This window comes from Amblyraja radiata, chromosome 30 (genome assembly GCF_010909765.2).
Source record: "Amblyraja radiata isolate CabotCenter1 chromosome 30, sAmbRad1.1.pri, whole genome shotgun sequence".
In the NCBI taxonomy this organism is placed as follows: Eukaryota; Metazoa; Chordata; class Chondrichthyes; order Rajiformes; family Rajidae; genus Amblyraja; species Amblyraja radiata.
In genome coordinates, this window is record NC_045985.1 from 9,569,481 (window position 1) to 9,628,685 (window position 59,205).

Here is a 59,205-nt window from a genome sequence, read left to right on the forward strand (position 1 = left end):
CGCAGTTCTTGTTCAAATGATGATTATTCTTACTTGACTTCACTTTAACTTTATATTTAACCATCGTTTTACACCCCAGTTAGTTTCTTTTTTCTGTCCTGCTCTAAACTGTCCCATAACATTCCATGCGTTTACATTTATATACCGGTCAGTTTAACATCTCACTAAACCCTCCATGGGTATTTGAGGTCAGGACACGGTCACCTAGAACACGTTCACCCTGAAAACCTACAGCAGATGTGCTGCAGTCGGCAGCGTGAGCGGTAGACACTCGCGGTACAGAGGGATCACAAGGGATCAGCAGCTTCCAATCAGTGAAAGCAGTTTCAAACCAGGAAGTGGCAGGAGTTAAAATGGCTTCTAAAGAGCAGGTCGAGAATTTAACAGAGGAGCTAATTTGTCCCATCTGCCTGGATTTCTTCACCGATCCGGCTACACTGGAGTGTGGGCACTACTTCTGCCGCTCCTGTATCACACAGAGTTGGGACAGGGAGGAGAAAAACTCCTGCCCGGAATGTAGAGAGGTGTTTACAGACCGCACCCTTAAAGTTAATCGGGCCTTGGCGAGAATGTCTGAGAAAGCTCGAACACTGAGCCTGAATACGGAAGAGAAGGAAAGTAAACATCACTGCGAGGAACATCAGGAAGAACTGAAGCTGTTTTGTGAAACGGACAAGAAACTGATCTGTGTGATTTGTGCAGCTGGGCGGGAACACAGAAAACATCGTTTCATGCAGATAGATGAAGCTGTTGAAACCTACAAGGTAAAAGCAAACCGACTACGATCACTTGCTTGAATGTATAGTTGAATGTTTATTGTCTAACCCCCTTTCTCTCTGATTCCCAGGATCAGGTTAAATCATCCATACAATCTCTGACAACAAATAAATCAGCCATCCAGGAAACGGAAGAGCAACAGAAGCAGAAGATTTCCCAAGTCCGGGTGAGGCCTTGCTGTGTGGTATTTCTGATCGTGTTGTGTAGTTTTGTATTTTGGTTAATGCACTACAGCGTAGCGTGGCAGCAGTTAGTTGCGCTGTTTCACTGCTCCGGTGAATTCGGTTCGACCCTGACTTCTGGTATTGTCTACGTGACGCTTCCATGTCCCCTTCCCCCCGCTCTCTACCCCTCCCCCCCGCTCTCTTCCCCTCCTCCAATACAACACTCCCGCCCAACTCCCTCCATTAATATAACTCTCCCCTTAACCCCCCCCCCCCCGTACAACTCTCCCCTTAATCCCCGCCCCGCCCCCCAACTCCATCCCATGGTACAACACCCCCCCCCCCCCCTATTTCCTACCCTGGAATTACACTCACCTACCCCACCCCCTCCCCTGGTACAACTCTGTCCACTCCTCACCACCAAACCTTTCACCTCCCTTGACACAACTCCCCCCTACCCCTCCCCTGGAACAAGTCTGTCCTCCCAGCACCAACCACCCACTCCCCTGGCATAACCCTGCCCTCCCTCTCTCACACAACTCTGCCCAACCCCCATGCTTCTTGCAGTATAATTTAAGGGTAAACAAGCAAGGAAATTGTATCATTTCAAGGTATAATTATCAACAATTCTCTGCATGGAGGGCGCTGCCTCGCTTTACCGCCACCAGGGGCGCTGCCCCCTGGACCCCCTTCTCTCTTCCTCCTTTTTCAGTTTTTCCCTGTCTCATGCCTGATCAGGGGATATGGGGAGAAAGCAGGAATGGGGTACTGATTCTGGTTGATCAGTCATGATCATATTGAATGGCGCTGCTGGCTCGAAGGGCTGAATGGCCTACTCCTGCACCTATTGTCTATGTTTCTATATTCTCCCCATGACCAGGGTGGGTTCCGCCCACATCCCCCAGACATGTTGGTTTAATTGTTGGCTGTAATGAAGCTGCTGAAGGCGGGTGATCTGGGAGTCCATGGGAGTTAATGTGGACGTGAGGGCCATTGTGTTTCAGGGAAACGGGAGGAAATGAGATTAATGGGATTATTCTAAGGAACAGCATAGATATCGATGTGCCAAATGGTCACCTTCTACTTCACAACGAAATAGAATACAGAAATATATTCGATCAATCTTCACCTTTCATTTGACAGGAGCAGTCACAAAGCCTCAAGTCTCACGTCACATCTCAGTTTGCTGAACTGCACCAGATTCTCGTGAAGAAAGAGCAGCGCATTCTCAGAGAGATCAAGGAGGATGAGGAGAAGATTCTAAGTCCAATGGAAAAAAATCTTCAAGACATTCAAGAAAATTTAAACACTATTGAGGAGGAACTCTCAAAGCTGCAGGGGCGAATGGAACAAACAGACATCGTGTTATTTCTGAAGGTCAGGGGTTATGTTTCACTCTCGTTCAATGAAACTGCAGTCACAACATTGGGAGCGATATATTTGTGGAAATGCAACTTTTATCAATTCACATATTTATCCAACATCCTCCATACAAACACGCTCTGCTATCTCATAATTCATAGTAGACGAATTAGACCATTCGGCCCATCAAGTCTACTCCGCCATTCAATCATGGCTGATCTTGTTCACCCTGTCAACTCCATTCTCCTGCCATCTCCCCAGTGCCTGATGGTCTGCATCTCAGGGTACTTAAGGAAGAGTCTCTAGAAATAGTGGACGCATTGGTGATAATTTTCCAATGTTCTATAGTTTCAGCATCAGTTGCTGTAGATAGGAGGGTAGCTCATGTTATCCCACTTTTTAAGAAAGGAGGGAGAGAGAAAACAAGGAATTATAGACCAGTTACCCTGACATCAGTTGTGGGGAAGATGCTGGAGTCAATTATAAAAGATGAAATAGCGGCACATTTGGATAGCAGTAACAGGATCTGTCCGAGTCAGCATGGATATTTACGAAGGGGAAATCATGCCTGACTAATCTTCTGGAATTTTTTGAGGATGTAACTAGGAAAATGGAGATGGGTGAGTCAGTGGATGTAGTGTACCTGCACTTTCAGAAAGCCTTTAAGGTCCCACATGGGAGATTAGTGGGCAAAATTAGAGCACATGGTATTGGGGGTAGTGTACTGACATGGACAGTGAATGTGAGTGGAGGGCGAATGAGTGGGAATTAATGGGCATGTGAAATAGAATAGGGTACAAGGAATTGGATTGTGGGAATAGAAAGGAGGGTAATGCAGATTACTTTCACAACATTCCAGTAGCTTTCAGACAAGTCCTGAATTGCCAGGATAATGAAAGCTACGGATTAAATGCAAGCAAATGGGAGCGGTGTCGGTAGGTACAGTGGCAAGCATGGGCATTGTGGGCCGAAGGGCCTTTGTCTACACCCCATGTCTCGAGATTGGGTTGCCTATGCGACCTTCCATTTCGTGAAGATATGCTGGAGAATGACATAATATATTGATCTTCACCTTTCAACTGACAGGATCAGTCACACAACAACTTTCCTTTCCTTTTATAATCTTTTTATTCATTTTTTTCAAAAACAAAAACAAAAAACAACAAAAAAAATAATGATCAACATAACAATGATATTGATACATAGGGATCAGGGTTACATTAATATCAGGTATAACCTAAATATGAGACCAGTGTCAAAATACACATTGAGTATAGACCTCCCGGTCTCTAGGTTGGTATATCCTTTTTTGCGGTGTTTTGTGTTATAATAGAGCGATTGTTTCTCCTTTTTTTTCTTTTCTCTCTAGGGTCTATTTCCTTTCTTTACTTCCTTCTCTAACTTCTTCTCTAAGGGGCTTTCTTTTCCCAACACTTTCCTGCTCCTTCACGACTCTTGCTCACTTTCCTTACTTCTTTTATTTCTACCTTTTTTAAAGCTCGAAAAATGAAGTGGTACAACAAATGTAACAAGATATATGTGATGTGTATTACTGTAATTCACTGTACTTCTAATAAAAATAAATTAAAACCCCCCCAAAATAACAGGGATAACCTAAATATGAGTCCAGTGTCAAAATACACATTGAGTATAGACCTCCCGGTCTCTATGTAAATATAGTTAAGTGTTTAAAAGAAAACTTGTATATATTTAAAAACAAAAAGATAAAAAGAAAAAAAAAGCCAAGAGAAAAAAGAGAAAAAAAAAACCTCCCTAAACTAGAAAAAAAAAGCAAAACTGAATCTGGGCTGCAAAGAATTTCAACAATTGAAGTCCCTCTTTGTCGTCAAGTCCGTTCCACCGTATAAAGGTAAAATAATTATTATAACGGTTGGAGAGGGGACAATTTATGTTGTGTGAAAATGTTGAATAAATCTTCCCCAAGTCCTATCAAATTTAACCAAGGGTTCAACAATGTCACTCCTGATTTTTTTCTAAATTTAAACATGAAATCGTTTCAGAGTACCAATCGAGTGTGGTTGGAGGATTAGAATATTTCCATTTAAATAAAATATATCTTCCGACATTTAATGTGGTCAAAGCAATCAGCCGATGAGCCAGAGATCACAACCCAGTTTGCTGAACTGCACCAGATTCTCACTAAAATAGAGCAGCATTTACTCGTTCCTTCTCTCCAGAGATGCTGCCTAACCCGCTGAGTTCCTCCAGCATTTTGTGTCTACCTTTGATTTAAACCAGCATCTGTAGTTCTTTCCTCCACACATATTCTCTCTCTAGTTGTCCCTTTGACCTCAGAGGGAACCATTCTCTCCCGAGTTATTCTTTAGCTATTAATATATTTGTTGTATCTCTGGGGATTCTCTTGTTTGTCGTGACACGTGACTCTGTTTTGTTCTGCTGATTTTCTTTTAATTTACTCCTGCACGATTTTATACTGCAAAACAAATTGCTTGATGACAACAACCTGTACCCGACCAGTGCCTCACACCCTTTGTGGTTCCCTCATTCTGATACGTGATCTTATGTTACATTACCATCTGCATCGACCAGACCTGTGACCGCAAATTCCACATTCTAATCACTGAATTTCTGACAGGATTTGCTCCAGGTCACTTTGAATTTTACATTTTTGTTTTGGTATCTGCAGAACGGGTGATACATTCTACATCCACACACAATCTAATCCTTCGTTAATCTTAAATCCCTCCAACCAATCATGGTTAACAGCTTATTGTTGAGTAACATATGATAAGCATTTTTCGACACTGGGCCTGTACTCGCTGGAGTTTAGAAAAATGAGCGGAGACATCATTGAAACTGACCGAAGAATGAAAGGCTTCACACAATGCTTCAATGTGGAGAGGATGTTTCCACTAGTGGGAGAGTCTGGGACTAGAGGTCATAGCCTCAGAATTAAAGGACATTTCTTTAGGAAGGAAATGAGGAGACATTTTAGTCAGAGGATGCTGACTCTGGAATTCTTTGCCACAGATGGCTCTGGAGGTCAAGTCAGTGGATATTTTTAAGGCAGATATATATAGATTCTTGATTAGTATGGGTGTCAGATGTTATGTGGAGAAGGCAGGAGAATGGGGTTAGGAGGGAGAGATAGGTCAGCCATGATGGAATAGTGGAGTAGTCTTGATGGGCTGAATGGTCCTATCACTTATGACCATATGACATTATTCAGCAGGAAATTCACAACACGTCCAGACTTCCCTTTTAAAAAAAATTCAAAATAGACTTTAGTCGGGTAATAAATATATATAATAAATGAACCGTGCAAAAAAAATGCATCCAACATTTTCGGAGGCTATACAAATTATTTAATACAGTCTACAAACATTGCTCAAATTTCACAAATTTATCCCCCGCTCTTGCCACTCATGTGGCCCACTGGTGTGGGATCCCTTCCCTTATTTTGAGGGCGTCTCCACCACACCCTGCAGATTTTCCTGCACATTGCCTCCTCTGAGTTATAGCATAATTTTCACAAACATTTAACAACCCTCCTGCATTGGTTCCATCAGTGTAATGTCCTCTGTGTGACAACGTGAGCGCGAGTCAGAAAATGGTAGTTTTCAACTATTTGAAATAACTTGCGTGAAATTGTTGTTCCCTCAGTCAATTTCTGCTTTATTTATTTCAGGAGGAAGCTGGTCGCAAGAGGAGGTAGGACATGCTCTTCAGTTAAACTCTGCACGGATCAGTAAAATCACATAAACATGTTGACGCGCAGGTTTTAACCGGTTATTTAATATTTGCAGAATTAATGATGAATCCCAGACATTGTCACTGAGAGATGGTGCCATACTGGATGAAAAATTTGATCACCCCTTCTGGTTGAACGCAGTGTTGAAAGATATTGTTGTTGCCAATCACCAAGGTAAAACATATGGATTCCTTACTTCTTATGTGGGTGACATATTTAAGTTGTAAATAGATGCAAAGATTGACCGTAATATTGAACTGAAGGGGAACTAAAGTTTTATACCAGCACCAATCTCACCTTTTGGGAAGCTTCACAGTCAAGTGGTCAGCTGGAGATGTCAGAACCCTGAACACATCCAACACAGGGAGCACAATACAACCAAGACACAGATTGCTAGATGAACTAAAACATTTTAACCCCATCCGCAGAAACACGCCACGATACGAGTTTGAATTCTACCAGGTAGCCAGCAAAGTAAACGTGACTAAATTAAATCAGAGGTATTGAAAACTAGTAGGAATTAGATGACCAAGATTGTCATAAAAACCGCGGGTTCCATCAGAGAAGGATATATGTGTCACTGGTCCTGCTTGTCCTGTCAGTGACTACTGACTTTGGTTAACTCATGTCTACCCCCTGCTGGAGTTACGGACTTCATTGTCATTAACTCTCCACTACATTGAGGCATTGTATGAATGAGTCGCTTCAGACAAACTAGTATTGACCTCAGCCAGGAATTTCGTCTCGGACGAAAACACCCAATTACTTGTTCAGTTTATATAAAATGGATTTAACTAAATCTAGTTTAAAATTAGTCCCAAAATGTTAATCTTCAAGTGGAATTGGTAGTAAAGAAAGCACAGTCAAGAGGGCTTGTATACAAAATGGGGATGTAATGCTGAGGCTCTATGAGGCGCTGGTAAGGCCACATTTGGAATATTGTGTGCAATTGCAGACACCATAACTGAGGAAGGATGTGCTGGCTCTGGAGAAGGGCCTGAGGAGGTTTACAAGAATAATCCCAGGAATGAGTAGGCTAACCTATGATGAGCTTTGTCGGCACTGGGCCTGTTCTCGCAGGAGTTTAGAAGAATGAGGGGGGACTGCATTGAAACATACAGAATAGTAAAAGGCTTGGATAGAGTGGATGTGGGGAGGACGTTTCCACTAGTGTTTAGGACTAGAGGTCACAGCCTCAGAATGAAAGAACGTTCTTTTAGGAAGGAGATGAGGATAATGTTTTTGAGTCAGATGGTGGTGAATCTGTGACATTCTTAGTCAGAGAAGGCTGTGGAGCCTAAGTCAGTGGATATTTTTAAGGCAGCGATAGATAGATTTTTGATTAGTACAGGTGTCAGATGTTTTAAGGAGAAGGCTGGAGAATGGATTTAGGAGGGAGAAGTAAGGATCAGCCATTATTGAATGGCGGAGTTCTTGATGGGCCAAATGGTCTAATTCTACTCCTATCACATGATATCGATATTACTTGTGAAACAATAAGATCTTGACCGCTTTTGACTTGCTGCGATGTGATTTCTAAGAGAACGGCGCCACTTACGGCTGCCATTTTTGGCCACCTCGCTCAGAGCCCCCCTCCGCCGGACTGGACTGGAGGATTTTTCCCATCGATGAAAAAACAGAGAAATATTAAGTGTTTTAAAAAACATCACCAATCTCTCTGCTGCCCCTGCTGGTGGGAGGGGGGAGAGACTATAAAACCCGGAAGTGGTGTGCCTCACTCAGTCTCCGCAAGATGGCGGAAGCGAGAGGGTCATCTCTCTCTGAGCTCTAAATAACACTGAACACATGTCTACTGAACTGTGAGGGTCCTTAATGTGATTTGAAAATGGAAATATGGTTGGTTTGAAGTAAGAAGGCACTGCAAATGGTTGTTTGGGGAGTTTGGGTTGAAGTAAAAAGGCACTGCAAATGGTTGTTTGGGGGGTTTGGGTTGAAGTAAAAAGGCACTGCAGAGGGTTGTTTGGGGGTATTGGGTTGAAGTAAAAGGCACTGCAAATGGTTGTTTGTCTAAGCTTGACAGCTTCCTGTTTGCACTATATTGATTTTAGATAAAATGCTACCACTTACGGCTGTGATTTTGGCCATCTTACTCAGTCCCCCTCTGCTCATCAGGTGCAGAGGATTTTCCCATCAATGAAAAATAAAAGTGTTATTAGTGTTTTAAAAATGTTGAGAATCTCTCTCCTGTCAATCACGTCATGAAGGCCACACCTTTTCCGGTGGGAGGGGGAGGGATTATAAAACCTGGAAGTGTGGCTCAGTCTCTGCATGATGGGGGAGGGAGAGGTCATGACTCTGTCTGAGCTGGGAATCAACTGAACACACTGAATGTCTACTGACCTGTGAGTGTGGTGTTTGTGTGGTTTTATGGTGGTTTCACCCTGCTTGAAATGGTACGAAACTGCTTTCGAATGTGGTGGCCTTGCACACTGCATTAAATGGTATGAAACTGCATTTAAATTTGGTGGCCTTGCACCCTCCTTGAAATGGTATGAAACTGCACTTGAATTTGGTGGCCTTGCACCCTGCTTGAAGTGGTAGGGAAATTGATTTGAATTTGGTGGCCTTGCATTCTGCTTGAAATGGGATTTCAAGGAATAGCTGTGAGTCAACTGCCAGCACATCAGGCTTGAGGGACTGAGCTGCCACCCCAAGAATCCACTTGGCCCACAATGTCCATACTAGCCCTCTGGAGACCATTAGTCCCTGCAGCCAACAACACCCATACCAGCCCTCCGGAAAGCCCCCCCCCCCCCTCCACCCCCCCCCCCCCCCCTCCACTGGCCACCAATATTGGAATTGGTGGAGAGGTGGAATATTGCGTCAGGGGACCATCCCTCCCGTGTGTGCATGGGACCCAACGGGTCCCACTTAGTCTAGTTATGACCTTATAAATATTGAAATGTGGGATCAATGTGTTGACCAGGATTGTTATCACAATTTATGGGCGATCTTCAGAGGGAAATCTGTGCCATAACTCTGTCTGACTTGTCAGTGACTGAAGTTTCTGGTGACTCAGTGTTTCCCCCTCTTGGAATCGCTAGGTTCACTGTTATTAACTGTCTATCATGTTGAGGCATTGCTTGAATTAGATTCGTCAGGGAAACTAGCATTCACCTCAGTCTAGGCTTTTTCTCGGTGGAAAACAACAGCAATTTGTCCAGACAAAGATCCTCTTACACACATACACCTGAAAATTGAGATTTTGTGCCGAATTTCTCCCTGTAACGAAAGTCTTCCAACACAATCAACATCCCGATGAAACTTTGTAGGAAGGAAGTGCAGGTGTTGGTTTCAATTGAAGATAGACAAAAAATGCTGGAGTAACTCAGTGTGTCAGGCAGCATCTCTGGAGAGAAGGAATGGTGGACATTACGGATCGAGACCCTACTTCAGGCTCAATGAATCAATGAATCAGACTCAGAACCGATGATTCTCATCTGTTCCCTCTCCAGCACAAACACATCCTTCCTTGAGCATGTCGACCTGCACACAATACACCAAGTGAGGCTGACCAGCCTTGATAGCCTTCCACGTGACCCAGAGCACCAACAAATTCCAAGTCAGTACAAATTTACTTCGCATGCCTACGGCATGGAAAGTGGTCATTAATATATATCATAACCAGCAACAATCCCAGGACAGATCCCTGCTGAAGACCACTGCGTACAGATAGCCACTACCATTCCACACCTTTCATTCACAAAACTATCCTGATGCCAATATCCTCTGCCTCCTTAAACCAAGTCAATCTTGGATCCAATTATCCAGCTCATATCGGATATCATATGCCTTCTCTTTCACCACTCGCCCACCATGAGGGAACATGCCCAATGCCCCATGAAAACCCATACATTGGTTTAACCTGAGTTGAATGAATTCTTGGTTACAGGTCCAGGATCATTTCCACCCATGAATCTCCTCTCCTTCAGCGACCCTACAATCGCGAGCCTCCACACATTCTGTGTTGCACAAGGGCCATTCAATCCCGACATTTTTCAGTTGTGGAAGCCACCCCACCTTCAGTCTCGCCCTCTGCTGCAGAGAACATGAGCAGAAGCACCACTACTGGCATCTGAAATCGCCTCTATTCAGTGTGATGATGATGACTCTGCCCCAGGCCTCAACTCGTCCTGTGTGCCAGTTCCACACTTGCCCCAATTCTCCAATATTACATCCGATATCCTGCCTGCCTTATGAAATACTTCCGGTTACCCACTTATCTCAATCCGCTACTTGATAATCTGATTCCTCTCCACCACCTAACAGCTAGATCTCACAAAACCATGCCCAACCGCTTCAAAGAGAACAAGCAAGAGTGGAGGGAGAGAGAAAGAGAGAAGAGACGAAAAACGACATAGGAAACAAGAGAAAGAAAAGGAAAGATAGAGAAAAAAGACAGAGGAGAAAAAGAGAGAGAGAGAGGAAAAAAGACGAGAGAGAAGAAAGAGAAGAGAAAGAAAAGCGAAAGAGAAAGAGAAAAGAGAGATGAAAGAAGAGAGAGAGAGAGAATAGAGCAGAGAGATAGAGAGATAGAGAGAGAGAAGATAGATCACGAGAGAGAGAGAGAGGGACGGGAGAGGGCAGAGGAGAGGGACGTGATGGTATCGGGCTTTATCTTTTCTTTTCTCTTTTCTCTTTCTCTCTTTCTCTCTCTCTCTCTCTTTCTCTCTCTCTCTTTCTCTCTCTCTTTTTCTCTCTCCCTTTTTTCTCTCTCTCTCCTCCACTGCCCGACCCGCTCCTTCAATCCACGAGCCACCCCTTTCCTCGGAGTGAAATGTGGAGAAAGGTTTGTGTTGTCCATCTCACGTAATTGGGTGAAACCCCGGGCAAGGTTTCAGTTGTCCGCCCGCCTGTGCCCGAGTCTCCCCCCGACCCCCGGGGACTCTCTGATTCTCTGCTTCTCCCCCCAGTCTCCGTCACCCTGGATGTGGAAACAGCGCATGCGCAGCTCGAGGTGTCTGAGGATCGGAAGAGGGTGAGATTTACCGGGACCCGGAGGAGTCTCCCTGACACCGGGAAGAGGTTTACATACTGGCCGTGTGTGCTGGGATCGGAGGGATTCACATCGGGGAGACATTACTGGGAGGTGGAGGTGGCGGAGAGTCGGGACTGGATTCTGGGAGTCGCCGCAGAGTCTGTGGAGAGGAAGAGACGGGTCACACTGACCCCGGAGACTGGAGTCTGGAGCATCTGGCGGTCGGGTGACGAGTTTGAAGCATCCACCTCCCCTCCATCCCCTCTCCCCGCCCGTCCCATCCCCGGGAGGGTGGGAGTTTATCTCAGTTACGAGTCCGGGACAGTTTCATTTTACGACGCGGACACCAAGTCCCATCTCCACACCTTCACTGGGAATAAATTCACGGAGAAACTTTATCCTTTCTTCTGGCCTTGGGATGGAAACTGGCTGAGAATCTGCTCCGGTTCCGCTCCGGGTGTGTAAAAGGGTCGGGTCCCGGGACCGGCGTCAGGTGCGGGGCTCAGGGGCTGTGGGGCAGAAACCCGTTGGACAACAGGTCGGCGCTGAACGAACGGCTCCCATTTAATCCCCAAATTCCGCGTCGTGAAACAAACCCCAGTGAGCGCGGAAATAAAACCAGGGGGAATGTGGGAAGTGTGAAATAAACAACAACTGGAATCAGAGCTGTCTGTCTGTCGATCCGTTCATTTTAACGCGTTAACCGCGTCCGGCAACGGAACAGAAATTACTTTTGTGAAAAGATAAAGATTGAAACAAACTCCCTTCCCGCGGGTTCAGCAGCAGCCGCGGGCGGCGGGTCCTGAGCTCCGGGCGCCCCCGGGTCCTAAAGTCCGCCGACTTAATGGTCCACATTATGTTGCAGCATTTCTACATTCAACACCAGATACGTTTTACTTGGAACTGATGTTTCAAAGAATGGTACACAAAAAAGCTGTAGAAACTCAGCGGGTGCAGCAGCATCTATGGAGCGAAGGACATAGGCAACGTTTCGAGGAGACAGCCCGAGGGCTAAGGAAGGGGAGGAGACAGCAAGGGCTAACAAAATTGGGAGAATTCGATGTTCATGTCCGCAGGCTGCAGACTCCCCAAGCGGAATATAAGGTGCTGTTCCTCCACTTTCCGGTGTTGCTCGCTCTGGCCATGGAGGAGATCCAGGACAGAGAGGTCGGATTGGGAATGGGAGGGGGAGTTGAAGTGCTGAGCCACCGGGAGGTCAGGTAGGTTATTGCGGACCGGGCGGAGGTGTTCGGTGAAACGATCGCCCAACCTCCGCTTGGTCTCACCGATGTAGACCAGCTGACATCTAGAGCAGCGGGTGCAGTAGATGAGGTTGGAGGAGATACAGGTGAACCTTTGTCGCACCTGGAACGACTGCTTAGGTCCTTGAATGGAGTCGAGGGGGGAGGTAAAGGGACAGGTGTTGCATTTCTTGCGGTTGCACCAGAAAGTGCCCGGGGAGGGGGTGGTACGGGAGGGAAGGGAAGAATTGACAAGGGAGTTGCGGAGGGAGCGGTCTTTGCGGAAGGCAGACATAGGGGGGATGGGAAGATGTGGCGAGTGGTGGGGTCACGTTGGAGGTGGCGGAAATGGCGGAGGACTATTTGTTGTATTTGCCAGCTGGTGGGTTGAAAGGTGAGGACTAGGGGGACTCTGCCCTTGTTGCGAGTGCGGGGATGGGGAGAGAGCGCAGTGTTGCGAGGTATGGAAGAGACCCTGGTGCGAGCCTCATGTATTTCAAAGAATGGGTGCGTTAGAAATTCCAGGTTCCAGGTGAAAACCCGCAGGAATCAGGCTCCGCCTTCCTGTCTGTAGGATAAGTGGAGCATTGCTTATTCCAGTCGCAGCCAGACCGCTCCCTCGCCTCCCTCGCCTCTCTCCCTATCTCGGCTACATCATGTCTGTATCAGCGCTGCTTCCTGCTCTCGTTCCCCACTTTAATGCCTCAACTTCCTCACAGCCAGTTTCTAACCGGCTCACACTTTCACCGCTTGAGCTCCGACTCTTCCCTTCCCTTTCTCCGCTTCTCTGAATCAATATCAGGGTAAAGGCGAGTGGCCAGAGTCCATTCCCAGCCAGCGGACTCCATCGGCTGCGTTGACTGCGCTTCCTCCCAACCTGCTTCCCGTCAAATTCCCTTTCCATTCTCCTTGTATTTTTGCGCCTGTTGCACCAATGAAGGAACAGTGATATTTGAGTTACCAGACAGCCATACAAAGTGAAAAGCAACAAGACACACAGCCACAGTGGAATCCACATTCCCCACTGTGACGGAAGGTAATAAAATTCAATCATCTTCCTCCTTTGTTCACCCGTGGTCGGGGCTGTTGAACCCTCCGTGGTTTGAGCTCTTCCATTGGTGATTCTCGGCAAAGTATCGCAGGCTCCGCGATGTTAAAGTCCGCGCCGCACCCGGGGCTTGAAGCTCCGGGCCGGTCTTCAGGAAAGGCCGCACCACTGCACACTGTTAGGCCACAGGGGGGGCAGAGATACGATATGGAGAAAAATCGCATCTCCGTCGAGGTAAGTGAACGTAAAAAGATTCCCCCGATTCCACCCCACCCACCACACAAAACAAACCGAGAAAAATTAAAACACACTTATAAAACATACTTAAAATAATAAAAACTGAGAGGGGACAGACAGACTGTTGGCGAGGCAGCCATTGCGGTGGCGCCACCCGGTGGAATTAGTAGATGTTGATGTGGATAGATTTCTAAATGGGGAGAGAATCCAGAAATCGGCGGTACAATGGGACTTGGGATTGCTGGTGCAGGATTCTCAAAAAGTTAATCTGCAAGTCAAATCTGTCGCAAAGAAAGCAAACTCAATGCTAGCATTTATTTCAACAGGGCTTGTATACAAAAACAGGGATGTAATGTCGAGGCTCCATAAAGCGCTGGTAAGACCGCAATTGGAATATTGTGAGCAATTTTAGGCCACCATATCTGAGGAAGGGTGTGCAGGCTCTGGAGAGGGTCCAGAGGAGGTTTACAAGAATGATCCCAGGAATGAGTAGGTTCGCCTATGATGAGCGTTTGTCTGCACTGGGCCTGTACTCGCTGGAGTTTAGAAGAATGATGGGGGACTTCATTGAAACGTACAGAATAGTGAAAGGCTTGGATAGAGTGAATGTGGAGAGGCTATTTCCACTAGTGGGAACGTCTCGGACTAGAGGCCATGAGCTCAGAATTAAAGGACGTTCTTTTAGGAAGGAGATGAGGAGAAATTGTGTTAATCATGGAGTGGTGAATCTGTGGAATTCTTTGCCACAGAAGGCTGTGGTGGCCAGGTCATTGGATATTTTTAAGGTAGAGATAGATAGATAGATTCTTGATTAGTCCGGGTGTCTGAGGTTATGGGGAGAAGGCAGGAGAATGGGGTGAGAAGGGAGAGATAGATCAGCCATAATTGAATGGCGGAATAGATTTGATGGTCCGAATGGCCTCATTCTACTCCTATCACTTATGACCTCATGAGCCAATGGAAGGGAGGTTAATGCTTCATTGTGGTTGATCCAGGAGATATTGTTGGTGATATATACAGCCAAGAACTCAAACCTCTCGTCCAAAGCCCCCTCGCCAAAACATAGCAAACCGTAAAATCTTGCCAAGACAGTGTAATCAAAATGTAGAGATTTGCACCTTCCCTCTGTTGTAAGGAATACCACTTGTCTGGGATCCCAGCTGGATAACATGCTTGTTATTTTTTTGTTTGGTTCAATAAAATGCAAATAAATGAAAATGGCGCAATGGTAGAGTTATTGTCTCACAGTGCCAGAGACCTGGGTTCCATCCTGACTACAGGTACATGTCTGTACAGAGTTTGTACCTTCTCCCTGTGACCTGCGTGGGTTTTATCCGGGATCTTCGGTTTCCTCCCACACTCCAAACACGTACAGGATTCTAGGTTAATTGGCTTGGTATACAGGTAAAATGCAAAGACATTGTCCCCTAGTGTGTGTCGGGTAGCGTTAATGGGCGGGGGTCGATGGTCGGTGCGGACTTGGTGGGCGGAAGGGCCTGTTTCCGTGCTGTATCTGAACTAAACTAAAACATTGATGTTGACTGACGATTCACCTTGTCGTGGTGGAGAAGCTTGTGTGGACCTGAGATCCTGAGAGCGATGCCGCCTGGAGCTATCGATGCTCCTGGTAGGGCCACCCATGGCGGTAAGGTTGAGGGGGAGGTCTCTGACAAAGGGCAATTCAACCAAGACCTCAACGGTGGAACAGGCGGAGGACGATGGCTGACCTTAGTGGAGCGTCACAGTCACAACGGCTGGGAAGGCGGATGAAGGCTGCAGCAGAAAAGGGTCTCCGGTCGTCTTGGACTCCATGCCACTGGATCCTGACCCAGATCTGTCAAGGACCGTGGGGTGTCTGTCTGTGCACCAGTCTCATCACGTTAAACAAAGTCACGCACAGGCGTCCTCCATATAGGGAATAGCACCCTGGAGACACCCATGGCCACCCATGACTGAAGGGAGCCTACTGGGGCAGCAGGAAGCATTGATGGAGCAAAGCGATCCTTGTGCTGTTGTATAGGGCCCTAGTGAGACCACAACTGGAGTATTGTGTGCAGTTTTGGTCCCCTAATTTGAGGAAGGACATTCTTGCTATTGGGTGTGTGCAGCGTAGGTTTACAAGGTTAATTTCCGGGATGGCGGGGCTGTCATATGCTGAGAGAATGGAGCAGCTGGGCTTGTACACTCTGGAGTTTAGTAGGATGAGAGGGCATCTTATTGAAACATATCAGATTATTAAGGGTTTGGACACGCTAGAGGCAGGAAACATGTTCCCGATGTTGGGGGAGTCCAGAACCAGGGGCCACAGTTTAAGAATAAATGGTAAGCCATTTAGAACAGAGACGAGGAAACACTTTTTCACACAGAGAGTTCTGAGTCTGTGGAATTTTCTGCCTCGGAGGGCGGTGGAGGCCGGCTCTCTGGAAACTTTCAAGAGAGAGCTAGATAGAGCTCTTAAAGTTAGCGGAGTCAGGGGATATAGGGAGAGGGCAGGAACGGGGTACTGATTGGGGATGGTCAGCCATGATCACATTGAATGGCGGTGCTGGCTCGAAGGGCCGAATGGCCTACTCCTGCACCTATTGTCAATGGAGTCATTGGCGAGGTGTCTGGTCTGTGTGATGTCATGTTGAATCCTGCATTTACCCTGCTTTATCTGAAGATGGCAGTAAACGCTACACAATGTCCGAAGATAGACACAAAAAGCTGGAGTAACTCAACGGAGACAGGCAGCATCTCTGGAGAGAAGGAATGGGTGACGCTGCGGGTCGAGACCCTTCTTCAGACTGGTTGGGGGAGAAGGGAAAGGAGACATATAGACGGCGATGTGGAGAGATAAAGAACAATGAATGAAAGATATGCAAAAAGTAACGATGATAAAGGCCATTGTTAGCGGTCTGTGGGGTGAGAACGAGAAGCTTGTGCGACTTGTGTGTGGGAGGGTTAGAGAGAGAGAGGGAGGGAGGGAATGCCGGGGCTACATCGTGTGAGAAAAATCAATATTCAAACCCCACAGACCTTAATATCACACACCATTTCATATTTCATTACTTCCGGCTCTCTGCCCTCTAAAGCTTCCAACCTTATCGTTCCCCAGCCCCGCATGGCCCGATTTTACCTTCTCCCCATAATCCACAAACAGGACTGTCCTGGCAGACCCATTGTTTCTGCTTGTTCGTGTCCCACCGAATTAATTACCACATACCTCCATCCTATCCCCCCTGGTCCGTTCACTCCCCACCTATGTCCAATACACCTCACACGCCCTTCGTATCTTCAATGGCTTCCGTTTTCCAGGCCCCCACTCCCTCATCTTTACTATGGACGTCCAGTCACTCTACACCTCCATCCCAGCCTATGTGTACTGTGTGTACTGTGCATAATGAAGACAACCAACTCTGAATGTGTGCTGTACCTGTAGATGGCAGTAAACACTACACAATGTGCACTGCACACAATGGGCACAACAAACTCTGAATATGGAACAAAACTGGACAAGGTCCACACAGGATATAAGGCACAATGACCACAGTCTACAGCATGAAATCAGCTCCCAATAAATACAATAACGTTCACACAGAAACAAACATATTGAGCATGTTTAAGAAAGAACTGCAGATGATGGAAAAATCGAATGTGGAGAAAAATGCTGGAGAAACTCAGCGGGTGAGGCAGCATCCATGGAGCGAAGGAATAGGAGACGTTTCGGGTCGAGATCCTTCTTCAGACTGATGAGGGTGTTGGGATGGGGGGGGCGGGAAAAGAAAGGAAGAGGCGGAGACAGTGGGCTGTGGGGGAGCTGGGGAGGGGAAGGAGAGAGAAAGCAGGGACTACCTGAAATTGGAGAAGTCAATGTTCATACCGCTGGGGTGTAAACTACCCAAGTGAAATATGAGGTGCTGCTCCTCCAATGTGCGGGGTATTGATTGGGGATGTTCAGCCATGATCACATTGAATGGCGGTGCTGGCTCGAAGGGCCGAATGGCCTACTCCTGCACCTACTGTCTATTGAGTCATTGGCGAGGAGTCTGGTCTGTGTGATGTCATGTTGAATCCTACATTTACCCTGCTTTATCTGAAGATGGCAGTAAACACTACACAATGTCCGAAGATAGACACAAAAAGCCGGAGTAATTCAGCGGGACAGGCAGCATCTCTGGAGAGAACGAATGGGTGACGCTGCGGGTCGAGACCATTCTTCAGGCTGGTTGGGGGAGAAGGGAAAGGAGACATTTAGACGGCGATGCGGAGAGATAAAGAACAATGAATGAAAGATATGCAAAAAGTAACGATGATAAAGGCCATTGTTAGCGGTCTGTGGGGTGAGAACGAGAAGCTTGTGCGACTTGGGTGTGGGAGGGTTAGAGAGAGAGAGGGAGGGAATGCCGGGGAGGTTCTACTGCAGATGTACAGGTTCTTGGTGAGACCACACCTGGAGTATTGCGTACAGTTTTGGTCTCCTAATCTGAGGAAAGACATTCTTGCCATAGAGGGAGTACAGAGAAGGTTCACCAGACTGATTCCTGGGCTGTCAGGACTTTCATATGAAGAAAGACTGGATAGACTCGGTTTGTACTCGCTAGAATTTAGAAGATTGAGGGGGGATCTTATAGAAACGTACAAAATTCTTAAGGGGTTGGACAGGCTAGATGCAGGAAGATTGTTCCCGATGTTGGGGAAGTCCAGAACAAGGGGTCACAGTTTAAGGATAAAGGGGAAATCTTTTAGGACCGAGATGAGGAAAACTTTTTTCACACAGAGAGGGGTGGGTGAATCTGTGGAATTCTCTCCCGCAGAAGGTAGTTGAGGCCAGTTCATTGGCTATATTTAAGAGGGAGTTAGATGTGGCCCTTGTGGCTAAAGGGATCAGGGGGTATGGAGAGAAGGCAGGTACAGGATACTGAGTTGGATGATCAGCCATGATCATATTGAATGGCGGTGCAGGCTCGAAGGGGCGAATGGCCTACTCCTGCACCTATTTTCTATGTTTCTATGATGGAAAAATCGAATGTGGCAAAAATGCTGGATAAACTCAGCGGGTGAGGCAGCATCTATGGAGCGAAGGAATAGGAGACGTTTCGAGTCGAGATCCTTCTTCAGACTGATGAGGGAGTGGGGGGGGGGGGGCGGAAAGAAGAAAGGAAGAGGCGGACAAAGTGGGCTGTGGGAGAGCTGGAAAGGGGAGGGGAAGGAGGAAGAAAGCAAGGATTACCTGAAATTGGAGAAGTCAATGTTCATACCGCTGGGGTGTAAACTACCCAAGCAAAATATGAGGTGCTGCTCCTGCAATTTACGGTGGGACTCACTCTGGCCATGGAGGAGGCCCAGGACAGAAAGGTTAGATACGGAATGGGAGGGGGAGTTGAAGTGCTGAGCCACTGGGAGATCAGGTTGGTTAATGTGAACTGTGCAGAGGTTTTGGGCGAAGTGATCGCCAAGCCTGCGCTTGGTCTCACCGATGCAGAGCAGCTGACACCTAGAGTAGCGGATGCAATAGATGAGGTTGGAGGAGGTGCAGGTGAACCTCTGCCTCACCTGGAAAGACTGCTTCTTCATCTTCAGCAGGCTCGACTACTGTAACAGTGTCTTTACAGGTCTCCCTAAAAAGTCGATCAGACAGCTGCAGTTAATTCAGAACGCTGCTGCTCGAGTCCTCACTAAGACCAAAAAAGTAGATCACATTACTCCAGTTCTGAGGTCTTTACACTGGCTTCCTGTCTGTCAAATAATTGATTTCAAAATACTACTGTTGGTTTACAAAGCACTGAATGGTTTAGGGCCAAAATACATTTCTGATCTTCTGCTTAGCTACGAACCACCCAGACCTCTCAGGTCGTCTGGGACAGGTCTGCTCTGTGTCCCCAGAGTCAGAACTAAACATGGAGAGGCAGCATTTAGTTTTTATGCACCACATATCTGGAACAAACTCCCAGAAAACTGCAGGTCTGCTGCAACTCTCAGCTCTTTTAAATCTAGACTGAAGACTTTTCTGTTTGCCGCTGCCTTTCAGTAAACAATACTATTTATTAATTACCTATACTGCACTGTAACTTCTATTCCTGGTTTTATTCTATTTTAAATATTTTATTTGATTGCTTTTAGTTTTGTAATTATTTTAGCTGAATAATCTAATAATCGTTTTACATCTAAATGTCATTTCATATGTGTTTCTTTCCAATGCTTTTAATGTTTTAGGTAAAGCACTTTGAATTACCTTGTTGTTGAAAGGTGCTATACAAATAAACTTGCCTTGCCTTGCCTTGCCTTACTTGGGTCCTTGGATGGAGTCGAGGGGGGAGGTAAAGTGACACGTATAGCATACTACACACCATTCCTTGAACCTGCTTGTCAAGACTCCAGTACCTTCTTCCTCATGGTAGGAGTGGTTCAATGGTTCTATGGTAGTTTGTACCTGAGTGCATTGAGGTTATTTTTCTGCACACAGATCAGTGACAATCCCTCTCTACATTAGGCATGATCATACCAAGTTTCTTGGTTTCTTGGTCCTCCAAAATATTCCAAATGGAATTTAAACTGGAGGTGGTGGAGGGAGGTCTTAAGCCAGAAAGGGTTATTGGGAAGAAAGAGCTGCTTTAAATTTAGTTGCATCTGGTTGGGTAACTATAGTAGGGTGAAGATTATTCCATGCTTTAATTGTGCGGGGGAAGAACGAATTGCTGTACACATCTGTCTTTGTAGCTGGGATCACAAATTGGATCGAATGCCCTCGTCTGCTCCTAATTGGTTTGGGTTTGGTGTAGGTCTTGTAATCTATGTCGAGCTGATCATTTAACATTTTGTAAAAACAGGTCAAACGGTGAGCTTCACGTGTGTCTTGGAGAGGGTTCCATCCCCGACCAGAGAATTCAGAAGTTTGGTGACACTCGCTTCTCTCTCATAGGTGTTAGTAACAAATCGAGCTGCCTGTCTTTGGACACGTTCGATGGATGAAATGTTCAAGTGTGTAAGAAAGTCGACCACATTGACTCCATACACCAGAGTCACCATGTTTCAGGCACCATCTTCTATGCATCCACTTCAAGTCTGAAGGGCTGCATGGTGGCTCAGCAGTAGAGTTGCTACCTTACAGCGCCAGGGACTCGTGTTTGATCCTGACTATGGGTGCTGGTCCGTACAGAGTTTGTACGTTCTCTACGTGACCTACTTGGGGTTTTCTCCAGTTTCCTCCCACACTCCAATGACGTACAGGTCTGTAGGCTAATTGGCTTGCTATAATTGTAAACTGTCTCTAGTGTGTGTAGGATAGTGTTAATGTGTGGGGATCACTGGTCACTGCTCACTTGGTGGTCTGAAGGGTCTGTTTCATAAGGTCATAAGGAATAGGAGTAGAATTAGGCAATTCGGCCTATCATGTTTACACCATTCAATCATGGCTGATCTATCTCTCCCTCCTAACCCCATTCTCCTGCCTACTCCCCATGACCTCTGACACCCGCACTAATCAAGAAACTATCTCTGCCTTAAAAAATATCCACTTGGCCACCACAGCCTTCTGTGGCAAAGAATTCCACAGATTCACCACCCTCCGACCAAATAAATTTCTCCTCAACTCTTTCCTAAAAGAGGATCCTTTAACTCTGAGGCTGTTACCTCTAGTCGTAGACTCTCCCATTAGTGGAAACATCCTCTCCACAGATTTCTGCGCTATATCTCAAATGAACTAAACTAAAAGTCTGAAATTTCCAAAAAAATGAAGAGTCTTAACTTGGCTGTAAAGGCCCATTGCCCCCTGGTCAGAGATGCAAGGGTCGGACTGGCCAGTCATGTACCGATATTCTCTACCACTACTCAATGCCACTGAGTGAAATGAGAGCATGGCTATGGTGTTGTGGGTACTATTCGACCAGGTACTATTCAATCCATGAAGTCTACTCCGCCATTCAATCCTCTCCATCCTAACTCCATTCTCCTGCCTTCTCCCCAAAACACCCTGATCCCTGAACTAATCAGGAATCTGTCAACCTCTGACTTAAATCTCTGCCTTAAATATATCCATTGACTTGGCCACCACAGCCTTCTGTGGCAAATAATTGCACAGCTTCACCACCCTCTGACACCACCCTCATACCACCAGGGGCGCCGTACGATGGCAGCTCTGCCGGCAGTCTGTTCGTTTTATCATCTTTTTTTTATTTTTAGTGTTTGTTATAAATGTGTTTTAATGTTCTCCGGTTTGTTTTATGTGGGGGTAAGGGGATGGGATCGGGGGGGAAACTTTTTTTCAGGTTCTTACCTTGCCGGAGATGAGATTAATTTTCGGATCACATTCTCCGGGCTCTGCAGCCTACCATCGATGGAGGTGGAGGCCTCCTCGAACTGTCATGAGCCCCACCGCGGGGCGCGAACTTACCATCGGAGCCGATCCCTTGCCTGGGATTGCTCCCACCGCGACCACCGCGGACTTTACCATCAACAACTCGCAGTCTCGGGAGAGGCCGAGTCGGGAAGCTCCAATGACACAGAAGGTTCGACCAGCCCCGACCCGAGGTTCGATCGCCCGGCGTGGGGGAGCGGACATTCCCCCGATGCGGGAGCTGATCGCCTCGACGCGGAGGGCCCGAATGCCTCCGGCTACGGGAGTCAAGATCATCCCATCAATGGAGGACTCGAGGCCCATGACCGAGGAAGAACTAAGGGAAGGGACTTGAACTTTATTTCGCCTTCCATCACAGTGAGGAATGTGTAGGAGTCACTGTGGTGGATGTTCATGTTAAAATGTGTTTTAGGTGATTTGTTAGTTTTTATTTGCATGACTGACTTGGCAAATGAAATTCATCGTATGTTGCAAAACATACTTGGCAAATAAAGTGTTATTCCCATTCTGATTCTACAGAAATTCCTCCTCATCTCTTCTCTAAAGGTACATCCTTTTATTCTGAGGCTACACCCTCTGGTTCTAGACTCTCCCACTGGTGGAAACACCCTCTCAGAATCCACTGTTTCCAGGCCTTTAACTATTCGCTTGGTTTCAATTAGGTTTCCCCTCATCCTCGTACATTTCCTCTGGTCCTAGTGAGACCACACCTGGAGTATTGTGTGCACTTTTGGTCCCCAAATTTGAGGAAGGACATTCTTGCTATTGAGGGAGTGCCGCGTAGGTTCACAAGGTTGATTCCCGGGATGGCGGGACTGTCATATGCTGAGAGAATGGAGCAGCTGGGCTTGTATACTCTGGAGTTTAGAAGGATGAGAGGGCATATTATTGAAACATGTAAGATTATTAAGGGTTTGGACATGCTAGAGGCAGGAAACATGTTCCCGATGTTGGGGGAGTCCAGAACCAGGGGCTTTAAGAATAAGGTGTAAGCCATTTAATATGGAGACAAGGAAACACTTTTTCTCACAGAGAGTTGTGAATCTTTAGAATTCCCTGCCTCAGTGGAGGCCGGTTGAATGGATACTTTCAAGAGAGTGCTAGATAGGGCTCAAAGATAGCGAAGTCAGGGGATATGGGGAGAAGGCAGGAACGGGGTACTGATTGTGGATGATCAGCCATGATCACAGTGAATGGCGGTGCTGGCTCGAAGGGCCGAATGGCCTAATCCTGTACCTTTTGTCTAGTGTCTATTGACTCGGTCGGCCGAAATGCCTGCCCCATACAACACGATCCCACGTTCTGTGTACCAATCTTATTTAAATAAGAACGTGTTGTTGAGTGAATTGTGGAAAACAAGCAGAATTACCCTACACACTTTCTTCAGTTTCAGGAGAAGATTTTCCAGTAAGACCTCCCTTCCCTCAGCTCGAGCAGTTTGATAAAAGTTCCCTTCCAACTCATTTCTGAAAACCAGCTCCCCACACACAGAGACACTTTCTATACCTGGCCCCCTCTGCTTGTCTATTCCTTTCTCTTCACTGAACCTGAGAGACTGTTCCACCTCTTTGTTTCACTCCACCACTCTCTGCACCCACTCTCAGCTACACCTGGCCTCCTGAAAGCACAGCTTCCTGGAAACACAAGGATAAACAACTAACGTTACTTTCAAGAGTCAGCAGAAATACAGCACACACATTTCTCTCCGTTTCACTCTCTCCATCACCTCTGGTGCTCTCTACCCATCTTGCCTTCTCAGGTAGACACAAAATGCTGGAGTAACTCAACGGGACAGGCAGCATCTCTAGAGAGAAGGAATGGGTGACGTTTCGGGTGAAGACCCTTCTTATAGACAATAGACAATAGGTGAAGGAGTAGGCCATTCGACGCTTCGAACCACCACCGCCATTCAATGTGATCATGGCTGATCATCCCCAATCAGTACCCCGCTCCTGCATTCTCCCCATATCCCCTGACTCCCTATCTAGCTCTCTCTTGAAAGTATCCAGAGAACCGGCCTCCACCGCCCTCTGAGGCAGAGAATTCCACAGGCTCACTACTCTCTTTCAAGAGAGAGCTAGATAGGGCTCTTAAAAATAGCAGAGTCAGGGGATATGGGGAGAAGGCAGGAATGGGGTACTGATTGGGGCTGATCAGCCATGATCATATTGAATGGCGGTGCAGGCTCGAAGTGTGTGTGTGTGTGTGTGTGTGTGTGTGTGTGTGTGTGTGTGTGTGTGTGTGTGTGTGTGTGTGTGTGTGTGTGTGTGTGTGTGTGTGTGTGTGTGTGTGTGTGTGTGTGTGTGTGTGTGTGTGTGTGTGTGTGTGTGTGTGTGTGTGTGTGTGTGTGTGTGTGTGTGTGTGTGCTTTGTCATCATTCCTTACAATGCCGTGTACGACAGTGATCACAACTTCTACTGAAGTGCGGATGGCCGTCGGCTCGCTAGAAGCTCATCCGCCCTATGACGGGTCTTATTTTTGGTCCTGCTGTGGGTCCACAGCCCCCTCCTCACCTGGAAAAACCAGGTGGGTGTTAGAAATTTTCCAACAAAGACTATTACAAAAACGGAGGTAGAAACTGAACAAACTTTATTGAGAGAGAGAGTCACACACAGCCCAAGTGTCTGTGGGAATCCTCTCTGAGCTATTGCTGAAAACCATCTCTTTTATACATTGATTTAGACAAAAAAGCATCCAGCCAAATGGTAATGAACAAGGACACTCAGAATTCAAAGGAAATAACATTTAGCTGTGGAAAGTTACACCAGAGCAAGATTAGCCGTTCTGCAAGTTCTGTGATAGACTCTTAATCTCTTGAACGAGACCTGTCAATTACTTGTGCCCTAGGCAGTTTCGGTAAACAATCTTGTGCAGACACAGATAGAATACACAAGGAAATAGTTACATACATTTTTCCATCAGTGGGGGAGACGGTTTAGTCGCCGACTATCCGACCATGGAGCAGGTAGCACGGGATTGCATGGAACCCGTGGCGGGGGAACTCCCACCGACCTGACCTGACCTCACACAAAGGGTGGTGGGTATATGGAACAAGCTGAAAGAGGGCGGCACGGTGGCGCAGTGGTAGAGTTGCTGCCTCACAGCGCCAGAGACCCGTGTTCGATCCTGACTACGGATGCTGTCTGTATGGAGTTTGTACGTTCTCCCCGTGACTTCAAGGGTTTCCTCCGGGCGCTCTGGTTTCCTCTAATGACGTAAAGGTTTTGTAGGTTAATGTGGCTTTTATCATTTAAATTGTCCCCAGTGTTAGTGTACGGGGATTACTGGTGGACGCACACTTGATGGGCCGAATGGCCAGTTGGGGCTGGTGCTTGTAGCTCAGTGGCACTCATGTTATGACTCATGCTTTTGTAGTTACGCCCACTTGCTTTTACAGCGCTGCTCCCTGCCTGTTTCCCCTTGGAATTAGAGAGAGGCGCTAGCATGCAGTTATCAATGCTTTGTCGTTAATAAAGTCTTTGGACATTTATCATGGTGTAAGACTTCAGTTATTAATACAGCCGAAACACAACAGTGCTCTAACACATTTGAAAGATACTTGGACAGGTACATGGATGGATAGGAAATATTTGGAGGGATATGGTCCAAACGCAGGCAGCTGGGATCAGCATCTATGGGGCATGTTGTCCGGCACGGGGAATTTGGGCCGAAGGGCCTGTGTCTGTGCTGTATGAATCTACGCCCATGGATAGGAAAGGTTTAGCCGGATGTGGGCCAAACGTGGGCAGGTGGGACAGGCGTAGATGGGGCATCCTGGTTGGCATGGGGAAGTTGGGCCGAAGAGCCTGTTTCTGTGCTGGTTGACACTATGGCTCTATGACTTGGTCAACATGGGGAAGTTGGGCCGAAGGGCCTGTTTCCGTGCTGTATGATGATGTGATTCTCTGACTCAATGGCCCGAGCAAGTTGGGCCACAGGACCTGTCACCACTTTAATTAAAACATGCGACCACCTATGCAGGTAGAGAAGAACAAACACCCTCTCATCTCTATGTACCTATGCTAATATTATACTTGTGATCTTTATTCCATGCTACATGGACAGAACGGCAAACACACACGCAGGCACACACACCAAATAACACAAGAAAACATATTTAGAGACATATTGTGACACAGATCTCGAGGCTGAATAGCATCGATCTCTAAGGTGAATGGTGGTTGATAAATCTTGGAACCCACTACAATTTATCATTAGTCAGTACATTCATATTTGATAGAAGCATGAAAAATAGGCGCAGGAGTAGGCAATTCGGCCCTTCGAACCAACACCGCCATTCAATATGATCATGGCTGATCATCTAAAATTAGTACCCCGTTCCGGCATTTCCCCCCTATATCCCTTAATTCCTTTAGCACTAAGATCAAATCTAACTCTCTTGAAACCATCCAGTAAATTGGCCTCCGCTGTGGCCTTCTGTGGCAGAGAATTCCGCAGATTCAGAACTCAGTTGCCTGATAACAGATGAGAAGAAACCGTCCCTGAATCTAGTGTCTTGTACAGTTGTATCAAATCGTGTATTTCATACCTTCACGTCCGTCACCACCCTGCCCATCCCTGGTGCAATTGTCATGGAGCTGTGTGTCTGCATTCCAATGCCTCTCTCATCTGCTAAAAATAACACAGGGCGATACCATTTAGTGTGAAAAATCTGCCCTGGTCTGTTTTACAAACTTGCATCACTTTTATCTGTTCAATAAATCAGCTTTTAATCTGCCTATTGGTCCAGTTCATGAAAATCTTGTTCCATCCCAGATAAATATAATCACTCTCCACAATGTCACCATAAAAACGTAGACACATAGACACATAGAAAATAGGTGCAGGAGTAGGCCATTCTGCCCTTCTAGCGAGCACCGTCATTCAATATGATGATGGCAGATCATCCAAAATCAGTACCCTATTCCTGCTTTCTCCCCATAGCCCTTGATTGCGTAAACCCTAAGAGCAATATCTAACTCTCTCTTGAATACATCCAGTGAATTGGCCTCCACTGCCTTCTGTGGCCGAGAATACCACAGATTCACAACTTTCCGGTGCATACGTTTTTCTGCATCTCAGTCCTAAATGGCCTTCCTCGGATTCTTAAACTATGACCCCTGGTTCTGGACTCCCCCAACATTTTTGCCTGCATCAAACCTATCCAATCCTTTATGAGTTTTATATGTTTCTATAAGTTCCTCTCTCATCCTTCTAATTTCCAGTGAGTACAAGCCCAGTCGACTTGCATCCTATCTTCCACTAATCCTAGCCCATCATTTAGCTTGTAACATCACAAATATATCCCTTGCATAAGACCGGGATACACTCACACAGACTACAATTACAAAAAAATACACATCCTGCATGTCATAGTCATAGGGTAATAGTCATAAATTAATTGTGTGGAAACGGGCCCTTCAGCCCAACTTGCCTACACCCGGCCAACAATATCCCACCTACACCAGTCCTACTTGCCTGCGCTTGGTCCATATCCTTCCAAACCTGTCCTCTCCATGTACCTGTCTAACTATTTCTTATCTGATGGGATAGTCCCAGCCTCAACTATGTTGTTCCATATACCCACATGTGTGAAAAGGTTACCCCTCATTTCCTATTAAATCTTCCCCCCTTCACCTTAAACCTACAGTATATCCTCTGGTTCCTGATTCACCTACCTAGAGACCCGAGTTCGATCCTGACTACGGGTGCTACTGAATTCACCTGTACTCTACTCCTCTCAATTGCTACAGCTATGCACTTCAAAATTTGGTTATGCCGCCAGGTATATAGACCCTGAGAAAGACTAACCCCACATAATGATAACAGTCTGAAGTAGGGGTTCGGCACGAAACGTTGCCTATTTCCTTCGCTCCACAGATGCTGCTTCACCCGCTGACTTTCTCCTGCATTTTTGTCTTCTGATAATATGTGCCTCAAAGTTGTCACCTTTGAACACAAGGGACATGTCGGGTCCTCACCCACCCATTGCTTGATTTTCTGCGGTGATGGCAGCACATCACAAATAGCCCTGACAAGGAAACTTACACGACCCTCCTCTATGCACCACTGGTCCCTCCAGCTAAACCCCTCTTTTCTACATTTCCCCCAGTTCATCCACTGTCCATGCTTAACCTATGCTTTCACTAAATTTACTATTAATCCTGGAACTCTAGAGAAATCCGAAGCACTCCAAATAAGACGATATGGTACAGATCCAAGCGTGTTTGCCAGGTCCAAAAACATTACATGCAAATCTCTCCTCTCGAGCTTGGCTGTCGAATCAGGTCCAATATTACACTAATGTGTTCTAAGCAACCTGTGAAACCTGGGATACCTGCTTTATGCATTGTGGTATCTATTAACATGTTCCTTTCTAAACCAGTTACCAGCCTCTGTGCCACTATGCTAAAGAACATATAACCTTTTACCAACCTCCCCCTTCATTCCCCATCCGATTTATTTGGGTGAAACTGACGGAAATGTGTTTTTTGTTCGCCCGCTTGTGCCTGAGGCCGATCGGCCTCTCCCCGGGTCCCGGGGCTGCGCTGCCCGAGTATCTCCCCGATCCCCAGGGAACCCTCTGATTATCTGCTTCTCCCCCCAGCCTCCGTCACCCTGGACGTGGAAACAGCGGGTCCGGGGCTTAAAGTGTCTGACGATCGGAAGGGGGTGAGACGGACCGGGACCTGAACAGGCTCCCTGACACTGGGAAGAGGTTTACAGCCCGGCGTTTGTGCTGGGATCGGAAGGATTCACATCGGGGAGACATTACTGGTAGGGTGAGGTGGCGGGGAGTTGGGGATGGAGTCTGGGAGTCGCCGCAGAGTCTGTGGAGAGGAAAGAAGAGGTCACACTGGTCCCTAAGACTGGCGTCTGGAGCATCGACCGGTGGGATGACAAGTTTGATGCATCCGCCTCCCCGCCATCCCGTCTGCCCACCCGTCCCATCCCCGGGAGGGTGGGAGTTTATCTCAGTTAGGAGACCGGGACAGTTTCATTTTAAGACGCGGACACCAAGTCCCATCTCCACACCTTCACTGGGAATAAATTCACGGAGAAACTTTATCCTTTCTTCTGGACCAGGACGGAAAACCAGTGGCTGAGAATCTGCTCCGGTTCCGCTCCGGGTGTGTAAAAGCGTCCGGCGTCAGGAGCGGGGCTCAGGGGCTGTGGGTCAGAAACCCGGTGGCCTTCAGATAGCCTTTGCTTTCTCTCTCCATCCCCTTCCCCTTCCCAGTTCTCCCACCAGTCTTATGTCTCCGACTACATTCTATCTACATTCTATCTTTGTTTCGCCCCCTCCTCTGACATCAGTCTGAAGAAGGGTCTCGACGAGAAACGTCGCCCATTCCTTTTCACCAAATATGCTGCCTCTCCCGCTGAGTTACTCCAGCATTTTGTGTCTATCTCCGGTGGACAACAGGTCGGCGCTGAACGAACGGCTCCCATTTAACCCCCAAATTCTGCGTCGTAAAACTCCAGGTGAAAGCGGAAACAAAACCAGGGGGGAATTGAAATGTGGGAAGAGTGAAATAAACAGCAACTGAAATCAGAGCTGTCTGCCGATTGGTTCATTAACCGCGTCCGGGAACGGAACAGAAATTACTTTTGTGAAAATATATAGATTGAAACAATTGCCCTTCCCGCGGGTTCAGCAGCAGCCGCGGGCGGCGGGTCCTGAGCTCCGGGCTCTCCTGGGTCCTATAGTCACCATCAGATTGAGAATGGTGTAACGGATATTTAAGAATGCGGGTAAAAGGAACGCGGGTTATTAGTATGAGTGGAATCAGACATTATTAGAAGAGGGCGGAACCTGAGAATGAGAGACACATTCGAGAACGTGCTGTTGCCCCAGTTTGTGTTCATACAGTAAGCTCATTAGTTCATGTTATAGGAACAGAATTAGGCAACAAAGAGCATCATGTTTACTCCGCTACTCAATCCTGGCTCATATAAAGGGTCTTGGTGAGACCACACCCGGAGTATTGCGTACAGTTTTGGTCTCCTAATCTGAGGAAAGACATTCTTGCCATAGAGGGAGTACAGCGAAGGTTCACCAGACTGATTCCTGGGATGTCAGGACTTTCATATGAAGAAAGACTGGATAGACTCGGCTTGTTCTCGCTAGAATTTAGAAGATTGAGGGGGGGATCTTATAGAAACTTACAAAATTCTTAAGGGGTTGGACAGGCTAGATGCAGGAAGATTGTTACCGATGTTGGTGAAGTCCAGAACTAGGGGTCACAGTTTAAGGATAAGAGGGAAGTATTTTAGGACCGAGATGAGAAAATCATTTTTGTGTGGGGATCGTTGGTGGGTGCGGACATTTCAAGTTGGTTGATCTGGGCCGAATGGCCTGTTCCTGCATTGTATTTCTAAAATAAACCAAAAAGAACACACATGGGCGTTGGAGACAATTCAATAAATTGAACGAGGGACGCGCTGATCGCCACGGATTGTGTCTTCGCATTGTGGATATTCCGGGATATAACCTGATACTTGAAGAAACCTCCACATCAGCGCTGTAGAATGTACCCTGACTGTTCGCATCATGGCCTGGTGCGGCATTTCCAACGCACACGAGTTGCACTACCGCCTGCACTGGCCATGGATGTGTTTATATTGAATTGTGTTTTGTATTAATGCCTTGTCTTTGGAGCAGTTTTTGATTTTGTTTTTATTAACTAAGCAGGATTTATGTGTAGTGTGGTTGTAATTTGCGTTTAATTAATATTGTGTGAAGCACTGAGTATGTGTGCGTGTGATGCTGCTGAAACGGCGATGTGGTTTTCATCGCAGTTGTTCATCGCAGTACTTGTACAGATGACAATAAATCCGACTTGACATCACTCTAAGTTTATATTTAACCATCGTTTTACAACCCAGTTAGTTTCTTTTTCTGCCCTGCTCTAAACTGCCCCATAACATTCCCTGCGTTTACATTTATATACCGGTCTGTTTAACATCTCACTAAACCCTCCATGGGTATTTGAGGTCAGGACACGGTCACATAGAACACGTTCACCCTGAAAACCTACAGCAAATGTGCTGGAGACGGCAGCGTGCGCGGTAGACACTCGCGGTACAGAGGGATCACAAGGGATCAGCAGCTCCCAATCAGTGTAAGCAGTTTCAACCCAGGAAGTGGCAGGAGTTAAAATGGCTTCTAAAGAGCAGGTCGTGAATTTAACAGAGGAGCTAATTTGTCCCATCTGCCTGGATTTGTTCACCGATCCGGTGTCACTGGAGTGTGGGCACAACTTCTGCCGCTCCTGTGTCACACAGAGTTGGGACAGGGAGGAGATAAACTCCTGCCCGGAATGTAGAGAGGAGTTTACAGACCGCACCCTCAAAGTTAATCGGGCCTTGGCGAGAATGTCTGAGAAAGCTCGAACACTGAGCCTGAATACGGAAGAGAAGGAAAGTAAACATCACTGCGAGGAACATCAGGAAGAACTGAAGCTGTTTTGTAAAACTGACAGGAAACCGATCTGTGTGATTTGCCGAGATGCGCGGGAACACAAGAATCACATCTTCATACCGATTAAAGAAGCTGTTGAAATCTACAAGGTAAAAGCAAACCAACTATGATCACTTGCGCGAATGTATAGTTGAATGTTTATTGTCTAACCCCCTTTCTCTCTGATTCCCAGGATCAGGTTAAATCATCTATACAATCTCTGACAACAAATAAATCAGCCATCCAGGAAATTGAAGAGCAACAGAAGCAGAAGATTTCCCAAGTCCGGGTGAGGCCTTGCTGTGTGGCATTTCTGATCGTGTTGTGTAGTTTTGTATTTTGGTTAATGCACTACAGCGTAGCGTGGCAGCAGTCAGTTGCGCTGTTTCACTGCTCCGGTGAATTCGGTTCGACCCTGACTTCTGGTATTGTCTACGTGACGCGTCCATGTCCCCTTCCCCCTGCTCTCTACCTCTCCCGTAGTACAACACTCCCCTCCCCCCTCCCCACACACACACACTCCCTACCCTGGTACAAATCTCCCCTTACCACCCCTCCCCCCGTACAACTCTGTCCTCTACCCCTCCCGTAGTACAACACTCCCCTCCCCCCTCCCCACACACACACACTCTCCACCCTGGTACAAATCTCCCCTTGCCACATCCCCCCACCCCTACCCCCCCCCCCCGTACTACTCTGTCCACTCCTCACCACCAAACATTTCACCTCCCCAGGCACAACTCCCCACTACCCCTCCCCTGGAACAAGTCTGTCCTCCCACCACCACCACCACCCCCTCCCCAGGCACAACCCTGCCCTCCTTCACTCACACAACTCTCCCCACCACCATCCAACTCACAGTATAATTTAAAGGTAAACAAGGAAGGAAATGATTTCATTTCATGGAGCTCCATCTCGCTTTCTCTTTTTTCAGATTTTTTCCTTGTCTCATGCCTGATCAGGGGATATGGGGAGAAAGCAGGAAGAGGGTACTGATTCTGGATGATCAGCCATGATCATATTGAATGCTGATGCTGGCTCGAAGGGCTGAATGGCCTACTCCTGCACAAATTGTCAATGTTTCTATATTCTCCCCGTGACCAGGGTGGGTTCTGCCCACAACTCCCAGACATGTTGGTTTAATTGGATGCTGTAATGAAGCTGCTGAAGGCGGGTGATCTGGGAGTCGGTGGGAGTTAATGTGGACGTGAGGGCCATTGTGTTTCAGGGAAATGTGAGGAAATGAGATTAATGGGATTATTCTAAGGAACAGCATAGATATCGATGTGCCAAATGGTCACCTTCTACTTCACAACGAAATAGAATACAGAAATATATTAAGTCACACAAGTTAAGTCACATTTATTTATATAGCACATTTAAAAAACAACTCTCGTTGGCCAAAGTGCTTTACATTTGTTATAAGAATAGTATAAACAAACAAACTACATACATATATACATGTAGTCCTCACTCAGTGGACGTCAGGAAAGGCTTGGGAGTATAGATATGTTTTTAGTCTTGACTTAAAGGAGTCGATGGAGGGGGAAGTTCTGAAGGGAAGAGGGATGCTGTTCCACAGTCTAGGAGCTGCAACCGCAAATGCGCGGTCGCCCCTGAGCTTATGCCTGGGTATTCAGCAACCCCAAGTCGGCCGATCTGATTGACCTGGAGGTGGAGTGGTGGGTGAGAAAACTGTTTATGTAGGTTGGGGCAAGCCCATTGAGGGCTTTGTAGACATAGAGGAGGGTCTTGAAATGTTTATGGAACCGCACAGGGAGCCAGTGGAGAGAGGCCAGGATCGGGGTGATGTGGTCCCTTTTTCGGGTGCCCGTCAGGAGTCTCGCTGCGGCGTTTTGGACCAGTTGCAGGCGGGACAGGGAAGATTGGCTGATGCCAGTGTAAAGGGAGTTGCATTAATCTAGGCGGGAGGAGATAAAAGTGCGGATGATCTTTTCGAGGTCATCAAAGTGGAGGAATTGTTTTATTTTAGCTATCGTCCGAAGCTGAAAGAAGCTAGCTTTTACCACGGCATTGGCTTGTTTGTCAAATTTCAGTGCTTAGTCAAATATTACGCCGATGGTTTTGACGTGAGGTTTTAGTAGAAACATAGAAACATAGAAATTAGGTGCAGGAGTAGGCCATTCGGCCCTTCGAGCCTGCACCGCCATTCAATATGATCATGGCTGATCATCCAACTCAGTATCCCGTACCTGCCTTCTCTCCATACCCTCTGATCCTTTTAGCCACAAGGGCCACATCTAACTCCCTCTTAAATATAGCCAATGAACTGGCCTCGACTACCCTCTGTGGCAGAGAGTTCCAGAGATTCACCACTCTCTGTGTGAAAAAAGTTCTTCTCATCTCGGTTTTAAAGGATTCCCCCCTTATCCTTAAGCTGTGCCCCCTTGTCCTGGACTTCCCCAACATCGGGAGCAATCTTCCTGCATCTAGCCTGTCCAACCCCTTAAGAATTTTATAAGTTTCTATAAGATCCCCTCTCAATCTCCTAAATTCTAGAGAGTATAAACCAAGTCTATCCAGTCTTTCTTCATAAGACAGTCCTGACATCCCAGGAATCAGTCTGGTGAACCTTCTCTGCACTCCCTCTATGGCAATAATGTCCTTCCTCAGATTTGGAGACCAAAACTGTACGCAATACTCCAGGTGTGGTCTCACCAAGACCCTGTACAACTGCAGTAGAACCTCCCTGCTCCTTTACTCAAATCCTTTTGCTATGAAAGCTAACATACCATTCGCTTTCTTCACTGCCTGCTGCACCTGCATGCCTACTTTCAATGACTGGTGTTCCATGACACCCAGGTCTCGCTGCATCTCCCCTTTTCCTAGTCGGCCACCATTTAGATAATAGTCTGCTTTCATGTTTTTGCCACCAAAATGGATAAGTGGGATAAGGCTTCCAAGGCTGCCTGCTATCATTTTGATCGAGGCCGAGGGGCCGAGAAGGATGACCTCAGACTTACTCTCATTTAGTTGGAGGAAGTTCTGGGCCATCCAGCACTTTATATCCTCGAGGCAGCGGGTAAGGTTAAGCAGATTTGATCGGTTTTTGGGCTTCAGGGGGAGATAGAGTTGTGTATCGTCTGCGTAGCAATGGAAGGAAATGCCGTGTCTTTCAATGACTTGGCCTAAGGTGAGCATATACAGGGAGAAGAGAATGGGGCCAAGGATGGAACCTTGTGGAACCCCACAGCAGAGACTAGCTGGGGAGGAGAAATAGTTGCCTATGTTAGTCGTGAAACTCCTACCTTTGAGGTAGGAGATGAACCAGCTCAGGGCAGTGCCATCAATATTAGATCAATCTTCACCTTTCATTTGACAGGAGCAGTCACAAATCCTCGAGTCTCACGTCACATCTCAGTTTGCTGAACTGCATCAGATTCTCGTGAAGAAAGAGCAGCGCATTCTCGGAGAGATCAAGGAAGATGAGGAGAAGATTCTAAGTCCAATGGAGAAAAATCTTCAAGACATTCAAGATAATTTAAACTTTATTGAGGAGGAACTCTCAAATCTGCAGTGGCGAATGGAACAAACAGACATCGTGTTATTTCTGAAGGTCAGGGGTTATGTTTCAATCTCGTTCAATGTAACTGCAGTCCCAACATTGGGAGCGATATATTTGCGAAAATGCAACTTTTATCAATTCCTATATTTATCCAACAAACAGGCTCTACTATCTCATAATTCATAGTAGACGAAATAGGCCATTTGACCCATTAAGTCTACTCTGCCATTCAATCACGGCCGATCTATCTTGCTCACTCAACTCCATTCTCCTGCCTTCTCCCCAAAACCCCTGACACCCGTACTAATCAAGAATCCATCTATATCTGCCTTAAAAAAATAATCCACTGATGGCCTCCACAGTCTCCTGTGGCAATGAAAACCATGGGTTCACCACCCTCTGACTCAATAAATTTCTCCTCATCTAAAGATGCGTCCTTTTATTTGGATGGTATGGATCTGGTCCTGGATTCTTGCATCAGTGGAGACATCCTATCCGTATCCACTCTATCCAGGCTTTTCACTATTCGGTAAATTTCAATGAGAACCCCCCACTCTTCCTTTGAAACTCCAGCGAGTTCAGTCCCAATGCCATCAAAGACTCGCCATTCCTTAACCCACTCACTCAAAGTCAAAGTCAAAGTAAACTTTATTGACAATTCAAATAATGCAACAAGTAGTTACACAGAGGATTGAAATTGCGTTTCCCCATACTCCAAATGTGCAAGTAATATTTATAACACAGACAGACTATATACCATTAAAGATAGACAATAGACATATACATTATATAAAATATTCACAGTGTGCCAGGATGTAGTAAAATTTTAAGTTATGTTATTAAGGTGCAATAATAAAGCTGCAATATAGAAAAGTGCAAATAGCATACTGCAGACATTGAGTTAAAGTTATTTTGACAGCCAGTTGGTCTTTGTTTGTGTAATGTTCATGGAATTTTCTTGAGTGTGTTGAGTAGTCTGATGGCCTGAGGGAAAAAGCTGTTTTTGAATCTAGTGGGTTTTGCTCCGCATGCTGCAGTAGCGCTTGCCGGATGGTAGGAGGGTGAACAGTTTGTGTGCTGGGTGGGTGGTGTCTTTGATGATATTGGTTGCTCTCTTGCAACAGCGAGATGGGTATAAGTCCTGGATTGCTGGTTGGGGTGATCTGGTGATCTTCTCCGCTGTCCTCACCACTCTCTGTAGGGCCTTCTGGTCAGCAGCAGAGCAACTGCCATACCAGACTGAGAGGCTGCTGGTAAGAATGCTCTCAATGGCACCCCTGTAAAAAGTGGTGAGGGCAGAAGGGGGAGGTCGGCTCTCCTCATCCGTCGAAGGAAGTGGAGGCGTTGCTGTGCTTTCTTGACTAGGGAGATGGTGTTGGTGGACCATGTCTGATCATCTGTGATGTGCACTCCCAGGAACTTGATGCTTTTCACAGACTCCACTGCACTGCCATTGATGGTGAGTGGGGTGTGTGCTGTCTGTTTCTTCCTGAAGTCCACAGTTATTTATTTTGTTTTATTGACATTGAGTTGAAGGTTATTGATGTCACACCAGTTGATGAGTTGTTGTACCTCCTCTCTGTAGGCTGAGTCGTCATCGTGGCTGATGAGACCCACCACTGTTGTGTCATCTGCGAACTTGATGATGTGGTTCGAATTATGTTTGGCACAACAGTCATGTGTCATCAGCGTGAACAACAGAGGGCTCAGCACACATCCCTGTGGGACCCCGGTGTTCATGATGGTGGTCTCTGATGAGTTTTTGCCAACTCTTACTGTCTATGGTCTGTCGGTGAGGAAGTCCAGTAACCAATTGCATAGGGAGGAGCTGATGCCTATTCCGCCGAGTTTATTCACCAGGTGTTGGGGGATGACTGTGTTGAAGGCGGAGCTGAAGTCGATGAACAGCATCCGCACGTAACTGTTATTGTTTTCCAGATGAGCCAGGCTTAGGTGGAGTGCTGTTGCTATGGCATCATCAGTGGAACGTTTGGGACGGTATGCAGACTGGAATGGGTCAAGTGTACAGGGGAGACTGGATGTTATGTGGGCCTTGACCAACCTTTCAAAGCACTTCATCATGATGGACGTGAGTGCTATGGGCCGGTAGTCGTTCAGTGTTGAGGCTGGGGATTTCTTGGGTAGCGGTATGATGGTGGTGGCTTTGAAGCATGCTGGTATGATGGCTTGGCTCAGAGAGGTGGTGTAGATGTCAGTGAGAACATCTGTGAGTTGGTCAGCACAGTCTCTGAGCACACGCCCCGGTATGTTGTCAGGACCTGCAGCTTTTCTGGGGTTCACCTTGAGTAGGGTCCTCCACACATCAGCTGGGTCCAGGTGAAGTGTTTCATGGTCTGAGCAGGGAGGGGCTTTTGTTGGTGTGATGGTGTTGTCCTCCTCAAACCGGTTGAAGAAGGTGTTGAGTGTGTTGAGGAAGTCTGTGTTGTCCTCGCACGGTGGGGGTGTTGGCCTGTAGCCGGTGACAGACTGGATGCCTTGCCACAGGTGCTTGGGGTCCTTAGAGTCTGTGAAGTGTGCTTGAATTTTCTGTCCATAGACACGCTTGGCTGTTCTCACGCCCCGGTTCAAGTTGGCCCTAGTAGTACTAAGGGCGTCTTTGTCCCCGGACTTGAAAGCAGCATTCCGTGCTCTCAGGAGCTCACGTGCCGCCCTGGTGAACCAGGGTTTGTTGTTGGCCCTCGTGGTGAAGTTTTTGATGACGGTCACATCTTCCATGCATTTGAATATATATCCAGTCACAGATTCAGTGTATTCCGTCAAGTTGACATGATGGTTGGTAGTGGCAGCCTCTCTAAAAACGGTCCAATCTGTGCAGTCGAAACAGTCTTTGAGAGCTGAGGTGGCTCCCTCTGGCCATGCTCTGATCTGCTTCACAGACGGATTGTTCCTGGTCAATAGAGGTCTGTAAGCTGGAATTAGCATAACAGAGAGGTGGTCTGAGTTCCCCAAGTGTGGATGGGGAGCAGCTCTGAATGCCTGTCTGATGTGGGTGTAGACTTGGTCGAGTATGTTATTTCCCCTGGTTGCAAAGTTCACATGTTTGTAATATGCCAGCTATAAGCTCTGCCCTTTGCTTTCCATGTGCTTTAATGGTTGTCTGGTTCATGGTGTCCTGCCAAATGCTATTATGTCTGTAATGCTAGTGCCTGTGCTTAAAGATAAGGCTGGTAAGCTCAACAGTATGGATAATTACCGACCTATTGCTTTAGCCATTATCTTATCTAAAGTACTGGAGAGAATACTGTTGACAAAGCTTGAAATGTTTGTCCTTACCACTGACAATCAGTTTGGATTCAAAAGAAAGCATGGAACTGACCTGTGTATCTATGCTCTTAAAGAGATTGTATTCAGGTACACAAGCCTGAATTCATCTGTATCTCTATGTTTTATTGATGCGTCCAAGGCATTTGATAGAATTAATCACGAACACTTGTTTGTAAAATTGCTAGATAGAGGTGCCCCTAAATTATTAGTGAGAATTTTAGTATTCTGGTATGCCCATCAAACGTTTCAGGTTAAATGGGACAATGTTGTATCTGCTCCATTCTGTGTTAGTAACGGAGTGCGGCAAGGAGGAATCTTGTCTCCTATTTTATTTAATGTTTATATGGACGAACTGTCAAATCAGTTAAATAAGTTAAAAACTGACTGTCTTGTGGGCAACAGTGGCTTGACACAGTTTCGGCGTTTGTACACCAGTTGTTATTGATGAAAATCCATATACCCCCCCCCCCCCCGAGATTTACCGCTGAGAGCATGACTCCTGTCCGCCCGGAATGTTGTTAATCCGTCCAGCTGAATGGCGTTGTCCGAAACGGAGTTGTTGAGCCACGTCTCTATGAGGATGATGGCGTTGCAGTCTCTGACCTTTCTTTGTGTAGTTAAATCCAGTCTAAGATAGTCCATTTTGTTTTCCAGCGAACGAACGTTGGATCGCTGATCGCAGAATAGAAGGAAGTGCAGGTCTGTAGGGGTTAGCTTTTAGCCTGGCGCTGATACCCGCTCGGCTGCCCCGCTTGCTAGGTCTAGCACACCGCCTGCGCCGCAAGCTAGGTCTCACACGCCGCGTGCACCGCCTTCAGTGTCGCCTCCAGTGTCGACCTATGATGGGAGGAGAGTCCGCTGCCTTGCAGGCCCCTGGGTCTTGCCGGTGTAGGTTGCCTAGCTCGCAGAGTGCCTCGGGTTCCAACGCCAGTGTAACTCCAGAATGGTTTTCGGAAAAGTCGAAGTTTCTTAATCCAAGTAGTGTAGTTCTGTTATAGATTACTCTCGCACAAGACTGTGACGGTACAGACAACATATTAAACATAAAACGCACATCGCTATCGGGAGCTGGAGTAGCCGCTGCCGTACAGGGCACCGCCATCTTACTACTAGCATCATTCTAGTAAAGCTCCCTTGGATTTGCTCCAGGCTTCTTTAAAATGTACGTTTGTGTTTTGGTACCTTCAGAACTGGAGATACATTCACCATCTACAGCCAATCAATTCCATCGTTAATATTAAATTTCTCCAAGCAATTATGATGAATATTTTATTATGAGTTCACATATGATAAGCGTTTTTCGATACTGGGCCTGTACTCACTGGAGTTTAGAAGAATGAGGGGAGACCTCATTGACACTTACCAAATAGTGAAAGGGTTGGATAGATGGACGTAGAGAGGAGAATGGATGTGGATGAGAAGAATCTAGGACTAGAGGTCATATCCTCATAATTAAAGGACATTTCTTTAGGAAGTTGATGAGGAGGAATTATAGTCAGAGGGCGGTGAATCTGTGGAATTCTTTGCGACAGAAGTCTGTGGAGCCCAAGTCAGTGGATATTATTAAGGCAGAGATATTATCTGTATAGATGTTTGATTAGTAAGGGTGTCAGAGGTTATGGGGAGAAGGCAGGAGAGTAGGGTTGGTAGAGATAGGTCACCCGTTATTGAATGGCGGAGTAGACAATAACAAATGACAAATAAAATGACAAATAAAATTGTATTGTATTGTATTGTATAGACTTGATGGGCCGAATGTACTAATTCTGCTCCTATCGCTTATAGACAATAGACAATAGGTTCAAGAGTAGGTCATTCTGCCCTTCGAGCCAGCACCGCCATTCAATGTGATCATGGCTGATCATCCCCGATCAGTACCCCGTTCCTGCCTTCTCCCCATATCCCCTGACTCTGCTATCTTTAAGAGCCCTATCTAGCTCTCTCTTGAAAGTATCCACCGCCATCTTAAGCAGAGAATTCCACAGACTCACGACTCTCTGTGAGAAAAAGTGTTTCCTCGTCTCCGTTCTAAATGGCTTACCCCTTATTCTTAAACTGTGGCCCCTGGTTCTGGACTCCCCCAATATCGAGAACATGTTTCCTGCCTCTAGCGTGTCCAAACCCTTAAAAATCTTATATGTTTCAATAAGATCCTCTCTCATCCATCTAAACTCCAGAGTGTACAAGCCCAGCCGCTCCATTCACTCAGCATATGACAGTTCCTCCATCTCGGGAATTAACATTGTAAACCTACGCTGCACTCCCTCAATAGCAAGAATGTCCTTCCTCAAATTAGGGGACCAAAACTGCACACAATATGATCTTATAATAATAATAATAATAATAATAATAATATATCTTTTATTGTCATTGCACGTCAGTGCAACGAGATTTAGTGTGCAGCTCCACTGATGTACAAGAAAGGTAAATAAATACAATACATAAATAAACAAGCTGATTTGATTGACGTGACCATCTGAGGGAGACTGTCCAAAGGGGATGGGTGGGGGGGGGGGGGGGGGGCACTCATTAGGGCCGGTTCAGAGCCGCTATAGCTCTTGGGATAAAACTGTTCCTGAGTCTGGAGGTTCGGGCGTAAAAGGCCTTGTAACGTCTGCCGGAGGGAAGTAGTTGAAACAGACCGTGGCAGGGGTGTGATGAGTCCTATGAGATGACATTATTCAGCAGAAAATTCACAACTCGTCCAGACTTTCCTGCACATTGCCTCCTCTGAACTGTAACATAATTGTCACAAACGTTTATCAGACCTCCTGCATTGGTTACATCACTGTGATATTCTCTGCATGTCAACAGTAGAGTCAGAAAATGGAAATTTTCAACGATGTGAAATAACTTGAGTGAATTTCTGTTCCCTCAGTCAATTTCTGCTTTATTTATTTCAGGTGGAAGCTGTTCGCAAGAGGAGGTAGGACATGTTCTACAGTTAAACTCTGCACAGATCTGTAAAGTCACATAAACATGTCGACGTTCAGGTTATAACCAGTTATTTAATATTTGCAGAATTAGTGATGAATCCCACATATTGTCACTTAGAGATGGTGCCATACGGGATGAAAGATTCGATCACCCCTACTGGTTGAACGCAGTGTTGAAAGATGTCGTTGTTGCCAATCACCAAGGTAAAACATATGGATTCCTTATCTCTTATGTGGGTGACATATTTAAGTTGTAAATAGATGCAAAGATTGACCGTAATGATGAACTGAAGGGGAACTAAAGTTTTATTCCAGCACCAATCTCACCTGCTGGGAAGCTTCACAGTCAAGTTGTCAGCTGGAGATGTCAAATCCCTGAACACATCCAACACAGGAGCACAATGAAATCCAGGTTAGCCGGGAAGTGGTGTTGGGTAAATTGAATGGATTAAAGGCCGATAAATCCCCAGGGCCAGATAGGCTGCATCCCAGAGTACTTAAGGAAGTAGCTCCAGAAATAGTGGATGCATTAGTAATAATCTTTCAAAACTCTTTAGATTCTGGAGTAGTTCCTGAGGATTGGCGGGTAGCAAACGTAACCCCACTTTTTAAGAAGAGAGGGAGAGAGAAAACGGGGAATTACAGACCAGTTAGTCTAACATCGGTAGTGGGGAAACTGCTAGAGTCAGTTATTAAAGATGGGATAGCAGCACATTTGGAAAGTGGTGAAATCATTGGACAAAGTCAGCATGGATTTACAAAAGGTAAATCATGTCTGACGAATCTTATAGAATTCTTCGAGGATGTAACTAGTAGCGTGGATAGGGGAGAACCAGTGGATGTGGTGTATCTGGACTTCCAGAAGGCTTTCGACAAGGTCCCACATAAGAGATTAGTATACAAACTTAAAGCACACGGCATTGGGGGTTCAGTATTGATGTGGATAGAGAACTGGCTGGCAAACAGGAAGCAAAGAGTTGGAGTAAACGGGTCCTTTTCACAATGGCAGGCAGTGACTAGTGGGGTACCGCAAGGCTCAGTGCTGGGACCCCAGCTATTTACAATATATATGAATGATCTGGATGAGGGAATTGAAGGCAATATCTCCAAGTTTGCGGATGACACTAAGCTGGGGGGCAGTGTTAGCTGTGAGGAGGATGCTAGGAGACTGCAAGGTGACTTGGATAGGCTGGGTGAGTGGGCAAATGTTTGGCAGATGCAGTATAATGTGGATAAATGTGAGGTTATCCATTTTGGTGGTACAGGAAAGCAAACTATTATCTAAATGGTGGCCGACTAGGAAAAGGGGAGATGCAGCGAGACCTGGGTGTCATGGTACGCCAGTCATTGAAAGTAGGCATGCAGGTGCAGCAGGCAGTGAAGAAAGCGAATGGTATGTTAGCTTTCATAGCAAAAGGATTTGAGTATAGGAGCAGGGAGGTTTACTGCAGTTGTACAGGGTATTGGTGAGACCACACCTGGAGTATTGCGTACAGTTTTGGTCTCCAAATCTGAGGAAGGACATTATTGCCATAGAGGGAGTGCAGAGAAGGTTCACCAGACTGATTCCTGGGATGTCAGGACTGTCTTATGAAGAAAGACTGGATAGACTTGGTTTATACTCTCTAGAATTTAGGAGATTGAGAGGGGATTTTATAGAAACTTACAACATTCTTAAGAGGTTGGACAGGTTAGATGCAGGAAGATTGCTCCCGATGTTGGGGAAGTCCAGGACAAGGGGGCACAGCTTAATGATAAGGGGGAAATCCTTTAAAACCGAGATGAGAAGAACTTTTTTCACACAGAGAGTGGTGAATCTCTGGAACTCTCTGCCACAGTGGGTAGTCGAGGCCAGTTCATTGGCTATATTTAAGAGGGAGTTAGATGTGGCCCTTGTGGCTAAAGGGATCAGAGGGTATGGAGAGAAGGCAGGTACGGGATACTGAGTTGGATGATCAGCCATGATCATATTGAATGGCGGTGCAGGCTCGAAGGGCCGAATGGCCTACTCCTGCACCTAATTTCTATGTTTCTATGTAATACAACCAAGTCATAGACTGCTAGATGATCTAAAACATCTTAACCCCATCCGCAGAAACATGCCACGATACGAGTTTGAATTCTACCAGGCAGCCAGCAAAGTAAACGTGACTTAATTAAATCAGAGATATTGACAACTAGTGGGAATTTGATGACCAGGATTGTCATGAAAACACACAGAGAAGGATATATGTACACCTGATTCTGCTTATCCTGTCAGTGTCTACTGGCTTTGGCTAACTCATGCCTGCCCCCTGCTGGAGTTACAGACATTATTATTAACTATCCACCACATTGAAGCATTGTCAGGTCGGGGGGAGTTCCCCCCGCCACGGGTACCATGTGATCCCGTGCTACCTGCTCCATGGGTGGATAGTCGGCGACTAAACAGTTTCCCCCATCTGGTTTTCTAGGTGAGGAGGGGGCTGTAGACCCCCAGCAGAACCAAAAACAAGGCCTGTTAAAGGGCGGCTGAGCTTCTAGCGAGCCCACGGCCATCCGCACTTCAGTAGATGTTGTGATCACTGTCGTACATAGCATTGAAAAACATGAAATGTAATTCTTCCCTCTCCTTGCTTCTCAAAAGAGAAGTTGGTAATTTAAAAAATAATTAATTAATGAGCGAGTCGCGTCAGACAAACCAGCATTGACCTCAGCCAGGGGTTTCGTATCGGACGAAAACACCCAGTTACGTGTTCAGTTGATTTAAAATGGATTTAACTAAATCCAGTTAAAATTAGTCGCAAAAAGTTAAGAAAGCAAATTCAAGAGGGCTTGTATACAAAAACAGGGTTGTAATGCTGAGGCTCTAGAAGCCGCTGGTAAGGCCGCATTTGTGAGCAATTTTGGACACATATCTGAGGAAGGAAGTGCTGGCTCTGGAGAAGGGCCCGAGGAGATTTACAAGAATGATCCCAGGAAATGAGTAGGTTAATCTACGATGAGCGTTTGTCGGCACTGGGCCTGTACTCACTGGAGTTTGGAAGAATGAAGAGGGATCTCATTGAAACATACAGAATAGTGAAAGACTTGGATAGTGTGGATGTGGAGAGGATGTTTCCACCAGTGGGAGAGTCTAGGACTTCAGAATTAAAGGACGTTCTTTGAGGAAGGAGATGAGGAGAAATGTATTTAGTCAGAATCTGGTGAATCTGTGGAATTCTTTGCCACATAAATCTGTGGAGCATGTCAGTGGATATTTTTAAGGCAGAGATGGATAGATTCTTAATTAGCACAGGAGTCAGATGTTATGTCGAGAAGGCAGGAAAAAAGGGTTAGGAGTGAGAGATAGATCAGCCATGATTTAATGGAGGAGTAGACTTAATGGGCTGAATGGCCTAATTCTACTCCGATCACTTATGACCTTATGACCTGATAAGGAAATCCGTTATCAATGAGCTGACCAGGATTGTTAACAAAATTTATGGGCGATCTTCAAAGAAGGAAATCTGTGCCATAACTCTGTCCGATTTGTCAGTGACTGAAGTTTCTGGTGACTCAGGGTTGTCCGCTGTTGGAATCGCTAGGTTCACTGTTAATAACTGTCTATCATGTTGAGGCATTGCTTCAATTAGATTTGTCAGGGAAACTAGTATTCACCTCAGTCTCGGCCTTTGTCTCGGTGGAAAACACCCAGTTATTTGTCCAGACAAAGATCCTCTTACACACATACACCTGGAAAATTGAGATCTTGTGACGAATTTCTCCCTGTAACGAAAGACCACCAACACAAGCAACATCCTGATGAATCTTTATTGGAAGGAAGTGCAGGTGCTGGTTTTAATCGAAGATAGACACAAAATGCTGGAGTAACTCAGCGTGTCGGGCAGCATCTCTGGGGAGAAGGTATGGGTGACGTTTCGGGTCAAGATCCTACTTCATGAATCAATGAATCAGACTCAGACCTGATGAATCTCCTCTGTTCCCTCTCCAGCACAAACACATCCTTCCTTGAGCATGTCGACCTGCACACAATACACCAAGTGAGGCTGACCAGCCTTGATAGCCTTCCACGTGACCCAGAGCACCAACAATTTCCATGTCAGTACAAATGTACATCACATGCCTACGGCACGGAAAGTGGTCGTTAATATATATCATAACCAGCAACAATCCCAGGACAGATCCCTACTGAAGACCACTGCGTACAGATAGCCACTACCATTCCACACCTTTCATTCACAAAACTATCCTGATGCCAATACCATCTGCCTCCTTAAACCAAGTCAATCTTGGATCCAATTATCCAGGTCATATCGGATATCATATGCCTTCTCTTTCACCACTCGCCCACCATGAGGGAACATGCCCAATGCCCCATGAAAGCCCATATATTGGTTTAGCCTGAGTTGAATGAATTCTGGGTTACAGGTCCAGGATCATTTCCACCCATGAATCTCCTCTCCTTCAGCGACCCTACAATCGCGAGCCTCCACACATTCTGTGTTGCACAAGGGACATTCAATCCCGACATTTTGTCAGTGGTGGAAGCCACCCCACCTTCAGCCTCGCCCTCTGCTGCAGAGAACATGAGCAGACGGATCACAACTGGCATCTGAAATCGCCTCTATTCTGTGTGATGATGATGACTCTGCCCCCAGGCCTCAACTCCTCCTGTGTGCCAGTTCCACACTGGCCCCAATTCTCCAATATTACATCCGATATCCTGCCTGCCTTTATAAATATTTCCTGTTACACTTATTTCAATCCGCTACTTGATAATCTGATTCCCTCTCCACCACCTAACAGCGAGATCTCACAAAACCCTGCCCAACCGCTCCAAATGCCCACCCGCAATCTCTCCATCGTCCTCTCTCTCTCTCTCTCTCTCTCTCTCTCTCTCTCTCTCTCTCTCTCTCTCTCTCTCTCTCTCTCTCTCTCTCTATGTACACACACAATCCCAACTCTGCTGTCCGACCCGCTCCTGCAATCCACGAGCACCCCCCCCCCCACCCCCCTCCTTTCCTCGGAGTAAAACGCGGAGAAACGTTTGTGCTGTTGTGTTGTCCATATCACGTAATTGGGTGAAACCCCGGGCAAGGTTTCAGTTGTCCGCCCACCTGTGCCCGAGTCTCCCCCCGACCCCCGGGGACTCTCTGATTCTCTGCTTCTCCCCCCAGTCTCCGTCACCCTGGATGTGGAAACAGCACATGCGCGGCTCGAGGTGTCTGAGGATCGGAAGAGGGTGAGACGGACCGATACCCGGAGGAGTCTCCCTGACACCGGGAAGAGGTTTACAATGTATGCGTGTGTGCTGGGATCGGATGGATTCACATCGGGGAGACATTACTGGGAGGTGGAGGTGGCGGGGAGTCGGTACTGGAGTCTGGGAGTCGCCGCTGAGTCTGTGGAGAGGAAGGGAAAGGAACAGCAGTTCACGGAGTCTGGAGTCTGGAGCATCGGGCGGCAGGTTGACGTGTTTAATGCACTCACCTCCCCTCAATTCCCTCTCCCCGCCCGTCCCATCCCCGGCAGGGTGGGAGTTTATCTCAGTTACGAGTCCGGGACAGTTTCATTTTACGACGCGGACACCAAGTCCCATCTCCACACCTTCACTGGGAATAAATTCACGGAGAAACTTTATCCTTTCTTTGGGCCTTGGGATGAAGACCAGTGGCTGAGAATCAGCACCGGTTCCGCTCCGGGTGTGTAAAAGGGTCGGGTCCCGGGACCGGCGTCAGGAGCGGGGCTCATAAAGTGAAATATATATATATATAAACACACAAAAAATAGTGCAGAGATAAAAAATAATGTCCGTAGTCTGTGTAGTTCGGAGCTGTATTATTTGAAAGTTGCAGCGTTTAATAGCCTGATGGTTGAGGGGAATAAGTTATTCCTGAACGTGGATGTTACAGTTTTCAGACTCCTCTATTTAAATATTAATATTCAGCTGAGAAGGTTATTGGCTGCAACCTTCCCCCCAATGACGAACTGTACACTACAAGGGCCAGGAAGCGAGCGGGTAAGATCATCTCTGACCCCTCTCACCCTGGCCACAAACTCTTTGAATCACTTCCCTCTGGAAGGCGACTCCGGACTGTCAAAGCGGCCGCAGCCAGACATAAACACTGCTTTTTTTCCACGACTAGTAGCTCTACTCAATAACCAAAAATCTGTAGCCTCCTTTTGCTCTGGTATTTTATTTAATTCACATGTTTAATCGATAATGTTTTATTATTAATGTTTAATGTTTCCTGTGTTATTCCTAACTGTCACTATATGTCATGTTGTCACTTGCGGGCGGAGCACCAAGGCAAATTCATTGTATGTGAAAACTTGGCCAATAAACTTATTCAGTCATTCATTCATTCATTCATTCATCCATTAATTAATTAATTAATTAATTCATTCATTCATTCAATCATTCATTCATTCATTCATTCGTTCATTCATTCGTTCATTCATTCCGTGTGACGAATGAAGCAAAGATAATCGCGAGCCCAGGAAATCAACCAAAAGTGGTTTGCTTTACCTTAATCTTACTAATCGTCTGTTTCTGCTGCAGTTCCATTTCCTGGAATTCTGATATCTTCTTGGAGAGAGAGATGAAGGAGGATTTCATCTGATCCTGGGATTGGGTGGAAAAAGTTCTCATGAGCCATAGAGTCATACAGTGTCGAAACCGGCCCTTTGGCCCAACTTGCCCACGACAACCAACATGTTCCATCTACACTAGCCCCACCTACGTGCGTTTGGCCCATACCCATCTACGCCTGTCCTATCCCCCATTCAAAAGAGTTAGAACATTCAAAAGAGAGTTAGATAGGGCTCTTAGGGCTAGCGGAATCAAGGGATATGGAGAGAAGGCAGGAACGGGGTACTGATTGGGGATGATCTGCCATGATCACATTGAATGGTGGTGCTGGCTCGAAAGGCCAAATGGCCTACTCCTGCATCTGTTGTCTATGTATATATGTATCTATGTATCTATCCATGTATCTGTCCAATTGCTTCTTAAACGTTGCGATAGTCCCTGTCTCAACTGCTTCCTCTGGCAGCTCGTTCCATGCACCAACCGCCCTTTGTGTGAAAAAGCTACGCCTCAGATTCCTATAAAATTAGTCCCCCTTCACGTCAATCCTCTGTCCTGTTCTCGACACAAGAGACTGTGTGTGTCTATCCGATCTATTCCTCTAATGGTTTTGTACACCTACAGAAGATCATCCTGTGCTCCAGGGAATAGAGTCCCAGCCTGCTCATCCTCTCCCTGTCGCTCAGAGCCCTGGAGTCCTGAAGCCTTTACCTTGTAGATGTCGACAGCTTCCTTAATCGGTATACAGTTGTGAGACTTGTGTTCCCGCGCGTCCCGGCAAATCACACAGATCCGTTTCTTGTCTGTGTCACAAAACAGCTTCAGCTCTTCCTCGTGTTCCTCGCAGAGGAGTTTACTTTTCTGCTCCTTCTGGCTCTGCTTTAACTTTTGTGCTTTCTCGGCCAGACTCGCCAGGGCCCAGTTGATCGCGGAAGGGATACCCGGAAATTCGCGCCTGCACTCCGGGCAGCAATTCACACTATTCGTTTCGCAGCACCGAGTGATGCAGTGGCGGCAGAAATTGTGCCCGCACTCCAGTGAAACCGGATTGGTGAAGAATTCAAGGCAGATGGAGCAAATTGTCTCATCCGACCAATTCTCACTCTGTGCCTTGGAAGCCATTTCGGCAGCTTCCTGGTTCACGGTAAAGATACTGGAGGAGCAAGAAAAACCACTCCTCTGAAATCCAATGGACTGACGTGTAGTACGTAACGGAACGTCACGGCCGCCATTTGTTTATGCAAAACGCGACCCGGTATGTAATCCTCCCGCTGTGTAATCCGCTCTATCATCCTTGGTGTAATCAGTGTTGCAGGGAACAGTGTTTGATACAGCGCATCTATCACCTCACATATTTTAGTTAATTTTGTTGTAAATGTTTCCCCCTGTTCCCCTATTCCCCTATTCCCCTCCCATCTTTCCTCCACAGCCCCCTCCTTTGCGAAGTTTCCCTTGTGCAGATTCCCTTCTATTGCTTTAACACACACTGTACACAAAATTAAATGTTACTTATATATATATTTATATGAATGTGTGTTTGTGTGTGCCTGTGTGTGAGAGGCAAGTTAGATATAAATAAGGTTCATTCTCATGGATCAGAAGCAACTTTGATTAAAGCATCACCATTGCTTTCTTTATCTTATATGTCAGACGATGTACATAAACCATAAAGGCAATTATATATGTAATTATATACATAAATATATGCATATATATATAATCTTCAATTCTTGGAGCAGAATTTGGCCATTCGGCACATCAAGTCTACTCCGCCGTTCAATCATGGCTGATCTATCTTGTCCTCTCGACCCCATTCTCCTTCGAGTCTCCTCGCATGACCCATGACGCACGGAATTAAAAAACAATATTTAAAGTTTAAAGTTTGTTTATTGAAATGTACAGCACAAAACACAAAACAGTGCGCGGCTTTCTTTAGATTCGTTCGGGTCGGACGGTCTATTCATTCACATTGCGATCAATTCTCAGCGGTAGAGTTGCTGCTTTTAGCGCCAGATAGCCGGATTCAATCCTCACCACGAACGCTGTCTGTACCGAGTTTGTACGTTCTCCCTGCGATCCGGTGCGCCGGTTTCCTTCCACATGCTAAATACGTTAAGGTTTGTAGGTTATTTGTCTTCCTGTAAATTATCCCGAGTGTGCAGGATAGAACTAGTGGTCGGGTGATCGCTGTTCGGCCTGGTCCGAAGTGTCTGTGTCTACACTGTGTCTCTAAACTAAACTATAGATGAGCACACTCATGCTATCAAGTCAAGAGTCAAGTGTGTTATATTGTCATCTGTCCCGGACGGGACAATGAAATTCTTACTTGCTGCAGCACAACAGAATATGGGAATATGGAAACATTGTACATAACGGGGAAAAAAAGAAAAAGTTCAATAAATAACAAATATTGTGCAAATAACAAATAATAATATAGTCTTTTGCAGTTCAGAGCTCAGAGCTTATTTGTCGTCGTGTTTAATAGTCTGATGGCTGTGGGGAAGTAGCTGTTCCTGAACCTGGGCGTTACAGTTTTCAGGCTCCTAAACCTTCTTCCTGGTGGCAATGGTGAGACGAGTGTGTGGCCAGGATGGTGTGGGTCTTTGATCATGTTGGTATCCTTTTTGAGGCAGCGACTGCGATATATCCCGTCGATGGTGGGGAGGTCAGAGCCGGTGATGGACTGGGCAGTGGTCACAACTTTTTGTAGTCCTTTCCGCTCCTGGACGTTCAAGTTGCCGAACCAGGCCACGATGCATCCGGTCAGCATACTCTCTACTGTGCACCTGTAGAAGTTTAGGAGAATCCTCTTCGACATGCCGAATCTCCGTAATCTTCTCAGGAAGTAGAGTCTCTGATGTGCCTTCTTTCCAACTGCATCGGTGTGCTGGGTCCAGGAAAGATCTTCTGATATATGCACGTCCAGGAATTTGAAGTTATTGATCCTTTCCACCATGATACAAACAGGCTTGTGGGTCCTCATCCTTCCCCTACCAAAGTCCACAATCAGTTCCTTGGTCTTATTGATGTTGTGAGCCAGATTGTTGTGCTGGCACCATTTGGTCAGTCGGTCGATCTCACTCCTGCACTCTCACTTCTATCATCAGGTATTCTGTACATTCTATATAAAAGCACCAATTCCATTCAGGGGCATCTTTGGATAATACACCCTTTATATTTAGTTTATTCAGTTTAGTTTATTGTCACCTGAACCGAGGTACAGTGAATGGCTTTAGCTTCGTGCTAACCAGTCAGGGGAAAGACCAATCATGATTACAATCGAACCGTCCATGATCAAGGGGATAAAGTTTAGTGCAAGATAAAGTCCAGTAACGTCCGATTGAATATGGTCAGCGTGTCTCGAATGAGGTAGGTGGCAGGTCAGGGCCGCTCTCCAGTTGTTGATATGATGGTTCAGTTGCCTGATAACGGCCGGAAAGAAACTGTCGCTGAATCTGGATGTGTGCGTTTTCACACTTCTGTACCTCTTGACTGATGAGAGGGGAGAAGAGGGAGTGACCCGGGTGATACTAGTCCGTGATTATGTTGGTGGCCTTGCCGAGGCAGCGTGAGGTGTAAGTGAGTTGTGGTTGGACAGGCTAGATAATAATAATAATAATAATAATAATAATAATAATAATAATAATAATAATAATAATAATACATTTTATTTAAGGGCGCCTTTCAAGAGTCTCAAGGACACCTTACAAAAATTTAGCAGGTAGAGGAAAAACATGTAAGGGGAATGAAATAAATAGTAGAGACATGACTAGTACACAAAGTAAAGACATAATTCAATACAAAACACAGTATGAGGCAATTAATGCACAGATGAAAAGAGACGGGGACGTGGGGCTAAGGATAGGCAGAGGTGAAGAGATGGGTCTGGAGGCGGGACTGGAAGATGGTGAGGGACACGGAATTGCGGATCAGTTGGGGGAGGGAGTTCCAGAGCCTGGGAGCTGCCCTGGAGAAGGCTCTGTCCCCAAAACTGCGGAGGTTGGACTTGTGACTGCGGAGGTTGGACTAGATGCAGGAAGATTGTTCCCGATGTTGGGGAATCCAGGACAAGTGGTCACAGCTTAAGGATAAGGGGGAAATCCTTTAAGACCGAGATGAGAAAAACATTTTTCACACAGAGAATGGTGAATCTCTGGAACTCTCTGCCACAGAAGGTAGTTGAGGCCACAGTTCATTGACTATATTTAAGAGGGAGTTAGATGTGGCCCTTGTGGCCAAATGGATCAGGGGGTATGGAGAGAAGGCAGGTACGGGATACTGAGTTGAATGATCAGCCATGATCATATTGAATGGCGGTGCAGGTTCGAAGGGCCGAATGGCCTACCCCTGCACCTATTTTCTATGTATCTATGTATCTATGTGAGCCGATGGAAGGGAGAGTGGTTTGTGTGATGGTCTGGGCTGCGTCCACAATTCTCTGCAATCATATGTTTGTTGAGCTGTTACATAGAACGCATCGAGGCAGAAACTCGAATGCAGCCCTTCTCAGCAAAGCTATTGCATTCGCGACACTAAATTTCAATGCGTCCCTTAGCCAAGCATCCCTGTAACAGTCTGAAGAAGGATCTTGACCCGAAATGTCACCTGTTCCTTTTCTCCAGAGATGCTGTCTGACCCGCTGAGTCACTCCAGCCGTTTGTGTCTATCCTTGTAACAACAACCTGATTCTCATGGGACAGAGAGAGACACGTGAAACAGTAAATAAGCCTGGATGACAATGAATTGGGAACACGGAGTTAGACACAAAACAGATGGACCAGGAGACAAAGGAAACTCCCGGACACCTGGAAGAGGTTTAATGTCTGGCCGTGTGCACTGGGATGGGTGGGTTTCTCGTTGGGGAGACATCATTGGGAGGTGGAGGTCGCAGATAATAGAAGTTTGGGTCCGGGAATCGCCGCTGAGTCCATGGAGAGGAAGAGACGGGTCGACCTGACGTTAGTGAATGGATTCTGGACCACCCAAAGAGCTGGTGACAACTTCAATGTAAATACCTCCCAACCATCCCCCCTTCCCGCTGTTCCAATCCCCGGGAATGTGGGAGTCTACGTCAGCTACGACCCCGGGACGGTTTCTTTTTACGGCGCGGACACCAATTTTCACCGCCACACTTTCACGGAGAATCTCTCCCCTTTTTTTTGGAGTTTCCATGAAAAAACCCCGCTGAAAATCTGAAATAGCAGCAAATGCTCAACAGGTCAGGCAGCATCTGTGATGAGAGACGAGAGAGGCTTTAGTCTACTTACACTTCTGCTCCCTAGTTTATGTTCCAAGGACCAACTGTGCGCATCAGTGACGTTTTGGAACCAGATTGAAGCTCCCATTTAATCCTCGAATGGCACTTTATTTTTGGGCGAAGTTCTGCCTCAGCCCTCCCTGTTCTTTTCCTTCCACAGACGCTGTCCAGCCGACTGAGTTCCTCCGGCACTTCGTTTTGGAGATCTCCATTGCACTTCATTAATGTGCTGGTTTCAACCAGGAGATGGCGACAGCAAGTAATGCAAAGACCTGCGCAGTTACACGGCGCAAGCTTGGTAACTGCAGATGTTGGAAAAATCGAAGGTAGACAAAAATGCTGGAGAAACTCAGCGGGTGAGGCAGCATAGAAACATAGAAAATAGTAGGTATGTTGCAAAGCCTACCTGAAGCGTCGCTGAAAATCTGTCGCTGCGGGTGTGCGCGATTTTGGCGCCGTTTAGAGGGGGGCGGGTTTTAAACGCGATTTTCTCTAGGCTGTTCAAATCGAAGATGTTCAGCCTAGTTAATTATTAACGAAAAATCGCTGGAAGTCCCCGTCGCAAAAGCGATTATTAGTTTTAAAGGCCTCGTATAATAGTTATAGTAGTTTAAAAATCAATCTCTAAACCCGCGACCACCAGCAACCGCAGGGTCTCATAAAGAAAACATTTGAAGTTAGGCTGTATATTTTTACATTAAAAAGGGCTTCTTAAGATCCCTTTATACAAAGTTTAATATTGCGAGGAGCTCATTTTGGGCCCATTATATCCCGCAGTATTTTTCTGGGCATTTGGGGGCACAAATCTACCGCAATGTGAACGTTCTAAACCAGCGCGTTCCACAGGGACCCACTGGAAAGCTGATTTAAATGGGCATTTATTTACAGCAATTGAACACTATATTCCTTCCATTTGGTCTATAAATTAATGTAAATGAGATTTAAAAATCATGTTTTATTATGAATTATTTGTGAATATTATTTGGACATTTAGGCTATTTAAAAATGTTAACCATTTATTAAGAAATGGATAGATGTTTAGATCTAGTAATTGGTCTGAAATTAGCTACAATTAGGTAACTAACTAATTATATGCTTTAATTTCAGGTCATCCAAGTAAGATTATTTTATACTTGTTTCAGAATGCTTCAATCTATGATAACTGAAAATTTCATTCAGTTCTCTTAATTTTTAAGAAAGTTATGGGCTTTTGACTGTTCACGATCACAGCTTTTTTGTTATGTCCATAGAAAATCAATAGGGAACAAGATGCTCATTTCCGAGTATGAAAATGGCCATAACTTTTTAAATACTTGAGATATGAAAGTGAATTAGGTGTCAAATTAAACTTATTTTTATGCTTTATCTGATGGGATAAATTGCAGACTTGATTTTTAAAATCTCAAAATTTTGTAACATTGCTAAAAATAGGTGAAGGAGTAGGCCATTCGGCCCTTCGAGCCTGCACCGCCATTCAATATGATCATGGCTGATCATCCAAATCAGTATCATGTACCTGCCTTCTCTCCATACCCCCTGATCCCCTTAGCCACAAGGGCCACGTCTAATCCCCTCTTGAATATAGCCAATGAACTGGCCTCAACTACCTTCTGTAACAGAGGATTCCAGAGATTCACCACTCTCTGTGTGAAAAATGTTTTTCTCATCTCGGTCCTAAAGGGTTTCCCCCTTACCCTTAAACTGTGGCCCCTTGTCCTGGAGCATCTATGGAGCGAAGGAATAGGTGACATTTAGGTGAAGAAGCGTCACGACCCGAAATGTCACCTATTCCTTCGCACCATAGATGCTGCCTCACCCGCTGATGTTTCTCCAGCATTTTTGTCTACTTTCGATTTTTCCAGCATCTGCAGTTCTTTCTTAAACATAAATAATATGGGAGTAACTTTAACTGCTGGGTGGCTGTATTGAACGGAGAAGCTCTCTGTGGGACCTGCTTTGATTTCTTATCCTCACCTTGTCCATCATGGTCTGGTTTGGCTTAGCCACCAAGCACGACACCTGGAGGCTGCAGCGAATCGTCCGATCAGCTGAGAAGGTTATTGGCTGCAACCTTCCCTCCATTGATGAACTGTACACTGCAAGGGCCAGGAAGCGAGCGGGCAAGATCATCTCTGCCCCCTCTCACCCTGGCCACGAACTCTTTGAATCACTTACCTCTGGAAGGCGACTCCGGACTGTCAAAGCTGCCACAGCCAGACATAAAAACAGTTTTTATCCACGAGTAGTTGCTCTACTCAACAGCCAAAAAATCTGTAGCCTCCCTTTGATCTAGTATTTTGTTGGTTCACATGCTTGATCAATGGTGTTTCATCATTAATGTTTTATTGTTATTAATGTTTAGTGTTTTCTGAGTCATTCGTAACTGTCACTGTATGTCATGTTGTTACTTGTGGGCGGAGCACCAAGGCAAATTCCTTGTATGTGAATACTTGGCCAATAAACTTACTTACTTATTTTTATATTATTGAATCACACCTGATTAACCAGTTTAGTTGCATTTTGGCATCATTTATTATTTGCTTCCACTCACACAGTATTTTATGCAACTCCATTATTTTTGACAATAGTTTGCGTACATATATGCATGAAAATGTTGAGTACATTGTGTTTCATAAAAGTTCTGTCATTTTTTCGTATCGATTATTAAAAAATCGTATCAGAATTACATAATCACAAAAATACTGACCATGAGTTGAATATCCTATACGGTGCGTTATATGCCTTAATCTGCTGTCAATTATGGCTTCCGAATCATTGTATGATGAAGACTGCCAAAACAATGTGAATATTATTACATTCGTTTTATTTCTCGGCTGAAATATCATCACACCCCAAGCAAGAATTCTGAACTGCTGCTGAATAGACCTGACTGTAAGCTGCTCAGGTATTGGCAAGTGTACCTTGAGATTGTAGCGATACAGCACGGAAACAGGCCATTCCCCCCACAGAATTTCTCGCCAACCAGCGATCACTAGCACTATCATAGACATAAGGAACAATTTACAATTTCACCGAAGTAAATTAAACTACAAACCTGAACGTCTTTGGATTGTGGGAGAAAACTCACGCGATCACGGATTAGAGCGTACAAACTCAGCACAGATATCATCCATCGTCAGGATGGAACCCGTGTCTCTAGCCCTGTGAGGCAGCAACTCTACCGCTGTGCCACCCCCACAGCTATCTGCAGTGAGGGTGGGGATTTCTCACCGTCACGAGCCACGGAACACATAACAAGAAGAGATTTTGTTTTCTAATTGCGAAGTCTGCTAAATAAAAAAAGCGGACAACCTTTGGTCGTTTATGAACAGTTGGGGGGGGGGGGGGGGGGTAATTTCCATTAATATCCCAAGAAGGCTCCAAGAAGATCTCCACGTCCTAATCTGAACCTGCCCACACTTCGTATCCTCTTCAAATTTATTCCGATAATTTTTTATTGTAGGGGCCTATGAAAATCGAAGAAATACTGCGGGTGTCACAAATCTGAAAGAAAAGCAATCGATGATACAAAAACCTCTGCGGGCCAGCCAGTATCTGTGAAAAGAGAAATACTAGGTTTGTACTCGCTAGAATTTAGAAGATTGAGGGGGGATCTTATAGAAACTTACAAAATTCTTAAGGGGTTGGACAGGCTAGATGCAGGAAGTTTGTTCCCGATGTTGGGGAAGTCAAGAACAAGGGGTCACAGTTTAAGGATAAGGGGGAAATCTTTTAGGACCGAGATGAGGAAAACATTTTTCACACAGAGAGTGGTGAATCTGTGGAATTCTCTGCCACAGAAGGTAGTTGAGGCCACAGTTCATTGGCTATATTTAAGAGGGAGTTAGATGTGGCCTTTGTGGCGAAAGGGATCAGGGGGTATGGAGAGAAGGCAGGTACAGGATACTGAGTTGGAGCCATGGTCATATTGAATGGCGGTGCAGGCTCGAAGGGCCGAATGGCCTACTCCTGCACCTATTTTCTATGTTTCTATGTTTCTAAATAGTTAACTCCAAGTCCGAGTTGATCGAGGTGGTGGAGACACAATTAAAAATGATTGCATTCACACCCCCAAAATAACCATATAACAATTACAGCACGGAAACAGGCCATCTCGGCCCTACAAGTCCGTGCCGAACAACTTTTTTTCCCTTAGTCCCACCTGCCTGCACTCATACCATAACCCTCCATTCCCTTCTCATCCATATGCCTATCCAATTTATTCTTAAATGATACCAACGAACCTGCCGCCACCACTTCCACTGGAAGCTCATTCCACACCGCTACAACTCTCTGAGTAAAGAAGTTCCCCCTCATGTTACCCCTAAACTTCTGTCCCTTAATTCTGAAGTCATGTCCTCTTGTTTGAATCTTCCCTATTCTCAAAGGGAAAAGCTTGATCACATCAACTCTGTCTATCCCTCTCATCATTTTAAAGACCTCTATCAAGTCCCCCCTTAACCTTCTGCGCTCCAGAGAATAAAGACCTAACTTATTCAACCTATCTCTGTAACTTAGTTGTTGAAACCCAGGCAACATTCTAGTAAATCTCCTCTGTACTCTCTCTATTTTGTTGACATCCTTCCTATAATTGGGCGACCAAAATTGTACACCATACTCCAGATTTGGTCTCACCAATGCCTTGTACAATTTTAACATTACATCCCAGCTTCTATACTCAATGCTCTGATTTATAAAGGCTAGAATACCAAAAGCTTTCTTTACCACCCTATCTATATGAGATTCCACCTTCAAGGAACTATGCACGGTTATTCCCAGATCCCTCTGTTCAACTGTATTCTTCAATTCCCTACCATTTATCATGTACGTCCTATTTTGATTTGTCCTGCCAAGGTGTAACACCTCACATTTATCAGCATTAAATTCCATCTGCCATCTTTCAGCCCATTTTTCCAAATGGCCTAAATCACTCTGTAGACTTTGGAAATCCTCTTCATTATCCACAACACCCCCTATCTTGGTATCAGCTGCATACTTACTAATCCAATTTACCACCCCTTCATCCAGATCATTGATGTACATGACATCAACAAAGGACCCAACACAGATCCCTGAGGCACCCCACTAGTCACCTGCCTCCAACCTGACAAACAGCCATCCACCATTACCCTCTGGCTTCTCCCATTCAGCCACTGCTGAATCCATCTTGCTATTCCTGCATTTATACCCAACAGTTTAACCTTCTTAACCAACCTTCCATGAGGAACCCTGTCAAAGGCCTTACTAAAGTCCATATAGACAACATCCACTGCTTTACCCTCGTCAATTTCCCTAGTAACCTCTTCAAAAAATTCAACAAGATTAGTCAAACATGACCTTCCAGGCACAAATCCATGTTGACTGTTCCTAATCAGACCCTGTTTATCCAGATGCTTATATATATTATCTCTAAGTATCTTTTCCATTAATTTGCCCACCACTGAAGTCAAACTAACAGGTCTATAATTGCTAGGTTTACTCTTAGAACCCTTTTTAAACAATGGAACAACATGCGCAGTACGCCAATCCTCGGGGTCTTTTCCCGTTTCTAATGACATTTGAAATATTTCTGTCATAGCCCCGGCTATTTCTACACTAACTTCCCTCAATGTCCTAGGGAATATCCTGTCAGGACCTGGAGACTTATCCACTTTTATATTTTTCAAAAGTGTCAGTACTTCTTTTACTTTGAAACTCATAGTATCCATAACTACTCTACTCGTTTCCCTTACCTCACATAATTCAATATCCTTCTCCTTGGTGAATACCGAAGAAAATAAATTGTTCAATATCTCCCCCATCTCTTTTGGCTCTGCAGATAGCTGCCCACTCTGTTTCTCCAATGGACCAATTTTATCCCTCGTTATCCTTTTGCTATTAATATAGCTGTAGAAACCCTTTGGATTTACTTTCACCCTACTTGCCAAAGCAACCTCATATCTTCTTTTAGCTTTTCTAATTTATTTCTTAAGATTCTTTTTACATTCCTTATACTCCACAAGCACCTCATTTACTTCATGCTGCCTATAAATTATTGTAGATCTCCCTCTTTTTCCGAACAAGATGTCCAATTTCCCTTGAAAACCAGAGCTCTTTCCAATTTTTACTGTTTCCTTTCAACCGAACAGGAACATAAAGATTCTGTACTCTTAAAATTTCCCCTTTAAATGTCCACCATTTCTCTTCTACATCTTTCCCATAAAACAAAATGTCCCAGTCCACTCCTTTTAAATCATCTCGCATCTCATCAAAGTTACTTTCTCCAATCAAA

At 45.9% G+C, this 59,205-nt stretch overlaps 3 protein-coding genes and 2 long non-coding RNA genes across 5 annotated transcripts; 4 read left to right on the forward strand and 1 right to left on the reverse strand.

The window, feature by feature from the left end:
* Window positions 1-591: 591 nt before the first annotated feature.
* Window positions 592-11,070, forward strand: LOC116989948 (nuclear factor 7, ovary-like). The gene is made up of 7 exons (XM_033047503.1): window positions 592-764; window positions 848-943; window positions 2,085-2,318; window positions 5,974-5,996; window positions 6,092-6,210; window positions 10,971-11,014; window positions 11,059-11,070. Exons 1-7 carry the CDS (start codon window positions 732-734, stop codon window positions 11,068-11,070), a joined length of 561 nt encoding a protein of 186 aa, XP_032903394.1. The 5' UTR covers window positions 592-731.
* A 454-nt stretch (window positions 11,071-11,524) lies between these two features.
* Window positions 11,525-29,439, forward strand: LOC116989890. The gene is made up of 2 exons (XR_004416367.1): window positions 11,525-11,573; window positions 29,323-29,439. It is a non-coding gene; the product is annotated as an uncharacterized LOC116989890 (long non-coding RNA).
* A 2,068-nt stretch (window positions 29,440-31,507) lies between these two features.
* LOC116989879 lies at window positions 31,508-41,214 on the forward strand. Its single transcript, XR_004416356.1, has 4 exons — window positions 31,508-31,648; window positions 34,703-34,936; window positions 41,074-41,096; window positions 41,192-41,214. It is a non-coding gene; the product is annotated as an uncharacterized LOC116989879 (long non-coding RNA).
* Window positions 41,215-46,276: 5,062 nt separating this feature from the next.
* LOC116989870 (E3 ubiquitin-protein ligase TRIM39-like) lies at window positions 46,277-46,800 on the forward strand (the record flags this gene model as incomplete). The annotated part of the gene is made up of 1 exon (XM_033047443.1): window positions 46,277-46,800. A coding segment is annotated over one exon (522 nt), but the record flags the coding sequence as incomplete, so codon positions are not given.
* A 793-nt stretch (window positions 46,801-47,593) lies between these two features.
* On the reverse strand, window positions 47,594-48,800 carry LOC116989949 (tripartite motif-containing protein 52-like). Its single transcript, XM_033047504.1, has 2 exons — window positions 48,389-48,800; window positions 47,594-47,713 (listed from the first exon to the last, which is right to left on the reverse strand). Exons 1-2 carry the CDS (start codon window positions 48,797-48,799, stop codon window positions 47,594-47,596), a joined length of 531 nt encoding a protein of 176 aa, XP_032903395.1. The 5' UTR covers window position 48,800.
* Window positions 48,801-59,205: the final 10,405 nt, after the last annotated feature.

Excerpts from the sequence above, each read along its gene's own strand:
- LOC116989948 (XM_033047503.1), top strand. The coding sequence starts at position 732 with ATGCAGATAGATGAAGCTGTTGAAACCTACAAG. Across the intron at positions 765-847 it reads AAGCTGTTGAAACCTACAAG|GATCAGGTTAAATCATCCAT; the intron begins GTAAAAGCAAAC and ends TCTGATTCCCAG. Across the intron at positions 2,319-5,973 it reads ACATCGTGTTATTTCTGAAG|GAGGAAGCTGGTCGCAAGAG; the intron begins GTCAGGGGTTAT and ends TATTTATTTCAG.
- LOC116989949 (XM_033047504.1), bottom strand. The coding sequence starts at position 48,799 with ATGGCTTCCAAGGCACAGAGTGAGAATTGGTCGGATGAGACAATTTGC. Across the intron at positions 47,714-48,388 it reads AAGCTGTCGACATCTACAAG|GATCAGATGAAATCCTCCTT; the intron begins GTAAAGGCTTCA and ends ACCCAATCCCAG.